At 39.3% G+C, this 72,089-nt stretch overlaps 3 long non-coding RNA genes across 3 annotated transcripts; 2 read left to right on the forward strand and 1 right to left on the reverse strand.

The window, feature by feature from the left end:
• Positions 1-1,818: 1,818 nt before the first annotated feature.
• On the reverse strand, positions 1,819-15,263 carry LOC149140715 (uncharacterized). The gene is made up of 2 exons (XR_016264013.1): positions 15,132-15,263; positions 1,819-2,475 (listed from the first exon to the last, which is right to left on the reverse strand). It is a non-coding gene; the product is annotated as an uncharacterized LOC149140715 (long non-coding RNA).
• On the forward strand, positions 2,469-6,364 carry LOC149140716 (uncharacterized). The gene is made up of 2 exons (XR_016264012.1): positions 2,469-3,232; positions 3,555-6,364. It is a non-coding gene; the product is annotated as an uncharacterized LOC149140716 (long non-coding RNA).
• A 34,576-nt stretch (positions 15,264-49,839) lies between the features above and the next one.
• On the forward strand, positions 49,840-52,514 carry LOC149140717 (uncharacterized). Its single transcript, XR_016265141.1, has 3 exons — positions 49,840-50,114; positions 50,256-50,497; positions 51,990-52,514. It is a non-coding gene; the product is annotated as an uncharacterized LOC149140717 (long non-coding RNA).
• Positions 52,515-72,089: the final 19,575 nt, after the last annotated feature.

Genomic DNA, 72,089 nt, shown 5'->3' on the forward strand with positions numbered 1-72,089 from the left:
TCTCTGTGTGGCTCTCCCACCAACTCGGGGCATGGCCCTTTAATTTAAGTCGCGCAAATGAAATCTTTTGTTCTTCCTCAATTTGTTGGACATCGAAATACACTCTAGTTGTTGCAACCAATGATTTAACTTCAAAGCGTCGATCTCATCGTGGTACAACTTGATATCAACCTTTGCTTCCATTTTAAACAAGGGTTGTGATTGATTCACAACACTCAAACTGGATTGATTTTTTCCAAATTCTTTCTTTAGTTGGTTCTCTATTTCTTTCCAATCTCTTGATCCCCCTTCTGAGTTGTCATCTACATTTGAACCCCCATCTTCTCCAAATATCCCAAGCTTATTACTCATGGCCACCATGAGGATGATTTATATCAATGACTTGTTGTTCCAACCACGAAAACCTCTCCTTTGCAGGATCACGAGGGTTATTCACAGATTCGTCGGCCATGATTAGGGTTTTATGACTTTTCGCTCAACGGATCTTGATCTTCGCAATATTCTCGAAAGAAATTGTTGTGATACCAATATGATCCGTAAATCGTCGTGGATATTCCGTTGCACGTCACAATAAATCTAATAAAAATATATTTTAAATCTGAAATTTTACACTTACATTTTTATTAGATTTTTTGGATATGTAGATCTATTGTTAATAGTACATGCATGTGAATAAAAATTATGCAAAAAATAGAGAACGGCAAAATAAAAGCTCACACACACATTTGACACAAAATATGCTTTGGGAAACCCTTTAGAGAGAAAAACGTAGCTAGAAGGTCAAGTCGCTCCGCTCTCTTTCTCTGAATGGAAATATGGCTGCAAGTACAATGACGTATGGCTTGTGGCCCGTGCGCTGCTACAGTGCACAAATCCTCTCTATGTGCTCTACATCTTATCTCTCTTGGCTCTTTTTGCTCAGTGATGGAACAAATGCACTCAAAAGAATGAAATCTCTTTTCCTCCTAGTGGCTCAATTATCACACAACATGATAGCCTACTAGTGGTTAGGTTTGACTATCTCAACTCTTGACCAAAGTTACAATATAGACTCTTCTAGAGTCTTCTACATCATAATCACATGCTAGCCCCTTTTCCATGAATAATGGGGGTTGACGTGACACCCTCTCGAATTATGGTGGTGAAAACAGGAAAGTCAACTTCTGAGTGGCATAACTTTTCCCTGATGTGATTCTTGCACCGTTGGAAAGGTATCTATGTGTAGAATAGCATGAAAAAGTGTTGCGCCAAAGCGCCAAAGTTTTACCCCAAAAAACGTCGATTGATGCCTCAAAATGCTCTCACAAGGTTTTAGGACTTATTTTGCCACATTGTGTTCTGCCGGTAAAAACAGTCCTGTGAGCTTATTCCTCCACTTTTTCAATTCTGAAAGCATAGAGATAGATGACAAACAATATAATGATCCAATCCTAAACAACAGTTTGTAAGCAATTCTATAAATTTGCTTCCATGGACAACATAGGATGTGTATCAAACTTGAGAGATAACATTCATAAATTATGAAGCAATTCATATCTTTAATTGAGAGAAAAATGTCAAATTTACAATGCCACTGTCAAGTATACACCTAGAAAGTGCACCGACGAACAGAACTTAAGTTGACTGATTTGGTTGTACTTCTAAATCCAACTCGGCCTCCCCTGAATAGGCTGCTACAGGCATGCAAAGAATGTGGTCTCAAGGAAATTTCTAGATCTGGTACATGAGCGTATTAATGACTCCCTAATTTAGAATTTTGTCCCCTTTTTGCCAGCACTTGGTACCATAAACACTTATGCAATATATTGCTCAGCCCTCTAAAATACAATGCCTGGAAACTTCATAATTCATCCTCCTCACCTTAAACTAATATGTCCCTTCTTGTATGACGAAAATAGCAATTAGAATTGGAAGCAGAATGATGAATGACAGTTCGGCCCAAGAGTCTCTAAGTCTAGAATGAAGGATCAGGTAATCAAGGCAATCAATCCTCCTCTAAAATGTGTCTTTTGGCGTGTTGAATCTCAAGTATTGGTGCAAGATGACTTGGCCTCTTCCCTCTTGAATGAGCTCAAGTATTGGTGCAAGATGACTTGGCCTCTTCCCTCTTGAATGAGCTCGATCCTCTTCTTGTCAGAATTTAAATGTGTTCTTCCTTGGCATCAAGATAGAATATGCAGCCTCCTAAATCCTTTTTGCATAACGTCCCTCCTTGGAGATAATTTCGGCTCATCATTAAATCAGCAATTCGATCATTAAATCAGCAATTCAGTTCAGCCCTCGTCATTATTAACTCAGCCCTCCTGCAATTTTAATGAACTCAACCCCTTCTTAGCCCAAGATAAATTCTGGATTTGCAAATATAAATTCCTCCTCCAGATTGGGCAGTTCGATCTTCACTTGGTGAGACAAATAAGCTCGGCCCTGGTGATCGAATGATCCTGCAACCAAATTACATCCCAATGTTGGAGCCTCCTGCAAACAATGATAATTAGATTTTCTATAATAAGCACAATGGAAGATCTAAAATAATCCTCCCAAAGAGCTAAATAGGGTGGCACTCGAAGTCCACCGAAATTAGCTTTGACTTTTGCATGAAACTCTTGAAACTTGCTTAACCTATTTTCTATGTCAAGATATAGATAGGAATAAAATTATTTGCAATTGAATTCCTCCTGTTATAATTATTCATGGAGTCTCCCTCTAGCTTCTAGATTCTTCATTTTAAATAAAATAATAATGTCTCAATTCTCCAATAAAATATTATTGTCGTCATTCTCAAGATAATGATTTGTCTCCCCTCAATAAAATATTATTTTGCCACCATCCTCCATTAAAATAATAATTTCCACCTTTCTCCACCAAAAATAATATTTTCCTTTATTAATTTAATATTACAAAAAATTGGCAAAACTCCTTAGTGATTTTTAATTTTTTTCATTCATAAAATTGGGAACATTACAAAAACAGTGATGGTTACTGGGCCAAAATCCAAAAACATTACTCCTGGTCATTATCGAGGCCCTTTGTATTTTAAATTTTCATGAAATTTTCATCATAAGGGAGCTATTTCTGGATTGTACCTTGTTTTATACCATTTTGCAGAGTACTATTTTGCCCACTCGACACCAGAACCATGTTCAGGGCTGAACCATCAGTATGGATGGTTACACTACCAATATTACTTCATATGACATACGTTGTTCATGTTCAACATATGACACAGAAATAGGTATTATTTTCTGTCTATAGAATAGGTTTACGCGTTCAACATTTTGCTTGTTTAGAATAAGAATTTTTTATATTTTTGCAAGAATAAGATTCCTTTAATCTTGGTTTCATGTTTGTCATCTACCTTTTGCTTTCATTTCAGCATAGCCTTGCCAACTTGCTAGTCTTTGATGTCCAGCTAGGTATTATTTTCTGTCTATAGAATAGGTTTACGCGTTCAACATTTTGCTTGCTTAGAATAAGAATTTTTTATCTTTTTGCAAGAATAAGATTCCTTTAATCTTGGTTTCATGTTTGTCATCTACCTTTTGCTTTCATTTCAGCATAGCCTTGCCAACTTGCTAGTCTTTGATGTCCAGCTAAGTACCTGTCTCTTATGATTCTAAAACATTCCTGAACGCCTGTCTTGATCACTGGTTTATTTATGACCTATTGTATGGAGTCTTATGGGAGGACATTTTGGAGGAGCTGTTGGAAAAAGGAACCTTCCCCACCATGGCTATTTTCTTGCTTTCCATAATCAAGAATAGCTAGTCAAAAGTTAGGCTATTAACTTTTGAAACAGGTATGCGTTTTCACTAAATTAAGTTATTCGGATGTGTTGATATATAGAATGCTGTACTAAAAAAACCACTTGCCTGTTTGAAGTAAATTGGGATCTTGAAAAAAATCTACTGAGGAACCCTACCTCCACACCCTTTTACCAGTCATGCGAGTGTGCAATTAGGCTTTCGCATTGAGTGTCTGTTGTTCTGTTGATAGAATATTCTGGAGATTTTAGGGACACGTATTCTTTTCCTGGAAATCAAAACAACCGTCAATTATCTCTAGAGTAGATCTTCAATAACGCAGCAAGGAATTTCAATCCTTTGTGACCTGTCTCAAATTATCTTTAGAAAGCCTGCCAGTTTAGAAGATTATACAAATACAAACACTTTGCTGCTAACAATGAAACATCACATTAAAGCTGGCGTATTGATGATCAAAAGTCAAAGTGTCATTTAGTCAGCAAGGATTTTCAATTCGATTTCTTGCTCTCTCACAGTGGTGCTCATCTAGGTTAAGACCATTCTTGCTATGTTATTTACTACTCTAGTAAACTATGCAAGTGTTGGAGCATTGCTTTCGAAGAATCTGATTTTTCAGGAATCAAAATCACAGTAACCCACAAGAATTCACGAATTGAATGCCTTCTTTAACAATTTAAGTCTGTACTTGCACATGAGATGGGAGGCTAAAAAGAAGGGTGGCCAGGAATCAATGTTGAACTATACTACTGGCAAACGATGCAGCAATAAATGCAATGGATTCTTGCCACCACTGTTATTCTTATCCGTATCAGAGTCAAAGCAAAATTTTCTAGAGTAAGTTTCAGTGATGACAAAAAATTGGAAAGAAACCAACAGTTGCACTGTAGTAATAAATCAGAAGAATTCGCAAACACTTGTGATTTGATGTAAACATAAGCACGATTCAAAGGGGAAATTCAAAAGTAAATTCGCTGATCATAAAACATAACATTGTGTGCATGACTGAGGATCCAAGTAACCCCATCTAAGGAACCAAGGTAATGAGGATCAGTGATCAGAAATTGAGCAATCAGCCATGAAAGTGGTCCTGATTCATCCAAGTGATGTAACTGTTTTCAACAAGATGTTTACCTACTGGCCTTCTATACAGATGAGCCTTTCTCCAGGAACTGAATGAGCAAGCTTCACTTCATTTTTCCAAAAGTAATTTTGTTTGCTTGCAGCTTATTTTCTGCTTATCAAAATTGGACGGTTGCCTCTCAAGACTCTGTTTCTGCTCAAACCTAGTTTTGCTCTCGTTATTGTTAATTTCCATTGCTTATAATTTTACTTTTGATGTTTTGCTTGAACAATTTGTTGTAGAATTTTGATTCTATTGCTTTCGATTTCAGTTTGCTTTCATTTATCTAGTTTCTGTTTTCAATTGATCAAAAATAGCTTGAAGATTTAACTCATTTCCTTTTGGTTAGTGCAGCTTGTTTTCATGCTTTCATGATTTTTGAAGTGGAAGATTTCAAATGCAGCTGTTTGAAATCATGAAAAATCTCAATAGGCTGCACGAGGAGATTAGGCCATCTGAATTTCTGCGAGGGTGCCACACTATTCAAGATAAGTGGTGGAAGCACAGAATCCATCAGGTCAATGGCTCCTGAGTGACTTGGGAAACTAAGCGTTGGATTACTAACCAAAGATCTGAAGGGTTTTTCATCCGCTCACATAGTAATCACTGAATGCTACCTTATCTTGAGATGCAACCTTAGATTGCCTCAGTAATGCATTCATATCCATATGCTGTATTTTGATAATATATATCATAAATTGACATAATGCTTCTCCTTCTAAAAGTAACACACTTGTTTCTGCTAACATCAGAGTAATGGGTTTATATTTTTAACTCCCAGATACTCTATAAGAAATAGTTTCTGAACTTTTTCAACTTTCTTCCAAGATTTTTTGGAGAGGCCCAGAGCCTAAACAGGACAACCATAAAAAAATACTGTTTGCGCTAATGTTCTGAAGAGCATCTTTTTTATTATACATGAAAGTGTCCATGTTTCACACCATGTTAGATTTGGAGCGCTATGAAAGATAAGCATTCTGAGGATAATGAAATAAAGTCATCTCCCATATCTCCTAAGGGAACAAAGCCAGGGAAACTCAAGATAAGAGGATTTGAACGTGTTAATTTTAGTTAACAATGGTATGTTCTATGCTTAGCACAATTTACTTCAATGTTCCTTAGTAGCCCAATAACAATTTCCAATAGCAATCACAATAATCACATTGACAATAAAAGCAGATAGAACATGAAACAAAATGCAGAAGAAAATCCAAGACAAGAGGACACCATTTGGCACATGCCAAGAAAAAACCCCAATGTGGGAAAAACCCTTTGATCAATTCTTCTTATTATTATATCAAAAGTTCAGCACAGAGAGAGTACAAAAGTCAAATTGACTTGCCCAATTCAAAATCAAAACAGCCTTGTAAATTTCTGCAGTCAACTACAGTCAAACTTCAGCACTAACCAGAAAGTCAACACTGGTCAAAACAGCAATCAAACTCCTCCTTTGAAGCTCGGTCAAAGGCAGTCAAACTCGGCCTCCAGCAGCAGTCAAAGTCAGCCAAAAACAGTCACAAAAGCAGCGGTCGACACAGGTCAAACAGACCAGGAAATCTCGATTTATGTGCCAGTCAATGCGGCCTGGACAAACAGAAATGTTCCTCCAAAAACCACAGTCAAAACTGGTCAAACTGTCTGAAATTCTGAAATTTTGGTTCTGCAATTCAGCCCAGAAAAAACTCGTCCTTGCCACACATGTGAAAGAGAAGCTGCCCAATGTTGTACGAACCAATAAGAGGAGGAGAGAGAATGAGCAAGTGATGAATGTGCCAAATGAGGAGGAGGGACACTTGTATTTATACAAGTTGAAGAGGGTGAAGTGTCATGTCTATTGGACTCTATGAGCCTACATGATGATGAGGCCGACCTGAACAATTTGTACATCACTGGGCATAAATTCAAAATCATACTTCTACTTGTCCGAATGAGATGATCTTTATATCAATCTTGGTCCTCTCGAAAAGAGGAATCTAATGCAATCATCATATAAATCAAATGAGTTGTCCCAAAGTCGAATTTAGCCCTAGTTTCCAATTTTAACACTCCTTCTCAACTAGGGAGAATTCCACTACCAATCCATCTGTCTTCATGTATCATCTATGTCATCTCATCTCTGCTCTGTTGAACCGTGAAGTAATAATGAAGAAGAATCAATCGAGAGTGAGTCACAAGACCTTACCACTCTCCACTAACAAAAGTCAGTCCAAAGGTAGAACCTCAAATGATCCCAGATCAAGTTGTTGAACACAATGCATTTTAGACATAGGGAGTACGACAGTACACGATGCATCCATCGGTAATGCAACGGTCGCTATCCACATTTCCCAACTCATTGGCCAGATGAGAGATACTTCCCATGAGTCCCGAACTACATGGGTAGGATGTATGTTGGGGCATCAACAGGAGAAGGTGAACCACTCATCCTGCTTATATGACATAGGAGAAGTTGAACCACTCATCCTGCTTATATGCTATATGTCAATCATAGGGGAAGGTGAACCACTCACCCTAAACACATGTCACCATGGGGTATCATAGGGGAAGGTGAACCACTCACCCTGTACACAACGCACCACATAGGGGAAGGTGAACCACTCACCTTGTGGTCGCTCATAGCTCCAAGAAGTACCCCAAGCCCCTAGGAGCTTCCAGAGCTCAATGTCCAACTCAAGCAGGACACTCATGGGAGGGTTTTTCCACGACTCCAAGTCTCTCTCAAAAGGTTAAGAATTTGACCTTCCCCAAAGGCTTCATGAGGATATTTATGACCTGCTCATCAGTCCTGATGTGTTGGAGCCTTATTGCTCCCCACTGTACCATATCACGAATAAAGTGGTACCTGATATCAATGTGCTTAGAGCGGTTGTGGAATACGGTATTCTTTGAAAGGCGATTCCCACTTTGGTTGTCGCAGAAGATCACAGTGGTATCTAAAACATGCTCAAATAGCTCACTGAAGAGCTTCCTCAAACAAACAGCTTCATAAGGTCATACTAGCTACAATGTATTTGGCCTCGGTGGTGCTTAGTGCAATTGATTTCTGCTTCCTGCTCATCCAGGAAACTGAAGCAAATCCTAATGAGAAGCAACAACTAGATGTGCGCTTACGATCCACCACATTGCCAGCCCAGTCAGCATCTGTATACCCATGCAACCTCAAATTCCAGGCAGTTTATCTCAGTCCATAATAGATTGTGCCTCGGAGATATCTCAAGAAATTCTTAGCAGCAATCCAATGAACGTGATGAAGCTCAACCATATATTGACTCAACGTATTCACAGCGAAGTATAAGTCAAGACAGGAATTTACCAAGAACATCAGGGCCCCCACAAGTTTTCTATATTTAGAAGGATTTGCCAATTCGGGCCCAACAACACTTCCACACAGCGTCTTGAAGTTGAGTTCCATCAGAACAGACATAGACTTGCAATCCACCATCCCACATCTCTCGAGTAGCTTCACAATGTATTTTCCTTGAGATAGGAAAATCTCACCTACCTTTTGCCAGACCTCCAAGCCTAGGAGGTAATGCATCAGTCCTAGGTCCTTCATCTCGAATTCGGAAACCAACTCCCTCTTGCATTGATAAATGAGAGGGTTTGCACCTGTTAGAAAGAGATCATCCACATAAAGGACCAGAATGAGAGGCATGTCATTTTCAACCTTGAAATATAGGTTAGGGTCAGCTTTGCTCCTTGTAAATCCCAGCTTCATAAGATAGCTATCAATCCTCTCATACCAAGCCCTAGGGGCTTGCTTCAACCCATAGAGGGAAATCTTCAATCTGTAGTAGACTTCCTCCTTAAGCGAGCCATGCAAGAAAGCAGTCTTAACATCCATTTGGTGTAGGCTCCATCCTTGAGAGGCAGTAAGAGCTATAATTGAACAGATAGTGGTATATCAGGCAACTGGTGCAAATATCTCATCATAGTCCACCCCTTCCTTTTGAGAGAAGCCTCGAGCAACGAATCTGGCCTTGTATTTTTCAGCACTCCCATCAGCTCCATGTTTGATTTTGTAAAGCCATTTAGAAGTGACCACAGACTTGTCCTTGGGTCTAAGAACCACATCCCATACATCATTCTTCATGGTTGATTTGTACTCCTCATTCATCGCATCCTTCCATACTCGTTGTTTCACAGATTTTTCAAACATACAAGGCTCAGATTGAACAATAGTACTCATGTCAGCAAGGTACCCTTGATACCTGTTTGGATTCTCACTTTCACGAAATGTTCCTCTTGGAGCAATATGCTTTCAACATCTTTGAGGGTGTCTTTGAGCAACAAAGGTCCTTTTTCTTGAGAAAGAGGGATCACTAGGAGGTGGACCAGTGGGATCCATCGGGCCTTCAACATCAGGCATATGCTTTCCTGTAGCATCATCATTCTCTTTTCCTGGAATGGGGAGATCTCTGGCTTTCCCAAGAGCAGTGTCTTCATCGAATGTAACATCATGGCTTACTTCCACATCTCATTGACCAGGCACATAAATTCTATATGCCTTTGAGTTTTCACTATAGCCCACAAAAGTTACTTTCTTCCTACATGCTCCCAACTTGTTTCTCTTTTCTTTAGGCACATGAAAATATACGGGACAACCAAATATTCTAAAATGAGAAACATCAAGTTTCTTACCAGTGAAAACTTCTTCGAGTGTCTTGAAATCCAATGCTTGATGTGGACACCTATTTTGAACATATACGGCGGTATTTGTAGCTTCTCCCCATAAGAACTTCAATATACCTAGATCATGAAGCATGGCACAAGTGGTTTCCATGATCGTTCGATTCTTTCTTTCAACAACTCCATTTTGCTCAGGAGTGTATACAACGGTTGTCTCCCTCTTAATGCCAGACTCTCTGCAAAAGTCAATGAATTCATTTGATTCATATTCGGTTCCATTATCGGTCCTCAATATTTTGATCTTATTCCTTGTTTGATTCTCCACCAAGACTTTGAAAGAACGAAACCATTTGAACACTTCTTCCTTCTTCTTCAAGAAATAGATCCATGTTTTGCGAGAGAAGTCATCCACAAAGATAGCATAATATAAAAATCCTCCTAATAATGTTATGGCCAACATACCAAATAGGTCAGCATGGACCAATTGAAGAATATCATAAGTTTGACTTTCACTTGAAGGGAATGGTCCCCTTGTAAGTTTCCTAGCTTCACAACCCTGACAAACACTTTCATGATTCATGTTGAAATCGGGCATACCTGTGACTATCTTCTTTATCCGAGGTAAGGCTTTGAAATGAAGGTGGGAAAATCTTTGATGCCATAATTTTGATTGAAAAGAAGTATTGCAAGACATGGCTCCCAAAGGACTTCCTCCAATTTAATAAAGACCACCAACCCTAAATTTAAGTGTAAATGCGTCTTTAGGGTTTCTTTGACAAAGATGTACCTTTCCATCAATAAATGTTACCTTTAAGTCTTTATCTTCCATCGCAGAAATAGATAACAGGTTCTTCAAATCGAGCATACAAATACTTCTTGTAGATGAATGGTTTTCCCTTGATTTGAGTGAAGAGTGATGGTACCTATTCCTTTCACAAGATACGTTGCATTATCTCCAAGTATGATTTCCAAGTTAGTCTTATTTTCAACCAAATTTGAGAGGACCTCTTTGTACCCAGTAAAGTGCCTTGAGGCTCCACTATCAATCAACCAATGATCCAATGTATCCGGAGGAGAGGCAATAAATAAAGAGGAAATAAGATAAAATTCATTTTGTTTTTCTACAACATTACTTTCCTCATACCTGAAATTTCTTGATCTTTTGGGAGGACGACCATTTCCATATCGAGTAGCGGGAGCATTCCTCTTTCCTTTATTGTTGAACTTGTTGTTTCTTTGATTTTCATTGCCTTTGTAGTTGTTGTGGTTGTTGTTGTCATCATCCCTTGGAGTATCCTTCTTGTGAGGACTCTCTCTAGCATAGTGGCCAAACTTGTTGCAATTGAAGCCTCTTCCTTTTCTTACTTCTTTGAATCTCAGCTTAAATCCTTGACCTTGTCTTCCTGGACCACCATTTTTCTTCCTTTTAGCATGAGCGGAGAAAGCGGTAGGATCATTTCCATTTGAAGGCTTATCTCTCTCCATCATCCTTATTTCTTCTTGAGTGCATCTAGCCAATAATTCATCAAAACCTGGAATCCTGTCATTGTTGAGGATGGTGGTGTTAAACACATTCCATGCTCTTGTAAGACCTCCAAGTGCAATAAGAGTGAGCTCCCTGTCACCAACAACTTCTTCAATAGATTGGAGACCATCCTTGATTTCGGTAATCCCCATGAAGTAGGATTGAATGGACTCTCCTCTATCCATCTTGATGTCTTTCAGTTTGTTCTTGAGAAAGACTTGATTTGCATTGTTTACTTTAAACATCCCAACCAGCTTGTCATACATCTCCTTAGATGTTTCCAAATCATAAATATAGGCAACCAAAGGCTTGTGAATGGAATCTACAATAATTTTCTTATCTTTGACCTCACCTTTCTTGTACTTTGTTTTTGCAGCAGCAGGTGCATTTGAAGGAGGCTCCACCACTCTTCCCTTTACATAGTCCATAGCATCATCCTCTTCCAAAATCAAATCCAAAGTCATCTTCCATGCACGATAGTCGGATTTGTCCTTGAGCTTGTCCTTGGATTTGAAGTATGATGTAGTCCTCATTGAATCTAGACCAATATTCTTTGTCCAACAACTTTCCTTAGTGATTGCTTTTCTCACTATTGCTTGGGCTTTGTCTTCACCTGGGCTCTAATTCCATGTTAATTTTAGTTAACAATGGTATGTTTTATGCTTAGCACAATTTACTTCAATGTTCCTTAGTAGCCCAATAAGAATTTCCATTAGCAATCACAATAATCACATTAACAATAAAAGCAGATAGAACATGAAACAAAATGTAGAAGACAAGCCAAGACAAGAAGACACCAAATTTCGCAGATGCCAGGGAAAAACCCCAATGTGGGAAAAACCCCTTGATCAATTCTTCTTATTATTATATCAAAAGTTCAACAGAGAGAGAGAGTACAAAAGTCAAATTGACTTGCCCAATTCAAAGTCAAAGCAGCCATGTGTATTTCCATAGTCAAACTTCAGCCCTAACCAAAAAGTCAACGTTGGTCAAAACAACAGTCAAACTCAGCCTCCAACAGTGGTCAAAGTCAGCCCAAAACAGTCACAAAAGCAACGATCAAATTCGGTCAACCTGTGGTCAACCCTACAGTCAACACAGGTCAAACAACCCAAGAAATCTCGATTTCTATGCCAGTAAATGCGGCTTGGTCAAACAGAAATGTTCCTCCAAAAATCGTAGTCAAAACTAGTAAACAAGCCCTTGGTCAACGCTAGTCAAACTGTCTAAAATTCTGAAATATCGGTTTTGCAATTCAACCCAGAAAAAACTCGTCCTTCTTGCCACACGTGTGAGAGAGAGACACTGCCCAATGTTGTACGAACCAATAAGAGAAGGAAAGAGAATGAGTTAGTGATGAATGTGCCAAATGAGGAGGAGGGACACTTGTATTTATACAAGTCAATGAAGTTGAAAGGGTCATGTCTATTGGGCTCCATGAATCTACATGATGACGAAGCCAACCTGAACAATTTGTGAGTGGGCATAAATTCAAAATCATACATTTGCTTGTCCGAATGTGATGATATTTATATCAATCTTGGTCCTCTCAAAAAGAGGAATCTAATGCAATCATCATCTCCATCAAATGAGTTGTCCCAAGGTGGAATTTTGCCCTAGTTGCCAATTTTAATACAACGATAGCATTTCTTGCTGCTAGCAACCATCCTCAGAATCCTACTGCTGGAGAAAAAGCAACCATCCTTGGAGACCTGCCTGCAGGAGAAAAACTGCCAGCAATGGACTTTGTCCAACCTTTAATCTATCCCTACAGGAACTACAGCAAGCATATGCACAAACATTTGGCCTCTTTCAAAATCGTCAGTTGTCTTATTTTGTATTGTGGCCATTCTTATTACTTTTCTAGCCTCTTGGATGCCTTATAGTCTTAGATGCCTTACAGTTTTCCAGCCATCCCTAATTTTATCCTAGTTGTCGATACCCATATTTCATGTCTTCCTACGTGGTCAACTAGTCAATTTTGACCTTCCTATTAGCTTTAATTCATGTTTAGGACTCAAGAGATGACCCCATAGAATCGCACTAATTATCCTCTTATGTAGGATTGACAAAATTCTGCAAGGGACGAAAGTGGGCCCTCCTTTACTTATCAAATGACAATTTTCCTCACCATTTTCAAGAACGAGACTCAGCATAACAACGCCATATCACTCCTATTCCATACCCACATTTTGGTATGGAGTTTTTTGGCTTCTTCACATTCATCCTTGGGCTCTTTCCCCCCTTGGAATCTAACTCTTCATTACACAATGGCGTACGGGGAGATTCTTACAATTCTGCCTGAGTTGAGGTTGAGATTATGGATTCATGATGTTTTAAATTAAGGTTAGGATCATGAAATGTTACAGTTGACTGAATCTTTCCATTTGGGTTCACACATTCTTGTTGTGACGAATTAGGTGTACACCCATTCCATCTAATTTCTCTCCTAGTAAGTGGTGCTCTTCAAAATGTTGTTGATCCAACAAAACAATGAGGACAACGATTGCAACATCAACAAATCAGATGCATCTGTTCTATTTTCTGATTTCTGCTAGTTTATAACTGATTTATCAAATAGTTCCATAACTCGCCTTTTCAAGACGAAGTTGACAACTATCACGAAGATGGTTCATTATTCTTTTAACGCAACTGGCTTGGAGGATTCACAATGGACCTTAAATGTAAAGCCTTGGTTCATCCTCTTTTATAAAAGACTCTTAGTTTTAGCAGTTTCAATTACTCCAAAGAAATTATATTTCCTTCAACGCACAATGCTAAGTGGCTAAGTCAATTCCTTGTTGGCAGCGCTCCAACCTCCACTAAATTGTCATCAGACATTCACAAAATGGTGCCTCTAAGGGAGGGTCAAATTTAACCCAAACTCCTCAACCCTGCCTCTAAGGGAGAGTCAAATTTAACCCAAGCTCCTCAACCGTCATCCAAGGTAATTGCCACTTTCACATAGTGATCCTAGACATTGTTGAAGGCCAATAAATCTACAAAGGTTCCAAATAATAAACAAAAGAGCCAATAGTTTTCTTTCAAGCTCCTTAAGTAACTAAGTCAAGCAAGGGTCAGCATTTTCAACAAAGAACTTATGATATCCAAGACTGTAAAATTGCTTAGATTTCCAATACCACTACAAAATGCTTTTCTCAAGTTTGTACCTATCAAGTGTGTTTCTACCCAGCATAGTCGATGTGCTATTTGTACTTGTGAGATCTAAGGACCACACAGTGCAAATATTTTTGTCTCTCACCTGAGATAGTGAAATTGTTGCGACATCGCACTCAAGAAGTACTAAATTATTAGAGAATTTGGAAGTATATTTGTTGAAACTAAGTGGATGTAGATTGCCGCTCCATTAACAATAACAATAATAACAATAGCAACAATAGCCAAGCCAGACATTTGTAAGATAATGGGACCCTCCACATATTTGACTTATTTGATTGCTAAAATCTGGAGGTGTACATACTCTGCCCTACTCTGTATTTGAACTTAAAGAGGAAAGATATGTTCTCAACCATTAGACAGATGGATCAAACACCAAAGTTTCCAAATCAGACAAAGCTTTAAAACAAGAAAATATTTGCAACAGCTTCCTTATGGGGTTTGGAAATTTCACGGCTCCTTGTGGGCTTTGGAAATTTCAAGTGGGGTGCTCGGCTTCAATAATCTCTGGAGGTATACATATTCTGCTGTAATCTGTATTTGAACTTGTAACATTTTAGGAGAAAAAGATATGTTCTCATCAGACACATGGATCAAACACCAAAGTTTCCAAATTAGAAAACGCCTTATAGCAAGAAAATATTTGTAACAGCTTCCTTGTGGGCTTTGGAAATCGTAAGTGGGGTGCTTCGCTTCAATGATCATGTTTCCAAAGTTCCAACAAAAACCTTAGGATCTTTTGAAGGGAAGACAGGGAAGGGTCAGGATGCTTACATCAGTAGAGCAATCCACAGAACGCATCCAAAAACTCTGTAACCAGTTGTTCAAATCAAATCCTACAATACAACGAGATGAGGTGGTGGCTAGTGAAAGGCCTGCAAGCGGAAAAGCTCAGGGAAGTGAGAGATGATGTACATACCTTAGTCGTCACTGTCTATTCGCAGATCATGTTGAGTTAAGCCCCGATGAACGAATTGAAAGACCTTGTAGCTGTAACTTCTGCAGGGTCGAAGTAATCAGATCTTTTACGGGTTAAGAAGAATTATTTGGCCAAGGTTGTTTTTTCGACACCCAAATCTCTACGCCCTTGGCCACTACTGCAATAACAACAGTTTTTTTAAATCTCTGCTTTTCTTCTAAACAAGATAGATATTCGATCGCATACTGCTCTAAGGATCTTTGATCGATGTTTACAGTTTATCTTAAAAGTTCGACCTGTGTGGATATACCCAAGATAAAAGTTCGACCTGCGTTGATATACCCTCTTTTTGTCTTGAATGGGTATATCCACAGTCAAGGTTGTTTTATAAAACCCTTCTCCACAATACTTCACTATAAAACAAAGAAAAATCACCTGAAACTTTGTAAACCCATGCAACTTGATAAAATAACAAGGGGTAATAAGAGAGTAAGATATCTCACTCAAAACACGCCTCTAAGCTCGTGTCGACAGATTAAAGATGAAACGTCAAAGAGGGCCTCTGTCACTTCTTGTATTTCGAAAATTTTCGTTAGCATACACTACATCTTTGCCCTGCATCGAAACCTAGAAGATCTCACGCTGTAAAAGAGGGAAATAATGAGAAACACCGACTTCAATATGAGGAGAGCTCATACAGACCTCATTTTTGAATGAACGAGCTCCTCCTCATGTTAAAGTGGGAGGTTCCATTATTATCAATTCCAGTCTTTTACAACGTGAAACCTTCTGAGCTCCCAATTGTGCTCTCCAAAGGAACCCTTAAACGCTCGACCTATTTGAAACAAATGGAAAGACTCTGTCGCGGAAAGGACCAGAATATGCAGAGGGAAAAGTGGGAAGGAGGCAGAAAGGGAGCAGTTTAATCATGTGGGTAGGGTATTGAGATATATGTGGGCACACCAGCGGTCCAGCAGAGAATATTTATCGAGAATTTGGGCATACAAGTAAAAGAAAATTTATCCTAACAACTGCTGAATTTAGGTCATAAGCCAGAAAAGAATATTTGACGAACCTGAAATTTTGATTATTTTCACCATTTAACTTCAAAAGTTAGGAACATTAGCAATCAAATTTATTGTATAAAAAGACAAAGCAAATAAGAAATATACTAGACACATGGTGTGATGCTTTGATATTTCACTGATCTTTCCCATCCACAGAATTTGTACCATTTTATTTTGAAAAAACAATGAAACATTAAATTTGAGTGGTACAGTTTTAATTTAATTTGGAAGGTTATATATATAAAAGTTATAAAAAAAAGCCCATAGGCTTTGGATTGACGGTGAATGGGCGTGTTGTTAAGGCATTTCTTGCGATAGGTGTTCAAATCCCTCGTGGGTACTTAGATTAGTCTAAAAAAAAGTTATAAAAGAAAAATTATTTTTACTAACGAATCTTTTTCATTATTGAGAATATGTTTACAATATAAAAAGAATACTTTTTCTTATTCTGAATTGTTGATGGATCTTCTTAATAGGGTTAAAGTGTATATTAAATAAACTTTTTATTTAAAAAAACTAATATGAAATTGTATTTTTCTAAATCTTTAAAATTTAAATTATGATCAACTTTATTCATTTGTCATTAGTGTTTTATAATTTGTATTGGGTATGTCTAATTTATAGTATCTATTAAATCATTGTTTACACCATGTTTCTTTAATTTTGTTTCATTTCAGTTTAAAGAGCAAGAGATAAGTAGGCAGAGAATAATTCTTGCTATTAATGTAAGCACAAAAATGGTTATACTCTGTAACCACCACCACTGCCCTTTAGTCACTCTTTAGTTAATAAATAATTTATAGTTTCCATTAAATCCTTGCCTACACCATGTCTCTTTAATTTTGTTCCATTTCAGTTTAAAGAGCAAGAGATAATTAAGCAGAGAAGAATTCTTGTTGCTTCTTGCTGCTAATGTCAGCGCAAAAAAGGCTATACTGTGTGACCACCACCGCCCTTTAGTCACTCTTTAGTAAATAAATCTTGTTCCTTTCAGAAAAACTCTTATGCAAAATTGTTGTAAATTGTAACATCCATTTCCATAAATTAAAAAAATAAATACAAAACATCCATCTCCATAAATTTTATTATTGTACCCATGAAATAAGAACTTTTACCATTAGAATATATTACCACATATTCCTTTTATTTTAACAATTCCAATAAGATTTTTACCATTAGAATAGATTATCCGATATTCTTTTTATTTTAAAGATTCCATGGCGGGATCAAAATGATATGGTTGTTAAGTGGATGAAACGCACGAAATCTTTATGATAGACGGAATTCATTCACTATCCAAAAGATTGTGCACTATCGTAGAAAGAAGCACATTAATTATGAAGAAATAGAAAAACAATGGGTAAACTCAAATTGTGAATGAACAATATTTTCAACATTTAAATAGGGTAACTTTATTCCAAAATTCAAATGAATTTTTTAGGTCATATTCCATTTTGAGCCTTTGAAATTAAAGTATTTGGTGTACTTATTATTGAAATTCACTAGGGGAGGGATGCCATTACGCGAACAAGTCCAGCTAGGACCTCATCAATGCCACATCAACCAGTTGAGGTGTCATATGACACCTGTCCTCCACCTGCAAACACTTGTCATGCGTGTGTGATGACCGGTTCAACCAGTTTAGGGCACGTTAAGTTAACCTAGCAGTCACTTGTTCGAGCGTCCATTCAACCTCTGCTTTATTTTGTTCGGGCATGTTTCTTGTGCGTTTCTGGTCCCGAGTACTTGCACAGGGCTGCTACAATGTCGTTCGCAGCCATGCCTGTCCTTGGCCCTGTAAATAGCGGGTTATGGGGTCTTTTTGTTGCTTGTTTGAGAGGTTGTGAGGTTGTTATCTGGAGTTTGGTATGGTTTATTGGGTTGTTTTCTCTTCCCCGTATGGTGTATTGGCCTTGGTATTCGTCTGCATTCGTCCTTATGGCGGATTTAGCTTGGCTCGGTGCTGGTTATGGCAGTTTCATGCTCCAAAGGGTTTTATCAGGTAAAAGAGTAAGCTTTTGAGCTACATTGGAGATATTTCTTATTTTATGCAGGTTTTTGGAGGTTTTTGGATGTCTAACCCCATGTCAGGTCTATCTTGCAGGCCACTGTGCGATTGGCAGTTTGACCTACGGTTTATGGAGCATCTAGGGTTCCTGTGGCGTGCTGGCATGGAAGAAGCCGACAAAACGAGACCTGGAAGGTAAGACATTGTCCTACCATCCTATATCTACCTGTGTTTTTAAACACATTTAACTGGATGGATTATTGTGCCTTTGTGCTTATTTGTCTGTGTCTTTGAACACTTTCAGTTGTGTTGGTTTTGTCCAAATTGTGGGTTTTGTCTAAATTGTGGGCTTTGTGTAAATTGTGGGGTTTGAAGCATGAAGACTCCATGCGTTGAGTCATTTGTGCAGCAATAGTGCGTCAAGTTTGGTTGTAGTTTTGGTGTTTTGGTGTCCTGGTTGTGATAATTTATTCTGGTTGCGCGCTCAGTGTTGGTGTTTGGTGTATTATACTACTTTGTATGTGAGATTAGGGTTTGAAATGAACACAACCTACCAAGGTAGAAAGTATTGTTGAAATATTTAATAAGCTACAGGTTCAACTGTAAAAGGACAAAGAGAGCATATAGTTGTTTTTCTTTAAAACAAAGAAAGAATTCTAAAAAATTATGACCCTACAGGCCTGAGCCTTAATTTTTAAACAAGATAAGAAGCCCCATCAGAGAATTCATGTTTAACTATCGCTCCTAATGAATTATAGAGAAATAGGTATTTATTGTCTTGGAAATGTAAGAAGAAAAATTACAGTTGTGGCCATATGGGCCTCAGCCAAGAATTGAAGAGTGAAATAAGAGTCTGGAAATAAATCCTTAGGAGGAAGTGAAACCCTCGACAAAATAGACAGAGCACAAATCTTATTGAAATCTTGTTATAGAAAATGGGCGCTTGCCCTTAATATTATTAATAGAACTTCTAGACATGGTGTTTTACAAATAGAAAAGTGTTTACAACCAACTTAAGACGAAGAGACCTAACTAAGTAATTCACCTTCAAATCTCTTAAGAATAGAGGAAACTAGTACATCATGGTCTTGATTGAAATATTGTAAGTAAACGATCTTGTTGAGATTTTTTGGGCAGTGTTTTTCTTTTCAAGTTGAAATGGTACTAGTTTGTGGTTGATGTCGTGTGGTTATGTTGGTATATTTTTTCAGTGAGTTAGAGTTTTTGGTTTTTGTGATGGAGGGTATAGCGGGTACATGCTATCAGTAGTCTAGATTATGATTGGTATTTGATAGGATTATGATTATGTTACCACTGTGATTGAATGATGCATAATTTTTGTTAACAGTTGTTAGCAATATAATGTTGTTAGCAATTGTTAGCAGTATAATACATTTAAATTGTTAGCAGTTGTCAACAGTATTGTTGGTACAATTCCTTGACCTCCTTTTTCCTCTTGAAACACATCGTTTGCCTACCTTTTTCCTTCATACATCTCTTAGACCCCTTGAAATTGATTAGTTAACAGTATTATAGTTGTTAAATGCATTAGAATTGATTTATGAGTTTTATGTTAAAGAATTAGGGATTTTTGATAAAAAGACTACAAGAAGTTGCAACATCCTGTAATTGGTTTATTGTTTGACATATGGCATGACAGCTAAGCTAGAGCAAAGGGTAGGGATGAAAAATAGAATGTACAAGCATGGACGAACACCTATCCTACAGCAGAACCAACACTCCTGAATGCGCGGTCAATGATGGTCAAAGCACAGCATGTTGGCGACAAAAGCAGGAACATCATAGGGTTCTAAACCGATTTAGTTTTGTTCCTTTTTGGAATCGGTTCAGATTGGAAACAACTTAAAAACTATGCCATAGCAAAAGCGGCAACAACCGCATAACGAATGTACATTCATTCTGAAATGTAAACGTTGTAAAACATATGTAAACATAGTTATGTGTTGTTAGTTAAGGGGTTATCATTGTATCGTTTTGAAAATAGAGCTTTTGAACTTAATACCAAAAACACGGTTGCAGTCACGATTTCATTGTTGCGTTGATTCTATAGTTGCTTGAGCACAGTCCAGTATACCTTTGAAACGTGGACAGGCCCTGCGTGGAACGGGTATACTGTCATTTCATTTCATTTGCAACTTCTGAATATTCAATAGTATGCACAGTGATTAGAGTTTGGTTTATGCTTTCATTGATTTAATTAGAAATTTGTATGAGTAATGTTTATGATGGTAGCTTGAAGGATTCATCGCTGAGATCGTTGAATTGTATCCTGTAAGGGATCTGATCTTTTCGTTATTTTTAAAAGCATCTTCATGAACCCTGTTTCTCATATATTTGAATTTTAAGTGTGCTTATGATTTTAGTATGTTTTAATCTTTCATGAATGATAAACATTGAATGTTGAGTGTTCACTGAACAGGGGTTTTATGCACAACATCCTCGTAAGGGGATTGAAATCTTGGTTTAAGTAATACACAGTGTTTTTAAAACAGGTAGATGAATTGAGTGACCTGAGTGTCTAGGCGATAGGGAGCATACCTCAACCTTCCGTAAGGAAGTTCTGTAACCTACCATCACGAACACTTAGTTAGGAATCCTTTATGTCTATAGATTGTAGACGCATGCCTCGAAGTTTACTGACCCTGGTCGATAATAAATATAGCCTAATCTAGCACCCTAGATAGGACACTACAAGTATAATACATTTAAATTGTTAGCAGTTGTTAGCAGTAAAATGTTGTTAGCTTGTTTGTTTGTTAGATTTAAATTTAAAAATTGCCTAAATACATGTGATTTTCTTCAATGAGTTAGAGTTTCTGGTTTTTGTGTTAAAGGGTATGGCAGGTACATGTTATAAGTAGTCTAGATTATGATTGGTACTTGATTGGATTATGATTATGTTACGAGTGTAATTGAATGATGCATAATTTTTGTTAGCAGTTGTTAGCAGTATAATGTTGACCGAAGTTGTTAGCAGTATAATACATTTAAATTGTTAGCAATTGTCAGCAGTATAATACATTTAAATTGTTAGCAGTTGTTACCAGTAAAATGTTGTTAGCTTGTTTGTTCGTTTGTTAGATTTAAATTCAAAATTTGCCTAAATACATGTGATTTTATTCATTGTCTTTAGTCCCTCCCTCCCTCTTTTCAATTTGGGTAATGGCATCCCTACCCTAATGGTTTAAATGATTTCACTGTGAGTTGTATATTTGTGGTGATAGAGAAAGGTTTGGAAGTTTCTCTGTTTTTTCATGGCCAACAAATTATGTGAGGAGGAGATACAACCACCATATGTGATTGCAACAGAGAAAAGTGCTTGTAGATTCATCAGAGAAGGTGCTTAGAATCAAATTTAGGGCTTGTATGTTGTTGTATGGAACTGGGTGATTCAAACTAGAAAAGTTGGTTAGCAATAAGACGCTTAAAAACGTTATTGTTACTGAATCCTAACAAAACCATAAACTAAAGCTTCCAAGGAAAATATTAAACTAAATGATTCATTGCTTTAGAGTTAGTGATTTTCTCTAAATAAAAGAGCAGATTTTGATGATTGAAAAAAGCATAAAAACCTCACATCGAAATAAAAATATTTTTTAGATTAGAATTCAAATTCAAATTCAATAGAGTTTAGATTCTTGAATTCAGTTTATCTAACTTTGATCAAATTATCCAAACAGAGTTCAATTATCTACAGATCATATTATCCCAACAAAGTTCAAATTCTTGAATTCAGTTCATCTACCTTTGTTCCTTGATCATCACAATGACCATTGCCAAACATTCTCAAATCAAGTAAAACTCCATGTAATTATGTAGAAGAGAATGGTATTTTTTATCATTTGCAATCCTCAATCTAATGAACTAGATAATCCTTAATTGTGTAGAAGTGCAACTTATACTATTAAACCAATCAACATATTGCATCCTTACAAAATTTACATTGGGGTTAGTAACACAAGTGGATTAGAGGGACTGAGTAGCCCAAGTGTCCACTTGTGTTACTAACCCCAACACTGAGTGAAGGTGTCATATAAACACAGTTGGGATTTAAACTTGCACAGGTAGGGGTATAAGAGGTGGGAATAACCCCTCGCTGATAGCGGGGAACTTGGATGTTAATCAGGTCTTGGTATGATGGTGTGTGCTCTGCAAATGTAGTCCAGCGTGTTCGACATCATCCTATTTGCTTCAAATTGTCTTGCACCATAGTCTTCCATGCTTGTCACCCCTCCTTTTTCCAACACTTGTTGAACCTTTCTTGCCCCCCTCTCTTGCCTTGCCAAAAAAATATTATGGTCCTTATATTCCCTTGATTTTTGTATTTCCAACATTTCCTTTGCTCAAGCTTCTGCTACTGCAATCCTTGCAGTTCTCTTTTCCTTGGCCAACTCCTTCTTTCTTTTTTAAGATTCCTGAATTTCATTTTTTTTATGTTCATACTCAAACAATAAATTCGTATAATCTTCAGATGTGAGCAACTATGAACTCATCCCCAAACGAATATAATCTGATGTTGTGTGCCTTGATGAGGCCTTCACTCTCTCTATTGGTAACTTTAGGAATGCACCAAGTATTCTCTTCTTTTATGTCCCATGCTCCTCAAGACCTAACACTTGGATTTCAACCTCCGGGACAACTAATTGGCCCCCATTGTTGTCTTCTTCAGGTACTTCATGCTGAATAGGCTCCTCTTCTAGTGACCCATTGTCCACAAAATAATGAACAATTTCGGTGTTCAACTCTCATGGTTTTGAAGGCATGTCCATGCTTTCCTCATTGGTGGTTGACACATTATGTGTGTTGATATTCATCATGGCCTCTACCAACCATGATGGTGGGTTTACTTGGGTTGGCATGCTCAATTGCTCATTGTTTAATCATGTTGCATTATCATTTGAAATCAAGTTTGCATTTTCATTCGCTTGATCAACTACCTCATATGGAATATCACATGAAGAATTGGTCGGTGGTTCAATGGGTGTGACAGCCTCCATGATATTGACAGTTGGTTCATGATTGAACTGTGTCTCACTCACCTGTTCATCATCATCACCATAGAAGTGCCCTTTAGAAAGGGACATTATAACTTCAGCAGCAACAACATCTTCTTGCCCATCAACATGGTCTTGTAAGTTCTCTGCTTCTTGACCTTCCACATCAAATGCTTGGCTACAACCAGTATCATGCATAAGAGCATCAACGTTAAGTGGCCATATACTAGTCCTCCTTAATCCAGCCTTGATATTAAAAGGTGTGAGAGCCCTTTTAAATTCTTTACTTGCAAGCTCAGCTAGCTCAAACCTCTTTACTTCCACCCCTGGATTCTTTGTCATACACGGAGATCGCTTGACCCTGAAATAGTTCTTTAAAGGCCCAAACACGCTGACATCAAGGGGTTGCAATATATGAGTGGTATGATTTGGCAATATTAACATGTCAATGCCCAAATTGTTGGCCTCCTAAATTGTCTACACAACCATGTGGCTTCCATGGCCATCTAAAACCAGTAGGTGTTTGTTTTAAGGCGAGACACCACCTACTACAGAGGCAACAAAGTGACAAAGCCAATTTAGGAATAGTTGCTTTGTCATCCATGCATGGGGATGTGTAGCCATGCATGGTTCACAGTTTTGTATACAATTTTTTAGTTGTGTTTTACCTTTGAATAGATAAAATCTCGGGATTAAAGAACCAATTGCATTAACACAACAAAGAATAGTGATCCACCCCCTGCTCTTGGGGAAAATCTTAGGCACATTTATGCTCCCTCTCTTGGAAAATCCCCGCATACCACAATTCCATCCTGCTTGTAAGCTTGTTTCATCACAGTTCTATATATGGTATGGGGCATATGAGTGTTGCTCATGTGCATCAAAAAGAGTGTTATAGAACTTGGACACAATTGCAGGGCATAGATTTAAAGCCTTGTCTTTGTCAAGGCCCTAAGTTGTACATAGCACAAGGTCTGGATGACTTTTTTTAAACCCACTCCACCATGATTTACCAGGAAACCCATCTTTGAAAGGGTTTGGTCTCCCCTGACAGATTTGAGCTACTGTGGATTTAAGTTGTATAAACTCTAACACATGTCCCAATTGGTCCATCTCCTTACACCACTCAACCACCTCCTCCTCCTCCTCTTCAGTCATAACTGTAACAGACCCTCTACGCTTTGTATTAGTCAACCCATTTATCCAATGATGTATGTTAAAGGCAACAATACCATGTTTTTTTGCAGTGGCATAGATTGAATGTCACTTAAACTCGATGTCATCAATTGCAGCTAGCATGTCTTGCTTTGTCCAGCCTCTAATGGTGTTGATTTTCTTTATTGAACTTGCACCTTTCACTGTGGTTTATGGTGGGATAGCATGATATGCCACCACAATGTCCCTTTCAATGACATTACTGGGTGCCTTGGGAGAGTTCACATCACCCCCCCTATCCTCATCTGGTGAACTAAATCGCAGTTGCCCTCCCGCCCTCCCCCACGCCCTCTACGCTTTGTATTAGTCAACCCATTTATCCAATGATGTATGTTAAAGGCAACAATACCATGTTTTTTTGCAGTGGCATAGATTGAATGTCACTTAAAGTCGATGTCATCAATTGCAGCTAGCATGTCTTGCTTTGTCCAGCCTCTAATGGTGTTGATTTTCTTTATTGAACTTGCACCTTTCACTGTGGTTTATGGTGGGATAGCATGATATGCCACCACAATGTCCTTTTCAACGACATTACTGGGTGCCTTGGAGAGTTCACATCACCCCCCCATCCTCATCTGGTGAACTAGAACGCAGTTGCCCCCCCCCCCCCCTTGCCTCCTCATGTTCCTTGTATGATATGCAATAGAAACTCTTGGCATGGATGTTACAACCCACAAAGTTACCACGAAATTCTGATTTTAAAAAATTGTATTAGAAAACAAGGTAATTCATTGGCCTTTGCAATTAATGAGCAACAAAAATCAATGCTTTACCTATATATTGTAACTTCAATCTTACATTTCCTTAACGTGAGCCTTACGGATGACTAAATACATCTCGGATCTAAAAATCATAATTGGAATGGTTTTCACACACAAAATTTCATATTACAAGAGGCTTTGAATAATTAAATTCACATAAAGAAACAAGAAATCTAGAAAGAAACAATGAGGATTGACACATAAAAATTCTTTCTAGACTTCTCTTGCAGGGTTGTGGGCTTTATTTGATTGATTTATCTAGGTTGTGAGGATCTTCTAAGGTCTATTGCATGTTATTAATGATTGGAGTGTATTTTTTCAATCACTTGTAAGCTTACTTCTCCTCAAAAGTGACCTATTACAAACTGTCAAAAAATATCAGGTCTGAAGCATAGTTATTAAAGTAGTCTGATATTGAATTGCAGGGGTCGGATTTGAGGTTACAATTGGCATTGACCCTTTCTTGCATTTTAACTTCTTTATTGATTCTTAGATGATTTTTTTTGTTATCCAAACATTTAAACCATGACTTTGGTTTTTTTGCTTCCTTTTTCTTTTTGTAACATCTTTGACACAACACAATTTCTTCAACCCAACTATTTTTTATGTCCTCAAATCGTTGTTCTTGGCGTTCATTTTATCTTTTTGCAGTATTTTCTCAAAGCATAAGCTCTAAATTCCTAGTTGGTAAAAATATGAGTTATCAAGAAGAGCTATAGAGAGTAATGGTTTTTAGTTGTAGTCCCTTTATGTAGTTATTCCCTTTCAAAGTCTAAAAGTTCTTTTTGTTCTTGCAAGTCAAAGCCGAAGTCAAATACTAGTAAGAGGTTTATTTCCTTCTTGTTCTTGTTACTACCCTATCATAATTATCATAACTAAATTATATAAAACATATCTTGACATCTAATTCCTTATTTCACTTCTTATCTTATACAAATCATACTATATAATTATAGTTCCTCTAAATACTAACATAAATACAAGAAGGTAGCTCCTTTCTATTCATGATAAGATCTTTCCTTGCAAATACATACCCTATAAACTAAAAATCTCCTAGATTTTATATAAAGAGGAAGTAAAAAATTGATGTCAGTTATATTTGACTTTCCTTTTTAGCTTTAAAACATGACTTTGGTTTTTTTGCTTCCTTTTTCTTTTTTTAACAACTTTGACATAACACAGTTTCTTCAACCCAACTATTTTTCTGTGTCCTCAAATCATTGTTCTTGGCATTCATTTTATCTTTTTGCAGTATTTTTGTTTTGGCATTGAAATTGGTTACTAAATTGGGTTGTTGGGAAGTTGGAGGTTTCTAACTAGTATTAGAATTTTGAGTGTTCTTGGGTTGCTCTACTTATTTAAGTTCATCTCTAATTGGAATAACTACTCTTTTCAATTCACACATAAAAATTCTTTCTAGATTTCTCTTGCATGTTTGTGGGCTTTATTTGATTGACCTGTCTAGGTTGTGAATATTCTAAGGTTTGTTGCATGTTATTGATATGAAAATGATCTTAAAATAGGAAATTAAGGTATTACAGACTCATGTGCAGGAATGCCTATATTATTTAGTGCAACGGATCAAAAAGATTGCGAATAATATAGACAATGAACATAATAAACACACACATCAACACAACAAATAATCAAGGAGTTCACCAAACTTCCTGGCTACATCTCCTGGTCCAGCTTTCAATGTCGACCTCTATATTATGTCTTCAAGAGCAGATGATTACAAGTGTGAGCTCAATCAGAGCCATAACACAACAACAGTGATATTACACAGGGATTTCACTCGAAAACCTCAAGTTTAAAGAGTACACAGACTCTCCTTCTTAATGCCTTTGATCAATTGTTTAGTTGTGTTTTCTCTGACTCTCTGTCTTTGAGCAACTGCTTATTTTTCTGTCTTTGTCATTGAATGGCTTTTAAGCCTATCAGTGTTGTCGTTTGTATTCCTTTTCGGGCTCTCTGGCTCTCGGTCGCTATCTGTTCAAATCCCTGTTGAACGTTAAACAATCATTGCAAAACGTTCTAAGGTATGGTGGCCACCTATTTTCAAACGGAAAGGACCACTGGCGCGAGTGAATTCCCTGGGAATACCTTTCTCTGTTTACACAGCGAAATACACCAAAACAGTGAGAATTTCTGCCAAGCCAGACTTCAAATGATATTGAATCCGACCTATAACCCTATTGGGTCCGTTGTTGCATCGCTATCGCATGTCGCAAGCGCTAAGGTCATAATCCCTTTGTATTTGGTCCATAGCAGGGATACACAGAAATACATAGAAAAACGCTTATCGGACTTCAAATTTTATACAGCCGCACCTATAAACCCCGTCAGGTCTGCCTTGATCACAATCTCAAGTCGCATCGACTATGGGTCAAAAATCAATACACGGGGAAATACAAAGAAATCCGAATAAAAAACAAACTTCAAATATATTTAAATCTGACCTAGAATCCCTATCGGGTCTGTCGCATGTCGCATGTTGTATAGGCCCCGCTCCTTTGCATTGCTGCGATGCGATATTGCGATGCAATATCGTGATCGACAATTGCATATTGCAATGTCTCGAGTCCCCGGTAAGCCCTTCCTTTGGCCATGTTGCGATGCGATATTGCGATACGATATCAAGATCGGCGATCGCAGATCGCAATGTCTCCAACCCTTGGTAAGTCCTCCTTTGTATTATAGCGATGCGATATCACAATCGGCAATCGCATATCGCTAATCCTCAAGCCCTCAATAAGTCCTCCTTTGTGTTATAGCGATGCGAAAAGCAATATTCGCACATCGCTAAGCCTGCAAGCCTGTGTCCCTTTAGTTCCCTGCGATGCGATATTGTAGTTAATCTCCACCGTTGATCTACGCGCTCGATCAACGGTTCACGTTGTATCGCTGGTCGTTCATCGCAATTCTCTTAAGGTTAAGGCCCGTTAACACTTCCGCTAGCTTTCTCCGATGCGATTTTCCGATTTAATTTGGGTCATTGATCTATCCGATCTGACGGCTCTTGTGTAATGTTACTCCAACCTCCGCTTAGCTCTGTTTTCCGCCTTTCTTCTTGGTTTTTCTTCTGTGATAAGTGTTTTCTGATAATATGTATATGAAGACTTAGAGGTTCCAAGATCCATTTTGGATCACGCCTTCCCACTGAAAAGCTTTTGGACCACCAAAAGTTGGTTTTAGCATCGATCAAGTGAGGATACAGCTCCCTCACTTGTTTAACTTCTATCCATCGTGCTTTGCTTAGATTTGAACCTTTGAGCCCTACTCTCAGGTACTCAACATCCCCTCGATGCATAGTTCTCACCTTCCTATCCAGAACTGTGTCTTCCTGTAACTCATTGAGATACTCAGGCAACAGATCCTCAATAGTAGGCAACTGACTTTGCTCTTCAGGATCTTCAATCAATGAAGGTTCATACAATCTCAAGTTTTATGCATTAACGACTAAATAGATCTGCATATAAGCTGCGCAATCAAGGCGAAAATCATTTTCACCAATTTTATCAAGTATCTTGAAATGTCCATACCTTATTGGTTTTAGATTCTTACCTTCACCTTACATTCTGTCTTTGTTGATGTACAGCCAGACTTGATCACCAACTTGAAAACTATGCTCAACTCGATGCTTGTCATGTCTTGCCTTGTACTTGGCTTGACTTCTTTCTAGTTGTTCCTGTACTACCTGGTGAATTCCCTGGATTTGTTCAATGAACTTGGTTGCTTTGTCCACATCATTATGTCTATCAACTGCTATGTCTTTACCAAAGACAAAATCCAAGGGAGACTTCTTTCAATCTCCTTAGTAACTAAGTCAAGCAAGTGTCAGCGTTTTCAACAAAGAACTTCCAATATCCAAGACTGTAAAATTACTTAGATTTCCAATACCACTACAAAATGCTTTTCTCAAATTTGTATTTATAAGTGTATTTCTACCCAGCACAGTCGATGTGCTATTTGTACTTGTGAGATCTAAGGACCACACAGTGCTAATATTTTTTAGTCACTCACCTGAGATCGTGAGATTGTTGTAACATCAAACTCAAGAAGTACTAAATGAAAGTTTGGAAGTATATTTGTTGATACTAAGTGGATGTCGAAATATCGAAATGTTGAGATTGCCACTTCATTAACAATAACAATAGCAATAATAGCCAAGCCAGACTTTTGTAGGATAATGGAACCCTCTACATATTTAACTTAATTGCTAAAATCTCTGGAGTTGTACATATTCTGCCCTACCCTACTCTGTATTTGAAGTTTGAACTTAAGAGCCTACTCTGTATTTGAACTGAAGAGGAAATATATGTTCTCAACAATCAGACACATGGATCAAACACCAAAGTTTCCATATCAGACAATGCCTTAAAACAAGAAAATATTTGCAACAGCTTCCTTGTGGGCTTTGGAAATTCCAAGTGGGATGCTTCGCTTCAATAATCTCCGGAGGTGTACACACTCTGTTGTACTCTGTATTTGAACTTAAAACATTTTAGAAGAAAATATATGTTCTCATCAGACACATGGATCAAACACCAAGGTTTCCAAATCAGACAACGCCTTACGCAAGAAAATATTTGCAACAGCTTCCTTGTGGACTTTGGAAATTTTAACTTGGGTGCTTCGTTTCAATGATCATGTTTCCAAAGTTCCAACAAAAGCCTTAGGATCTTTTGAAGGGAATACAGGGAAGGGTAAGGATGCTTACATCAGTAGAGCAATCCATAGAATGCATCCTGAAACTTTGTAACCAGTTGTTCAAATCAAGTCCTACAATACAACGGGATGAGGTGGTGGCTAGTTTAAAGCGTGCAAGCAGAAAAGCCCAGGGAAGGTGAGAGATGATATACATACCTTCATCGCCACTGTCTATTTGCAGATCACGTTGAGTTAAGCCCCGATGAACAAATTGAAAGACCTTGTAGCTGTAACTTCTGCAGGGTTGAACTAATCAGATCTTTTACGGGTTAAGAAGAATTATTTTGTCGAGGTTGTTTTTTCGACACCCAAATCTATACGCCCTTGGCCACTTACTGCAATAACAACAGTTTTTGAAAATCTCTGTTTTTCTACTAAACAAGATAGATATTCGATCGCATACTGCTCTAAGGATCTTTGATCGATGTGTACAATTTATCTTAAAAGCTCGACCTGTGTGGATATACCCAAGGTAAAAGTTCGACCTGCGTGGATATACCCCTCTTTTTGTCTTGAATGAGTATATCCACAGTCAACGCTGTTTTATAAAACCCTTCTCCACAATACTTCACTATAAAACAAAGAAATCACTTGAAACTTTGTAAACCCATGCAACTTGATAAAATAACAAGGGGTAAAAAGAGAGTAAGATATCTCACTCAAAACACGCCTCTAATCTCGTGTCGACAGATTAAAGATGAAACATCAAAGAGGGCCTCTGTCACTTCTTGTATTTCGAAAATTTTCGTGAGCATACACTCCATCTTTGCCCTGTATGGAAACCTAGAAGATCTCATGCTGTAAAAGAGGGAAATAATGAGAAACACCGACTTTAATATGAGGAGAGCTCATACAGACCTATTTATGAATGAATGAGCTCCTCCTCATGTTAAAGTGGGAGGTTCCATTATTATAAATTCCTGTCTTTTACAACGTGAAACCTTCTGAGCTCCCAATTGTGCTCTCCAAAGGAATCCTTAAACTCTCGCCCCATTTGAAACAAATGGAAAGACTCTGTCGCGGAAAGGACCAGAATATGCAGAGGGGGAAAATGGGAAGGAAGCAGAAAGGGAGACGTTTAATCATGAGGGTAGGGTATTCAGATGGATGTGTGGGTACACCAGCGGTCCAGCAGAGAATATTTATCGGGAATTTGGGCATATGGAAGTAAAAGAAAAATTATCCTCACGACTGCTGCGATTAGGTCATAAGGGAGAAAAGAAACCTCACAACTGCTGCGATTAGGTCACAAGGGAGAAAAGAAAAATTGATGGACCTGGAATTTTGATTATTTTCACCATTTAACTTTAAAAAATCGGAACAAAAGTAATCAAATTTATTGTAGAAAAAGACAAAAAGAGAAAAAGAAAAAGAAAAAGAAAGATGTGAAGCACGTTGTGTGATGTTTTGATATTTCACTTGATCTTTCCCATCCACAGCTGCAATTTGTACAATTTTAATTTGAAAAAGCAATGCAACGCTGTCCAGTGATTAAATTTGAATGGTCCAGTTTTAATTTAATTTGGAACGACATATATATATTTAACTTTTCAACTATTAAAAGTTCTAAAAAAGATTGCAATTTTACACAAGTGTATATTAAATAAACCTTTTATTGAAAAAACCAAATGAAATAATATTTTTCTAAATTTTAAAAATTTTAAATTAAGATTTGTCATTAGTGTTTTATAAATTGTGTTGGGCATGTTTAATTTATAGTATCCATTAAATCCTTCCCTATACCATGTCTCTTTAATTTTTCTCCATTTTGGTTTAAAGAGCAAGAGATAATTAAGCTGCTCCATTTCGGTTTAAAGAGCAAGAGATAATTAAGCAGAGAATAATTCTTGTTAATAATGTCAGCGCAAAAAAGGTTATACTTTGTAACCACCACCGCCTTTTAGTCACTCTTTAGTTAATAAATAATTTATAGTACCTATTAAATCCTTGCCTACCACACCATGTCCCTTTAATTTTGCTCCATTTCGGTTTAAAGAGCAAGAGATAATTAAGCAGAGAATAATTCTTACTATTAATGTAAGCACAGAAAAGACTATATTCTGTAACCGCTGCGGCTCTTAAGCAGAGAATAATTCTTACTACTAATGTCAGCACAAAAAAGACTATATTCTGTAACCACTGCGGCTCTTTAGTCACTCCTTAGTTAATAAATACTTACTACTAATGTTAGCGCAAAAAAGACCATATTTTGTAACCGTTGCGGCTCTTTAGTTAATAAATACTTACTACTAATGTGAGCGCAAAAAAGACCATATTTTGTAACCGTTGCTTCGGCTCTTTAGTCACTCTTTAGTTAATAAATCTTGTTCTATCCAGAAAAGCTTTCATGCAAAATTATTGTAAATTGTAACATGGATCTCCATAGATTAGAAAAATAAATACAAAACATCCGTCTCCATAAATTTTATCACTGTATCCACTAAAATAAGAACTTCTACCATTAGAATATATTATCACATATTCCTTTTATTTTAAATATTCCAATCAGAATTTTTACCATTAGAATATATTATCTAATATTCTTTTTATTTTAAAGATTCCATGGCGAGATCAAAATGATATGGTTCGTTAAGTGGATGAAATTTTTATGATACACAGAATTCCTTCACTATCCAAAAGATTGTGCACTATGGTAGAAAGAAGCACATTAATTATGAAAGAATAGAAAAACAATGGGTAAGCTCAAAATTGTGAATGAACAATATTTTCAACATTTAAATATGGTGACTTGATTCCAAAATTCATATGAATTTTTTAGGTCATATTCCATTTTGAGCCTTCGAAATTAAAGTATTTGGTGTACTTATTATTGAAATTCATTAGGGGAGGGATGCCATTAGGCAAACAGGTCCAGCTAGGACCTCATCGATGCCACGTCAACCAGCTTAAGTGTCATACAACACATGTCATGTGTGTGTGGTCACTGGTTCAACCGGTTTACTGCGCGTTAGGCTAACCTAGCGGCGACTTGTCTGAGCCTTCATTCAATTGTTGCCTTATTCTGTTCGGGAATGTTTCTTGTGCGTTTCTGATCCCAAGTACTTGCATGACGTTGTTGCAATGCCGCTTACAGCGATGCCTATCCTTGGCCCTACAAATAGCGAGTTATGTGGTCTTTCCACTGCTTGTTCGAGGGGTTGTGAGGTTGTTATCTAGAATTTGGTATGGTTTATTGGGTTTTTTTCTCTTCCCCGTATGGTGTATTGGCCTGGGTATTCGTCTTTGTTCGTCCCTATGGCAGATTTAGCTCGGCTCAGTGTTGGTTATGGCAGTTTCGTGCTCTGAAGGGTTTTATCAGGTAAAAGAGTAAGTTTATGTGATACACTAGAGATTTTTGCTTGTTTTATGCAAGTTTTTGGAGGTTTTTTTATGTCTAACCCCATGGCAGGCCTGTCTTGCAGGTCACTGTGCGATTTTGCAGTTGAAGCTACGATTTATCGAGCATATGGGGTTCTTGTGGCGCACTAGCATGGAGAAAGCCGACGAAACGAGACCTGGAAGGTAGGACATTATCCTACAATCCTATATCTACTTGTGTTTTTAAACACATTTCACTGGATGGATTATTGTGCCTTTGTGCTTATCTGCTTGTGTTTTTGAACACTTTTCAGTTGTGTTGGTTTTGTTTAAATTGTGGATTTTGTGTGGGTTTTTTGTAAATTGTGGGGTTTGAAGAATGAAGGCTTTATGCGTCAAGTCCTTTGTGCAGCAATGGTGCATCGAGTCTGGTTGTAGTTTTAATGTTTTAGTGTTCTGGTTGCGATAATTTATTCTGATTGCGTGCTCAGTGTTGGGGTTGGTGTATTAAATTGCTTTGTATGTGAGAATAGGGTTTGAAATGAGCACAACCCACCAGGGTGGAAAGTATTGTTGAAATCTTTAATAAGCTACAGGTTCAACTGTAAAAGGACAAAGAGAGCATACAATGGTTTTTCTTTAAAACAGAGAAAGAATTCTAAAAAATTATTACCCTACAAGCCCGAGCCTTAATTTTTAAACAAGATAAGAAGCCCCATTAGAGAATTCATGTTTAACTATCGTTCCTAATTAATTATAGAACAATATGTATTCACTGTCTTGGAAATGTAAGAAGAAAAATTATAGTCACGGCCTTATGGGGCTGAACCAAGAATTGACGAGTGAAATAAGAGCCTGGAAATAAATCCTTAGGAGGAGGTGAAACCCTCGACAAAATAGATAGAGCACAAATATTATTGAAATCTTGTTACAGAAAATGGGCACTTGCCCTTAATATTATTAATAGAACTTCTAGACATAGTGTTTTACAAATAGAAAAGTGTTTACAACCGGCGTAAGACGAAGAGACCTAACTAAGTAATTCAGCGTCGAATCTCTTAAGCATAGAGGAATCTAGTAAATCATGGTCTTGATTGAAATTTTGTAAGTACACAGAGTTTTTCACTGTTGGTGTTGATAATTGGCTTGGCTACGATTTTGCTGAGATTGTTTGGGCGGTGTTTTTCTTTTCATGTTGATATGGTACTAGTTTGAAGTTGATGTCATGTGGTTATGTTGGTATATTTTTTTCAGTGAGTTAGAGTTTCTAGTTTTTGTGATGGACGGTATGGCGAGTACATGCTATCTGCGGTTTGGATTATGATTGGTACTTGATTGGATTATGATTATGTTACCAGTGTAATTGAATGATGCATAAATTTTGTTAGTAGTTGTTAGCAATTTTTAGCAATATAATACATTTAAATTGTTAGCAGTTGTCAACAGTGTAATACATTTAAATTGTTCGCAGTTGTTAGCAGCTAAATGTTGTTAGCTTGTTTGTTTGTTTTTTACATTTAAATTTAAAAACTACTTAAATACATGCGATTTGGGTTAAATACTTAAATACTTAAACCTCTGCGGCCAACCGCGTAGGTTTGGGTTAGGGCATCAGACATCGGCGCGCACTGTCGATAACCGTGAGGGTTCCGGTTAAGGCAGTCTACCCCTACCTCTCCAGCCTGAAGTCCGCTCCCAGCTCCTGTCTCGATTGCTTACCTGGCCCGACTTTTCAGGCAACAACCGTCACTTTCACCATGGATCCGGTTACTGTCGGTGATAGTATGGACACGAAAGAAGCCATTGATTTCTCCGAAGACCCGCTATCCTCCGAGCTAATTTTCGACCGCCCTAATTTTGCTTCGTCGTCTGCAGCCTCCGGCCCTCTGCTTACTGAACCGCATCCCTCCCCGGCGGTCTCGATCCCGGTCCCCCCTCCATCGAGCGCTCCTGAAGGCACCATCCAATCTGACTCTGTCGGGCTAGATCTACCCCCCCTTTCTCCGGGTACCCTCCGTTTTTTATCTTCTGTCATTCCCCCATCGCCACCCTTTGATTCGCGGCCTCAGAACTCATCCTTTCCGGCGCCATCCTCTTCTGGCCCTCCTATTTCATCGTCCATTGGTTTTGCAGCGCTTCTCCACTCTCCTTCGGGATGTTTTGAAACCCCCGCAGTCAAAGTCAGCTCTTCCAGGTCGAACCCACAGGACTGCTCCCCGGACCCCTTGGTAAATCATCCCTCTGCGCCGCGCACGGGGAAAAAAAGAACAAAGTGCGTCAAATCTACGTCCAGGGACATCTCTATTTGGTTCGGTGAGAACATGGCCGCTGAAGAGGCCGCTAATATGGCAAATTCTATCCTTGTGGGGCATGTCCGAGGGCGTGCTTATTCTGCGACCCGGCTTACTCAGTGGGTGAAGGAGATTTGGGGTGGGATTCTGAAGGAACTCCCTGAAGTTCAGGTCCTCCCTCGCGGCTGGTTTTCCCTTCACTTCGCAAAGGACAATTATACGGATCTTGTCTTGGCCAAATTCTGGCACATAGAAATGGCACCAGTGTTGCTCAAGCGATGGAGCCCACTATTTGATCCCGAGCGCGAACAGATTGGGGTTGGGCCATTATGGGTGCGCCTCCCTGGACTTCCCCTCCAATATTGGAACGAAGAAACTTTCATCCGAATTGGGAACGCTCTGGGGACTTATCTCGATTATGATCGAACTTTCGTGGAATCCAGAATAGAACGCTAGCTCGGATCCTGGTACACCTAGACACTCGCGAAGGATTAGAAGAAAAGATCACTCTACATTGGGGCAAATACACTCGGCTCGAGATTCTTGACTACGAAGGCGTCCCCTTCAGAAGCCAGCGGTGCCATAGGGTAGGGCACATCTTCAAAGATTGTTCGCTAAATCAGAGGAAAGATGAGGCTCCAACACCCAATGCCTATATGCCAAGACCTACCTCTCCGGTTGCACAACAAGTTCCAGCCGCTAGCACTCCCTCGCATGCAACCCCTCAGGCACCTGGTGTTCCTCTTGGTCGTGCTACAACTCCAGTCACCAGATCTCGGGCGGCCTCCGCAATCGCTTCTGCAGCTCCTCCGGGTAAATCTCTCAATCCTTCAATGTCTGATTTCTCTATGACTTCATCATCTTCTCCATCTATGACAGCTGCATTATGTTCAATGCCCTCCCCCTTGGTCATTGCCCCTACTATTACATCCTCTCATCCGCCCTCATCACCTGCATCCTCCCCCTCATCTTCCAGGAGCTCAAAGCATTCATATTTCCTTCGCCCTCGCCCACACACCCAGGGACCACAATCCAACATCGCCGGACTGGGTATCTTAACATCTGGTCTGACCTCGCTGCCTTCTCGAGGGCGAAAATCTGATCTTACTAAAGCCATCAGGCGGGCGGGGGCAGAGGTGGCCATTGGGCGTCAATCTACTATCGATGGGGTACTTAGAGCAAAGAACACCCCTGGCCATCTTCCCACATGAGGTGCCTCTCTTTCAACTGCAGAGGCCTGGCTAGTACCTCAAAGAAACTAGCCCTTAAGAGACTGGTTGAAACATCTCCTGTCGATATTATCATGCTACAAGAAACGCTTGGCCCCGAGGACTCCATTTCGGCCACACTATCATCGATCATTCCTGGTTGGAAATTTTCGGCAATAGACTCTTCTGGAAGATCGGGTGGATTAGCAATTGGATACAATCCTGTTACCATTACAGCCCTAGGTACTTGGGGAGGACCGGGCTTTCTGGGTTTCGACCTATTTTCTGCAGACCTGGGTATCAACCTCAGGGTAATCAATATATATGGCCTGTGTCACCAGAGTGAAGCTTTCTGGAATCACCTTTTGGGGCTACACATCTTTTCACCAGAGAACTTGATCATAGGGGGGGATCTAAATTTTTCATTGGGATACGGGGAATCTTGGGGTGCCACAGCACAAATCGACTCGATCACTGCCTACATGACCGATCTCTTGGAGCGACATGATCTGAGTGATGTCCCCATGAACAAACCCCTCCCCACCTGGCGGAACAGAAGGATCGGTGAAGCTGCTCTGGCCCGTAGACTTGACAGATTCATGATGAAAGGACCCCTGCTTCAAAGACTTCATCACTACAAACAATGGGTGGGCTCAGGTGGTATATCAGATCACCATCCTATATACCTGGAAATAAATGGCCCCAATAAAAAGCCAAAAGCCCCTTACAAGTTCAATCATGGATGGCTTGAGGATCCTTCCTACATCAAACTTGTTAAGGACTTCTGGCCTCACAACCCAATAGACAGAGCCGATTCTCTGGCAAAAGGCTTCTGTATGAATCTGTCACAACTCAAGGATCTCACTATCGAATGGGCTAGGAACAAGTACCGACTGGAAAACACTACTCTCATGAACATTGAAGCTGAGCTAACCTCTCTCACTGACGAAAGAGGCTTGGGTTTCACATCGGAGGCCGAAAAAGCACACCTTGTGGAGCTGGAAAATCAGAAGCAAAAGATCCTTAGGGAGAGGGAAGAATCTATCCGACTGCGCAGTAGAGCAACCTGGCTTAAGGCAAGAGATGAAAACTCTCGCTTCTTTCACAATTATGCCAAGGGCAGAAAGGTCAGCAATACAATATGGAACCTCCCTATGGCTGATGGTGGAATGGCTGATACTTTCAATAAGCTATCTCAGATGGGATCATCACACTTCAGGAACCTTTACAAGCAACCTCCAGGTAACAACCTTGCTGACATTATCAACATTGCTGGACACTTTCCTAGGTTTGTTAACGAGGAGGAAGCAGAGTCCCTATTCGATCCTGTTACCCCTGAGGAACTGGAATCCACCATCAAATGGTTTAAGGAGCGCAGCCCTGGTCCGGATGGATGGACCATCGAATTCTACATTGCATTTTATGAGATGATCAGCCAGGATCTTCTAAGGGTGGTTGAGGAATGTAGGATGTCAGGATCCATGTACAATGCAATCAATTCCACCTTCATTGCCCTGATCCCCAAAACTGACTCCCCTTCCTCTTTTGATGAATACCGTCCTATCTCTCTCTGCAATGTACTCTACAAGATCATCTCAAAAATCATTGCAAATCGAATTCGCCCCATTTTGTCTCGACACATTGCCCCTCAACAGTTCGCATTCCTGGAACATCGCCAGATTCATGAAGCTATAGGGGCAGCACATGAGGCCTTTCACTCTATTTGGACAAAGCACCACAAAGCCATCATCTTAAAAAATGACTTGGCTAAAGCATTTGATAGGGTAAGCTGGCTCTATATCAAGATGCTCCTTATTCATCTGGGCTTCCCCCACAGATTTATCACTTGGATCATGGCCTGCATCACCACCCCCTCCTTTAGTGTGCTGATTAATGGCTCTGCATCCCAGTTCTTCCATTCGGAGAGGGGTCTCAGACAGGGGTGCCCATTGTCCCCCCTTCTCTTCCTTATTGTCATGGATAGTCTCAGTAGGCTTATTGCATCTGCTAAGAGGAATGGAGACATTAGTGGCCTCAAGATATCAGTGGACTGCTTCCTCACCCACCTCCTTTTTGTAGATGACGTTATGATATTCCTGGATGGAAGCACCCGGGACTCCCGCACTTTCTCCAATATCATCTCCCTCTTCTCCTCTGCCACTGGGATGCAGGCAAACCACTCAAAATCATCCATCATTCTCTCCAGAACCACTGTCCATGAATCCCAGATGGCTCTACAGCTATTCCCTTACAGCATACACCCCTTGGATCAGGGCCTTAAATACTTGGGTTATTGGATCAAGCCTATTAGCCCTAAAGTAGCAGACTGGATCTGGCTAGTGGTCAAACTGGAGAAAAATCTCAATATCTGGAGCCATAGATACCTATCACGAGCAGGAAGACTTGTCCTGATCAAATCTGTCTTGGAAGCTACTCCGGTCTTCTGGATGGCCTTGGCATGGATCCCTCGCAGCATCCTATCCAGACTGCAGCAGACCTGCAATAGGTACCTATGGAATGGGTCTACAGAAAAGCGCATCTTTGCATGGATTGGATGGAAGAGGATTGCCATCCCAAAGAAGTGGGGAGGCTGGGGCCTCAAAGATCTCCCTACATTTGCATAGGACCTGGCTGCAAAGATGGGTTGGACACTAATCACTGGGGACAATCTATGGACCCAAATTGTATATCACAAATATATTTGGCCTCATCAAATAATGGATTGGATCCGGCTCCCATCCTGGCCCAAAGTTGGGATATCATCTGTTTGGAAAGCACTTCTCCATGCTATTCCACTCATCAGAGATACCCTGATATGGAAAATAAACGATGGCACTCAGGCTAGGATCGGGCTGGACCCCTGGAACGGTAGCGGTGGAAGGCACATATTGCCTGAAGCCCTCGTTCAACACCTGCACTCTCAAGGGATCTCTCACATTGCAGACATAGCAGATCCACAACACACTACCATCTTCAATCAACAATGGAAATCGGCACAACAGATCAACATTCCACCTCTCTGGCACCAAGATTGGTAGTCTTATATAAACGCCTTATCTGAATCGCACATCAGGATCAAGCAGGGACCTGATGAGCTCATATGGTATCCCTCCGAGCATGGCACATACACCCCAAAAGCGGGATACCTATCTCTGATCGCACATAAGGCTCCGGATTTGATATCTTTCTGGTGGAACTCCATCTGGAAGTTAACGGCTCCACCAAGACAGAAATTATTTTTTTGGTGTATCCTAAAAGGGGTGGCTCCCACTGGGGAATACCTCATGAGGCGTGCGATACATGGACCGTCTTGGTGCATCCTGTGTAAGCAATCTACTGAATCGTGCACACACTTATTCTTACAATGCACTGTCCTAGCACAGCTCTGGCAAGCCATCACACCAGCTATACAATTCTCCGGTAAATGGGAGGGGATCGACATAAATCAAACATGGGAGTCGTGGCATAACCAGCATAGAAACTCAAAGCTACAGAGCCTGCCCATCATTATATGCTGGTACCTATGGTTGGCCCGAAACCGTTTGACATTCGAGGACAAAATGGTTCAGTGGCTGCATCTTACTGCTAAGATTATTGCTGTCTTCAATGACATACCTGAGCCACCGCAGCCTAAGGTCCGCCGTCCCCGGGATCCCCCTCAAATCGATCACAGCTGCCCATGGGCATATTTCGATGGTGCAGCCCAACAGCAGGGATGTGGAGGGGGCTTTCTCCTCTTCATTAACGAACAACACTTCTATAAAGCAAAGCTGGGTCTGGGCGTTGGTTCAAATAAATTTGCAGAGATCATCACACTCCGCCATCTCATTCATTTTGCATTGAGCCATAACTGCTTGCATTTAAACATATTTGGGGATTCAAAGATTGTCATTGATTGGTTCAATAATATTTCTGCTTGCCACTCGCACACACTCAGCAGTATACTGGATGAAATAAATTTACTGAAGGCACAGTTTAATAACATCTCTTGCAATCATATCTACAGGGAACACAACAACAGTGCCGACCAACTATCCAAGGAGGCTACGGTACTTCCCAGAGGCGAGTGGATGATTCAGGAGCAGCGGGGCGCAAATGCATATCAGTACTATCACCGCCCATACATAGATGCACAATATTATAGGGCAGCCAGCCCATGAACAACCAAGAACTGATATTTTTGAACTATTTTTGTATATAGCTGATAAATATTATAACTGACAGCCCTGCGTGGCAATATGTATATATGGCGATGTAAAACATCCTGCGAGATGATTTTTGTTTTTTGATAGACAGATATGGAACCTACAGATACCCACATGTGTAGTGGAAGAACTTTTGCATATGCAAATGCATCTACAACATGTAATTTTTCTAATCAATGAAAGATTACGATTTTTCCAGTGGAAAAAAAAGGTTAGATTTTCTAGTTTTTTTTAAGGAGGGTATGGAGGGTATGGCGGTACATGTTATCAGTAGTCTGGATTATGATTGGTACTTGATTGGATTATGATTATGTTACCAGCATAATTGAATGATGCATAATTTTTGTTAGCAGTGGTTAGCAGTATAATGTTGACCGAAGTTGTAAAAAGTTGTTAGCAGTATAATGTTGACGGAAGTTGTTAGCAATATAATACATTTAAATTGTTAGCAATATAATACATTTAAATTGTTAGCAATGGTTAGCAGTGAAATGTTGTTAGCTTGTTTGTTTGTTTGTTAAATTTAAATTTAAAAATTGCCTAAATACATGTGATTTTCTTCACTAATTTTAGTCCCTCCCTCACTCTTTTCAATTTGGATAATGGTGTCCCTCCCCTAATGGTTTAAATGCTTGCATTATGAGTTGTATATTCGTGGTGCCAAAGAAAGGTTTGGAAGTCTCTTTGATTTTTCATGGTCAAAAAATTATGTGAGGAGGAGATACAACCACCATATGTGATTGCAACAGAGAAAAGTGCTTGCGAATTCATCAAAGAAGGTGCTTAGAATTAGCTTTAGGGCTTGTATGTTGTTGAATGGAACTGGGTGATTCAAACTAGAAAAATTGGTTAGCAATAAGATGCCTAAACATGTTGTTGTCATCGACTCCTAACAAAACCATAAATTAAAGCTTCCAAGTAGAACATTAAACAAAATGATTCATTGCTTTAAAGTTAGTGATTTTATCTAAATAAAAGCACAGATGTTGATGATTGAAAAAATCATAAAAACCGGACATCAAAATAAAAATATTTTTCAAATTAGAATTCAAATTCAAATTCAATAGAGTTCATATTTTTTAATTCAATTCATCTACCTTTGTTCCTTGATCATCACAATGACCATTAACAAACATTCTCAAATCAAGAAAAAGTGGATGTAACTGTGTAGAAGAGAATGGTATTTTTTATCATTTGCAATCCTCAATCTGATGAACTAGATAATCCTTAATTGTGTAGAAGTGTAGCTTCTACTATTAAACCAATCAACATATTGCATCCTTACAAAATTTACATTGCGATGTGGTTACAAAAATTATGTCATGCTTGCCCAAAATTGTTGAGTTTCCAGCCTGGCCCAAGTATGGTGGACTACCCAAGATTGGTTGATTAGGATGTGCCTAAATGTTGCCATATGCTTGACTCCAGTTTCCTCCTTGTAGCCATGGAGGGACTTAGTATCCCAAATGTCCACTTGTGTTACTAACCCCAACACTGAGTGCAGGTGTCATATAAACATAGTTACGATTTAAACCTGCACTGGTAGGGGTATAAGAGGTGCACATAACCCCTAGCTGATAACGGGGGACTTGGATGATTAGAATGATGGTGTGTGCTTTGCAATGTGGTTCAACGTGTTGGACATCATCCTATTTGCCTCAAATTGTCTTGCACCATAGTCTTCCATGCTTGTCACCCCTCCTCCTTTTTCCAACACTTGTTGAACCTTCCTTGCCTCCCTCTCTTGCCTTGCCAAAAAAAATTATGTTCCTTGTCTTCTCTTGCTTTTTGTCTTTCCAACCTTTCCTTTGCTCAAGCTTCTGTTACTGCAATCCTTGCAGCTCTCTTTTCCTTGGCCAACTCCTTTCTCTTTTTAGATTCTTGAATTTCAATTTTTTTACATTCAAAGTCAACAATAAATTCACATAATCTTCAGATGTGACCAACTGTGAACTCCCCAAACGACGACAATATGATGTTTAGTGCCTTGATGAGGCCTTCACTCTCTCTACTAGTAACTTTAGGAACACACCAAGTATTCTTTGCTTTAATGTCCCATGCTCCTCAGGACCTAACACTTGGCTTTCAACCTTTAGGACAACTAATTGGCCCCCATTGTTGTCTTCTTCATGTACTTCATGATGAATAGGCTCCTCTTCCAGTGACCCATTGTCCACAAAATAATGAACAATTTCAATGTTCAACTCTGATGGTTGTGAAGGCATGCCCGTGCTTTCCTCATTGGTGGTAGACACATTATGTGTGTTGATATTCATCATGGCCTCTACCAACCATGATGGTGGGCTTACTTGGGTTGGCATGCTCAATTGCTCATTGTTTAATCCTGTTGCATTATCATTTGAAATCAAGTTTGCATTTTCATTCGCTTGATCAAATACCTCATATGGAATATCACATGAAGAATTGGTCGGTGGTTCAATGGGTGTGACAACCTCCAAGATATTAACAGTTGGTTCATGACTAAATGGTGTCTCACTCACATGTTCATCATCATCACCATAGAAGTGCCCTTCAGAAAGGAACATTATACCTTCGGCAGCAGCGACATCTTCTTGACCATCAACATGGTCTTGCAAGTTCTCTGCTTCTTGGCCTTCCACAGCAAATGCTTGGCTACAACCAGTATCATGCATAAGAGCATCAACATTAAGTGGCCATATACCAGTCCTCCTAAATCCAACCTTGATATTAGAAGGTGTGAGAGCCCTTTTAAATGCTTTACTTGCAAGCTCAGCTAGCTCAAACCTCTTTACTTCCACCCCTAGATTTTGTCATACACGAAGCTCGCTTGACCCTGAAATAGTTCTTGAAAGGCCCAAACACGCTAACATCAAGGGGTTGCAATATATGAGTGGTATGAGCCAGCAATGTTAACATGTCAATGCCCAAATTGTTGGCCTCCTATATTGTCTGCACAACCATGTGGCATCCATGGCCATCTAAAATCAGTAGGTGTCTATTTTCAGGCGAGACACCACCTGGTACAAATGCAACAAAGTGACAAAGCCAATTTAGGAATAGTTCATTTGTCATCCATGCATGGGGATGTGTAGCCATGCATGTACCTGGTTCACAGTATTGTATACAATTTTTTAGTTGTGTTTTACCTTTGAATAGATATAATCCTGGGATTGAAGAACCAATTGCATTGAAACAACAAAGAATAGCGATCTACCCCCTGCTCTTAGGGAAAATCTTGGCACATTTATGCTCCCTCTTGGAAAATACTCGCATACCACAATTCTTTCCTGTCTGTAACCCTGTTTCATCACAGTTCCATATATGGTATGGGGCATATGAGTGTTGCTCGTATGCAACAGAAAGAGTGTTATGGAACTTGGACACAATTGCAGGGCGTAGATTTAAAGCCCTATCTCTGTCAAGGCCCTCAGTTGTACATAGCACAAGGTCTAGAATGTCTGGTTTGTTGTAACTTACTCTAGGCATACAAGTGTTGTCGTGGTTGGTGATCTGTGTGGATTATTGTCTTCTTTCCCATCAAATAGTGCTTCCACTTCTTCACAGCTTGCACCAGGGCATAGAGCTCCTTGTTGTAGGTAGGGTAGTTAAAAACTGCCCCATAAAAGAATTCAAAATGGTAGCATACGATTCATCCTCGTTATATCAAAACCGCTCCTATAGCATACCCACTCGCATCTGTCTCCACTTCGAAGAGTCGCTGCAAGTTTGGTAATACCATAACTTGTGCTTGATTGATCTTTTTCTTTAGCTCCTCGAAATCCCTTTGTTGATGCTTTCCCCATTGGAAAATCTTGCCACTTGTTGTTATGGCATGGAGCGGTGTTGCTACTATTGAAAATGAGGCTATGAATTTCCTCAGGTACTGGTACTGGTACTGAGCTACCCCAATGAAACTCTTGACCTCAAAAACATTAGTAGGCACCATCCATTTCATGATGGCCTCCATCTTGGCAGGATCTATCTACATCTCTCCTCCACCTATCACATATCGCAAAGATTGCTATGCAAACTCACACTTCTTAAGGTTTGCTAGTAGTTGGTGCTTCTTTAATGTCTCTGACACCTATGTCAAATGTGAGATGTGATCTTCCTAGGTAGCATTGTATACTAGTATATCATCCAAATAGACAATAACAAATGAATCTATAAAATAGTGCAATACATCATTCATTAATCTCATAAATGTAGTCAGCGCATTACATAGGCCAAATGGCATCACAAACCCTCATACAAACCTTGACTGGTATTGAAGGCGGTTGTCCGGGTATCTTTGTTTCTTGACATGAACCTGGCGTATCTAGACTTTAAGTCCAGCTTGGCGAAGTATTTTGCTTACAGCAATTAATCCAGCAGATCATCTATCCTCGACATAGGGTACCTGTTCTTGAGCGTGATATTGTTCAACGCCCTATAATCTATACACATTCGCCAAGTCCCATCTTTCATTGGCACAATGATGATGGATGACCCACATGATCATTTACTCGATCGAATGATGCCATGTTCCAAAAGTTGCTGCAATTGTTTCTTCACCTCACATGCTTCTATAACTGACTGCCTATACAACCCAATTGTTGGCAATGCGGAGTCGGGCAATAGTTGGATCTCGTGCTCCATCTCCCTCTTAGGTGATAACCCTTTAGGCTCTCAGAACACATCCTTGTATACTTATAGCAACTCTTCCATTTGTTGTTTATGTTTCTTAGTACACCCCTCCAAGGATGCCTTGCCTCTTACTGACTCTTCTATAAACTAATTTTCTCTTAAAAACAATAAAACATACATCTTGCTAGAACTGATCAATTTCTTGACTTGGTTAACACTTACCAGCAAAATTTTTGAATTCCCTTTGTATGTTGATCATGAACGATTTTCCATCCTTGACGAGCTCATACTAGTTGGCTCTCCACATTAATATTGCATCTCACATGTACACATAGGGACTCCCAAACATGACTCCACATACATTTAGGGGAACCACATCTAGTTCTGTTTCATCAATAAAATCAACACTAATAGCAAATCTAATTTTGCAATGTTTTGTTACCATCAACTCTACATCCTTATTTACTCATCCCAGTGGATATGGGTTTGGATGATCAAGAACTTCCAACCCCAATTTCTTGACCAACTATGCTGCAAGGAGATTCACCTGCAATCTTGAGTCAAATAGAGCATCAATTTTTGTCTTCTTGACTTGTATCTTAATATGGAAGTGTTTGGTCATTTCTTTCTCTTCTTGTTGCTAAAGGCTACTCAAATTCACCTCTTTTTGCACTGATGTACAGACAATCTTCTCATCCACGTCCAAGTTTCTTCAACTTGTCTGCTCAAATCAGTATCCATGACATTCTTCTTCTTATTGTCTTTCTTTTTGTTCTTTGGATTTAGCTTTGGATGCAACTTCCAACACTTCTCCTCTGTATGGTTGTCTATGTTGCAGTGGTTGCAATGGTTGTTGGGATCTTTGCACTGATGTGTTCTGGATACCATCTTTTTATATTTTCATGCTTTATGCTTCTTTTTCCCCTCCTTAGAAGCGTCGTATTGCTCCTTGTGCTTCGATCCACTTGATTGCACCCTCTTCAAGCCTATGTTCTCCAGGTTATGTCCCTGTACACAAGCCTTGTCCATTGATTTGGGCTTGAAAAACATCACTTGCTCCCATAGGTGACAGTGTAGGCCCCCCAAATACTTAAGTACATATGGGTTCTTTGAGGAGATACCCAGCATTATGCTAATCTTTTTTAACTTTATGGTGTACTCCTGCACATTTTTCCCCAACTTTTGTTGAAGTAGTGCCATCGAATCCACTGGTCCTCTATATACCCAATAGGGTAAAACTATTACTTAATGAGGGTTTTGAAGTCCTCCCAATTATTCATTGGAGGATCCCCTTCCAACCTTAAGGTCTCTGTGTGGCTCTCCCACCAACTCGGGGCATGGCCCTTTAATTTTAGTCGCGCAAATGAAATCTTTTGTTCTTCCTCAATTTGTTGGACATTGAAATACACTTCTAGTTGTTGCAACCAATGATTTAACTTCAAAGCGTCGATCTCATCGTGGTACAACTTGATATCAACTTTTGCTTCCATTTTAAACAAGGGTTGTGATTGATTCACAACACTCAAACTGGGTTGATTTTTTCCAAATTCTTTCTTAGTTGGTTCTCTATTTCTTTCCAATCTCTTGATCCCCCTTCTGATTTGTCATCTACATTTGAACCCCCATCTTCTCCAAATATCCCAAGCTTATTACTCATGGCCACCATGAGGATGATTTATATCAATGACTTGTTGTTCCAACCACGAAAACCTCTCCTTTGCAGGATCACGAGGGTTATTCACAGATTCGTCGGCCATGATTAGGGTTTTATGACTTTTCGCTCAACGGATCTTGATCTTCGCAATATTCTCGAAAGAAATTGCTCTGATACCAATATGATCCGTAAATCGTCGTGGATATTTCGTTGCACATCACAACAAATCTAATAAAAATATATTTTAAATCTGAAATTTTACACTTACATTTTTATTAGATTTTTTGGATATGTAGATCTATTGTTAATAGTACATGCATGTGAATAAAAATTATGCAAAAAATAGAGAACGGCAAAAATAAAAGCTCACACAGACATTTGACACAAAATATGCTTTGGGAAACCCTTTAGAGAGAAAAACATAGCGAGAAGGTCAAGTCGCTCCGCTCTCTTTCTCTGAATGGAAATATGGCTGCAAGTACAATGAAGTGTGGCTTGTGGCCCGTGGGCTGCTACAGTGCACAAATCCTCTCTATGTGCTCTACATCTTATCTCTCTTGGCTCTTTTTGCTTTTTGCTCAGTGATGGAACAAATGCACTCAAAAGAATGAAATCTCTTTTCCTCCTAGTGGCTCAATTATAACACAACATGATAGCCTACTAGTGGTTAGGTTTGACTATCTCAACTCTTGACCAAAGTTACAATATAGACTCTTCTAGAGTCTTCTACATCATAATCACATGGCTAGCCCCTTTTCCATGAATAATGCGGGTTGACGTGACACCCTCTCGAATTATAGTGGTGAAAAGAGGAAAGTCAACTTCTGAGTGGCATAACTTTTCCCTGATGTGATTCTTGCACCGTTGGAAAGGTATCTATGTGTAGAATAGCATGAAAAAGTGTTGCGCCAAAGCGCCAAAGTTTTACCCCAAAAAACGTCGATTGATGCCTCAAAATGCTCTCACAAGGTTTTAGGACTTATTTTGCCACATTGGGTTCTGCCAGTAAAAACAGTCCTATGAACTTATTCCTCCACTTTTTCAATTCTGAAAGCATAGAGATAGATGACAAGCAATATAATGATACAATCCTAAACAACAGTTTGTAAGCAATTCTAAAAATTTGCTTCCATGGACAACATAGGATGTGTATCAAACTTGAGAGATAACATGCATAAATTATGAATCAAATCATATCTTTAATTGAGAGAAAAATGTCAAATTTACAATGCCACTGTCAAGTATACACCTAGAAAGTGCACTGACGAACAGAACTTAAGTTGACTGATTTGGTTGTACTTCTAAATCCAACTCGGCCTCCCCTGAATAGGCTGCTACAGGCATGCAAAGAATGTGGTCTCAAGGAAATTTCTAGATCTGGAACGTGAACGTATCAATGACTCCCTAATTTAGAATTTTGTCTCCTTTTTGCCAGCACTTGGTACCATAAACCCTTATGCAATATATTGCTCAGCCCTCTAAAAAACAATGCGTGGAAACTTCATAATTCATCCTCCTCACCTTAAACTAATATGTCCCTTCTTGTATGACGAAAATAGCACTTAGAATTGGAAGCAAAATGATGAATGACAGTTCGGCCCAAGAGTCTCTAAGTCTAGAATGAAGGATCAGGTAATCAAGGCAATCAATCCTCCTCTAAAATGTGTCTTTTGGCGTGTTGAATCTCAAGTATTGGTGCAAGATGACTTGGCCTCCTCCCTCTTGAATGAGCTCAAGTATTGGTGCAAGATGACTTGGCCTCTTCCCTCTTGAATGAGCTCAAGTATTGGTGCAAGATGACTTGGCCTCTTCCCTCTTGAATGAGCTCGATCCTCTTCTTGTCAGAATTTAAATGTGTTCTTCCTTGGCATCAAGATAGATATGCAGCCTCCTAAATCCTTTTTGCATCACGTCCCTCCTTGGAGATAATTTCGGCTCATCATTAAATCAGCAATTCAGTTCAGCCCTCGTCATTATTAACTCAGCCCTCCTGCAATTTTAATGAACTCAACCCCTTCTTGGCCCAAGATAAATTCTGGATTTGCAAATATAAATTCCTCCTCCAGATTGGGCAGTTCGATCTTCACTTGGTGAGACAAATAAGCTCGGCCCTGGTGATCGAATGATCCTGCAACCAAATTACACCCCAATGTTGGATCCTCCTGCAAACAATGATAATTAGATCTTCTATAATAAGCACAATGGAAGATCTAAAATAATCCTCCCAAAGAGCTAAATAGGGTGGCACTCGAAATCCACCGAAATTAGCTTTGACTTTTGCATGAAACTCTTGAAACTTGCTTAACCTATTTTCTATGTCAAGAGATAGATAGGAATAAAATTATTTGCAATTGAATTCCTCCTGTTATAATTATTCATGGAGTCTCCCTCTAGCTTCTAGATTCTTCATTTTAAATAAAATAATAATGTCTCAATTCTCCAATAAAATATTATTGTCGTCATTCTCCATCAAGATAATGATTTGTCTCCCCTCAATTAAATATTATTTTGCCACTATCCTCTATTAAAATAATAATTTCCACCTTTCTCCACCAAAAATAATATTTTCCTTTATTAATTTAATATTACCAAAAATTGGCAAAACTCCTTAGTGATTTTTTATTTTTTTCATTCATAAAATTGGGAACATTACAAAAACAGTGATGGTTACTGGGCCAAAATCCAAAAACATTACTCCTGGTCATTATCGGGGCCCTTTGTGTTTTAAATTTTCTTGAAATTTTCATCATAAGGGAGCTATTTCTGGATTGTACCTTGTTTTATACCATTTTGCAGAGTACTTTTTTGCCCACTCGACACGAGAACCATGTTCAGGGCTGAACCATCAGTATGGATGGTTACACTACCAATATTACTTCATATGACATACGTTGTTCATGTTCAACATATGACACAGAAATAGGTATTATTTTCTGTCTATAGAATAGGTTTACGCGTTCAACATTTTGCTTGCTTAGAATAAGAATTTTTTATATTTTTGCAAGAATAAGATTCCTTTAATCTTGGTTTCATGTTTGTCATCTACCTTTTGCTTTCATTTCAGCATAGCCTTGCCAACTTGCTAGTCTTTGATGTCCAGCTAAGTACCTGTCTCTTATGATTCTAAAACATTCCTGAACGCCTGTCTTGATCACTGGTTTATTTATGACCTATTGTATGGAGTCTTATGGGAGGACATTTTGGAGGAGCTGTTGGAAAAAGGAACCTTCCCCAACATGGCTATTTTCTTGCTTCCCATAATCAAGAATAGCGAGTGAAAAGTTAGGCTATTAACTTTTGAAACAGGTATGCGTTTTCACTAAATTAAGTTATTTGGATGTGTTGATATATAGAATGCCGTACTAAAAAAACCACTTGCCTGTTTGAAGTAAATTGGGATCTTGAAAAAAATCTACTGAGGAACCCTACCTCCACACCCTTTTACCAGTCATGCGAGTGTGCAATTAGGCTTTCGCATTGAGTGTCTGTTGTTCTGTTGATAGGATATTCTGGAGATTTTAGGGACACGTATTCTTTTCCTGGCAATCAAAACAACCGTCAATTATCTCTAGAGTAGATCTTCAATAATGCAGCAAGGAATTTCAATCCTTTGTGACCTGTCTCGAAATATCTTTAGAAATACTGCTGGTTTAGAAGATTATACAAATACAAACACCTTGCTGCTAACAATGAAACATCACATTAAAGCTGGCGTATTGATGATCAAAAGTCAAAGTGTCATTTAGTCAGCAAGGATTTTCAATTCGATTTCTAGCTCCCTCACAGTGGTGCTCATCTACGTTATGACCATTCTTGCTATGTTATTTACTACTCTAGTAAACTATGCAAGTGTTGGACCATTGCTTTCGAAGAATCTGATTTTTCAGGAATCAAAATCACAGTAACCCACAAGAATTCACGAATTGAATGCCTTCTTTAACAATTTGAGTCTGTACTTGCACATGAGCTGGGAGGCTAAAAAGAAGGGTAGCCAGGAACCAATGTTGAACTATACTACTGGCAAACAATGCAGCAATAAATGCAATGGATTCTTGCCACCGCTGTTATTCTTATCCATATCAGAGTCAAAGCAACATTTTCTAGAGTAAGTTTCAGTGATGACAAAAAATGGGAAAAGAAACCAACAGTTGCACTGTAGTAATAAATCAGAAGAATTCGCAAACACTTGTGATTTGATGTAAACATAAGCACGATTCAAAGGGGAAATTCAAAAGTAAATTCGCTGATCAAAAAACATAACATCGTGTGCACGACTGAGGAACCAAGTAACCCCATCTAAGGAACCAAGGTAATGAGGATCAGTGATCAGAAATTGAGCAATCGGCAATGAAAGTGGTCCTGATTCATCCAAGTGATGTAACTGTTTTCAACAAGATGTTTACCTACTGGCCTTCTATACAGATGAGCCTTTCTCCAGGAACTGAATGAGCATTGGTTTTCTTATGATGCATGTTTGCTTGTGAATACCCTGCAATAGAGAGCAAGCTTCACTTCATTTTTCCAAAAGTAATTTTGTTTGCTTGCAGCTTATTTTCTGCTTATCAAAATTGGACGGTTGCCTCTCAAGACTCTGTTTCTGCTCAAACCTAGTTTTGCTCTCGTTATTGTTAATTTCCATTGCTTATAATTTTACTTTTGATGTTTTGCTTGAACAATTTGTTGTAGAATTTTGATTCTATTGCTTTCGATTTCAGTTTGCTTTCTTTTATCTAGTTTCTGTTTTCAATTGATCAAAAATAGCTTGAAGATTTAACTCATTTCCTTTTGGTTAGTGCAGCTTGTTTTCATGCTTTCATGATTTTTGAAGTGGAAGATTTCACATGCAGCTGTTTGAAATCATGAAAAATCTCAATAGGCTGCACGAGGAGATTAGGCCATCTGAATTTCTGCAAGGGTGCCACGTTATTCAAGATAAGTGGTAGAAGCACAGAATCCATCAGGTCAATGGCTCCTGAGTGACTTGGGAAACTAAGCATTGGATTACTAACCAAAGATCTGAAGGGTTTTTCATCCGTTCACATAGTAATCACTGAATGCTACCTTATCTTGAGATGCAATCTTAGATTGCCTCAGTAATGCATTCATATCCATATGCTGTATTTTGATAATATATATCATAAATTGACATAATGCTTCTCCTTCTAAAAGTAACACACTTGTTTCTGCTAACATCAGAGTAAGGGGTTTATATTTTTAACTCCCAGATACTCTATAAGGAATAGTTTCTGAACTTTTTCAACTTTCTTCCAAGATTTTTTGGAGAGGCCCAGAGCCTAAACAGAACAACCATAAAAAAATACTGTTTGCGCTAATGTTCTGAAGAGCATCTTTTTTATTATACATGAAAGTCTCCATGTTTCACACCATGTTAGATTTGGAGCGCTATGAAAGATGAACATTCTGAGGATAATGAAATAAAGTCATCTCCCATATCCCCTAAGGGAACAAAGCCAGGGAAACTCAAGATAAGAGGATTTGAACATGTTAATTTTAGTTAACAATGGTATGTTCTATGCTTAGCACAATTTACTTCAATGTTCCTTAGTAGCCCAATAACGATTTCCAGTAGCAATCACAATAATCACATTGACAATAAAAACAGATAGAACATGAAACAAAATGCAGAAGAAAATCCAAGACAAGAGGACACCAGATTTGGCACATGCCAGGGAAAAACCCCAATGTGGGAAAAAGCCTTTGATCAATTCTTCTTATTATTATATCAAAAGTTCAGCACAGAGAGAGAGTACAAAAGTCAAATTGACTTGCCAAATTCAAAATCAAAACAGCCTTGTAAATTTCTGCAGTCAACTACAGTCAAACTTCAGCACTAACCAGAAAGTCAACACTGGTCAAGACTCAAAACAGCAATCAAACTCCTCCTTTGAAGCTCGGTCAAAGGCAGTTAAACTCGGCCTCCAGCAGCAGTCAAAGTCAGCCAAAAACAGTCACAAAAGCAGTGGTCAACACAGGTCAAACAGACCAGGAAATCTCGATTTATGTGCCAGTCAATGCGGCCTGGACAAACAGAAATGTTCCTCCAAAAACCAAAGTCAAAACTGGTCAAAGCTGGTCAAACTGTCTGAAATTCTGAAATTTTGGTTCTGCAATTCAGCCCAGAAAAAACTCGTCCTTGCCACACATGTGAAAGAGAAGCTGCCCAATGTTGTACGAACCAATAAGAGAAGGAGAGAGAATGAGCAAGTGATGCATGTGCCAAATGAGGAGGAGGGACACTTGTATTTATACAAGTTGAAGAGGGTGAAGTGTCATGTCTATTGGGCTCTATGAGCCTACATGGTGATGAGGACGACCTGAACAATTTGTACATCACTGGGCATAAATTCAAAATCATACTTCTATTTGTCCGAATGAGATGATCTTTATATCAATCTTGGTCCTCTCGAAAAGAGGAATCTAATGCAATCATCATATAAATCAAATGAGTTGTCCCAAGGTCGAATTTAGCCATAGTTTCCAATTTTAACACTCCTTCTCAACTAGGGAGAATTCCACTGCCAATCCATCTGTCTTCATGTATCATCTATGTCATCTCATCTCTGCTCTGTTGAACCGTGAAGTAATAATGAAGAAGAATCAATCGAGAGTGAGTCACAAGACCTTACCACTCTCCACTAACAAAAGTCAGTCCAGAGGTAGAACCTCAAATGATCCCAAATCAAGTTGTTGAACACCATGCATCCTAGACATAGGGAGTACGACAGTACACGATGCATCCATCGGTAGTGCAATGGTCGCTATCCACATTTCCCAACTCATTGGCCAGATGAGAAATACTTCCCATGAGTCCCGAACTACATGGGTAGGATGTATGTTGGGGCATCAACAGGAGAAGGTGAACCACTCATCCTGCTTATATGCCATAGGTGAAGGTGAACCACTCATCATATGCATATGTCAATCATAGGGGAAGGTGAAACACTCACCCTACACACATGTCACCATGGGGTATCATAGGGGAAGGTGAACCACTCACCCTGTACGCAACGCACCACATAGGGGAATGTGAACCACTCACCTTGTGGTCGCTCATAGATCCAAGAAGTACCCCAAGCCCATAGGAGCTTCCAGAGCTCAATGTCCAACTCAAGCAGGACACTCATGGGAGGGTTTTTCCACGACTCCAAGTCTCTCTCAAAAGGGTACGAATTTGACCTTCCCCAAAGGCTTCATGAGGATATCTATGACCTGCTCATCAGTCCTGATGTGTTGGAGCCTTATTGCTCCTCACTGTACCATATCACGAATAAAGTGGTACCTGATATCAATGTGCTTAGAGCGGTTGTGGAATACGGTATTCACTGAAAGGCGATTCCCACTTTGGTTGTCGCAGAATATCATGGTGGTATCTAACACATGCTCAAATAGCTCACTGAAGAGCTTCCTCAAACAAACAGCTTCACAAGGCCATACTAGCTGCAATGTATTTGGCCTTGGTGGTGCTTAGTGCAACCGATTTCTGCTTCCTGCTCATCCAAGAAACTGAAGCAAATCCTAATGAGAAGCAACATCTAGATGTGCGCTTACGATCCACCACATTGCCAGCCCAATGAGCATCTGTATATCTATGCAGCCTCAAATTCCAGGCAGTGTATCTTAGTCCATAATAGATTGTGCCTCGGAGATATCTCAAGAAATTCCTAGCAGCAATAAAATGAACGTGATGAAACTCAACCATATATTGACTCAACGTATTCACAACGAAGCATAAGTCAAGACGGGAGTTTACCAAGAACATCAGGGCCCCCACAAGTTTTCTATATTCAGAAAGATTTGCCAATTCGGGCCCAACAGTACTTCCACACAACTTCTTGAAGTTGAGTTCCATTGGAACAAACATAGACTTGCAATCCACCATCCCACATCTCTCGAGTAGCTTCACAATGTATTTTCCTTGAGATAGGAAAATCTCACCTACCTTTTGCCAGACCTCCAAGCCTAGGAGGTAATGCATCAGTCCTAGGTCCTTCATCTCAAATTCGAAAGCCAACTCCCTCTTGCATTGATAAATGAGAGGGTTTGCACCTGTTAGAAAGAGATCATCCACATAAAGGACCAGAATGAGAGGTGTGTCATTTTCGACCTTGAAATATAGGTTAGGGTCAGCTTTGCTCCTTGTAAATCCCAGCTTCATAAGATAGCTATCAATCCTCTCATACCAAGCCCTAAGGGCTTGCTTCAACCCATAGAGGGAAATCTTTAATCTGTAGTAGACTTCCTCCTTAAGCGAGCCATGCAAAAAAGCAGTCTTAACATCCATTTGGTGTAGGCTCCATCCTTGAGAGGCAGTAAGAGTTATAATCGAACAGATAGTGGTATATTGGGCAACTGGTGCAAATATCTCATTATAGTCCACCCCTTCCTTTTGAGAGAAGCCTCGAGCAACGAATCTGGCCTTGTATTTTTCAGCACTCCCATCAGCTCCATGTTTGAATTTGTAAAGCCATTTAGAAGTGACCACAGACTTGTCCTGGGGTCTAGGAACCACATCCCATACATCATTCTTCATGATGGATTTGTACTCCTCATTCATCGCATCCTTCCATACTCGTTGTTTCACAGATTTTTCAAACATACAAGGCTCAGATTGAACAATAGTACTCATAGCAGCAAGGTACCCTTGATACCTGTTTGGATTCTCACTTTCACGAAATGTTCCTCTTGGAGCAATATGCTTTCAACATCTTTGAGAGTGTCTTTGAGCGACAAAGGTCCTTTTTCTTGAGGAAGAGGGATCATTAGGAGGTGGATCAGTGGGATCCATCGGGCCTTCAACATCGGGCATATTCTTTCCTGTAGCATCATCGTTCTCTTTTCCTGGAATGGGGAGATCTCTGGCTTTCCCAAGAGCATTGTCTTCATCGAATGTAACATCATGGCTTACTTCCACATCTCATTGACCAGGTACACATATTCTATATGCCTTCGAGTTTTCACTGTAGCCCACAAAAGTTCCTTTCTTCCTACATGCTCCCAACTTGTTTCTCTTTTCTTTGGGCACATGAAAATATACGGGACAACCAAATATTCTAAAATGAGAAACATCAAGATTCTTACTATTGAAAACTTCTTCGAGTGTCTTGAAATCCAATACTTGATGTGGACACCTATTTTGAACATATACGGCGGTATTTGTAGCTTCTCCCCATAAGAACTTCAATATACCTAGATCATGAAGAATGGCATGAGTGGTTTCCAAGATTGTTCGATTCTTTCTTTTAGCAACTCCATTTTGCTAAGGAGTGTATACAACGGTTGTCTCCCTCTTAATGCCAGACTCTCTGCAAAAGTCAATGAATTCATTTGATTCATATTCGGTTCCATTATCGGTCCTCAATATTTTGATCTTCTTCCCTGTTTGATTCTCCACCAAGACTTTGAAAGAACGAAACCATTTGAACACTTCATCCTTCTTCTTCAAGAAATAGATCCATGTTTTGCGAGAGAAGTCACCCACAAAGATAGCATAATATAAGAATCCTCCTAATGATGTTATGGCCAACATACCAGATAGGTCAGCATGGACCAATTGAAGAATATCATAAGTTTGACTTTCACTTGAAGGGAATGGTCCCCTTGTAAGTTTCCCAACTTCACAACCCTGACAAACACCTCCATGGTTCATGTTGAAATCGGGCATACCTGTGACCATCTTCTTTACCTGAGGTAAGGCTTTGAAATGAAGGTGGGAAAAAATTCAAAATAATACTTCTACTTGTCCGAATGAGATGATCTTTATATCAATCTTGGTCCTCTCGAAAAGAGGAATCTAATGCAATCATCATATAAATCAAATGAGTTGTCCCAAGGTCGAATTTAGCCCTAGTTTCCAATTTTAACACTCCTTCTCAACTAGGGAGAATCCACTGCCAATCCATCTGTCTTCATGTATCATCTATGTCATCTCATCTATGCTCTGTTGAACCGTGAAGTAATAATGAAGAAGAATCAATCGAGAGTGAGTCACAAGACCTTACCACTCTCCACTAACAAAAGTCAGTCCAGAGGTAGAACCTCAAATGATCCCAAATCAATCCTAGACATAGGGAGTACGACAGTACACGATGCATCCATCGGTAGTGCAATGGTCGCTATCCACATTTCCCAACTCATTGCCAGATGAGAGATACTTCCCATGAGTCCAGAACTACATGGGTAGGATGTATGTTGGGGCATCAACAGGAGAAGGTGAACCACTCATCGTGCTTATATGCCATAGGAGAAGGTGAACCACTCATCATATGCATATGTCAATCATAGGGGAAGGTGAACCACTCACCCTACACACATGTCACCATGGGGTATCATAGGGGAAGGTGAACCACTCACTCTGTACACAACGCACCACATAGGGGAATGTGAGCCACTCACCTTGTGGTCGCTCATAGCTCCAAGAAGTACACCAAGCCCCTAGGAGCTTCCAGAGCTCAATGTCCAACTCAAGCAGGACACTCATGGGAGGGCTTTTCCACGACTCCAAGTCTCTCTCAAAAGGTAAAGAATTTGACCTTCCCCAAAGGCTTCATGAGGATATCTATGACCTGCTCATCAGTCCTGATGTGTTGGAGCCTTATTGCTCCCCATCGTACCATATCACGAATAAAGTGGTACCTGATATCAATGTGCTTAGAGCGGTTGTGGAATACGGTATTCTCTGAAAGGCGATTCCCACTTTGGTTGTCGCAGAAGATCACGGTGGTATCCAACACATGCTCAAATAGCTCACTGAAGAGCTTCCTCAAACAAATAGCTCCACAAGGCCATACTAGCTGCAATGTATTTGGCCTCGGTGGTGCTTAGTGCAACCGAATTCTGCTTCCTGCTCATCCAAGAAATTGAAGCAAATCCTAATGAGAAGCAACATCTAGATGTGCGCTTACGATCCACCACATTGTCAGTCCAGTCAGCATCTGTATATCCACGCAGCCTCAAATTCCAGGCAGTGTATCTCAGTCCATAATAGATTGTGCCTCAGAGATATCTCAAGAAATTCTTAGCAGCAATAAAATGAACATGATGAAGCTCAACCATATATTGACTCAACGTATTCACAGCGAAGCATAAGCCAAGACGGGAGTTTACCAAGAACATCAAGGCCCCCACAAGTTTTCTATATTCAGAAGTATTTGCAAATTCGGGCCCAACAGCACTTCCACACAGCGTCTTGAAGTTGAGTTCCATCGGAACAGACATAGACTTGCAATCCACCATCCCACATCTCTCGAGTAGCTTCACAATGTATTTTCCTTAAGATAGGAAAATCTCACCTACCTTTTGCCAAACCTCCAAGCCTAGGAGGTAATGCATCAGTCCTAGGTCCTTCATCTCAAATTCGGAAACCAACTCCCTCTTGCATTGATAAATGAGAGGGTTTGCACCTGTTAGAAAGAGATCATCCACATAAAGGACCAGAATGAGAGGCGTGTCATTTTCAACCTTGAAATATAGGTTAGGGTCAGCTTTGCTCCTTGTAAATCCCAGCTTCATAAGATAGCTATCAATCCTCTCATACCAAGCCCTAGGGCTTGCTTCAACCCATAAAGGGAAATCTTTAATCTGTAGTAGACTTTCTCCTTAAGCGACCCATGCAAAAAGGCAGTCTTAACATCCATTTGGTGTAGGCTCCATCCTTGAGAGGCAGTAAGAGCTATAATCAAACAGATAGTGGTATATCGGGCAACTGGTGCAAATATCTCATTATAGTCCACCCCTTCCTTTTGAGAGAAGCCTCGAGCAATGAATCTGGCCTTGTATTTTTCAACACTCCCATCAGCTCCATGTTTGATTTTGTAAAGCCATTTAGAAGTGACCACAGACTTGTCCTTGGGTCTAGGAACCACATCCCATACATCATTCTTCATGATGGATTTGTACTCCTCATTCATCGCATCCTTCCATACTCGTTGTTTCACAGATTTTTCAAACATACAAGGCTCAAATTGAACAATAGTACTCATAGCAGCAAGGTACCCTTGATACCTGTTTGGATTCTCACTTTCACGAAATGTTCCTCTTGGAGCAATATGCTTTCAACATCTTTGAGAGTGTCTTTGAGCGACAAAGGTCCTTTTTCTTGAGGAAGAGGGATCACTAGGAGGTGGATCAGTGGGATCCATTGGGCCTTCAACATCGGGCATATGCTTTCCTGTAGCATCATCGTTCTCTTTTCCTGGAATGGGGAGATCTCTGGCTTTCCCAAGAGCATTGTCTTCATCGAATGTAACATCATGGCTTACTTCCACATCTCATTGACCAGGTACATAAATTCTATATGCCTTTGAGTTTTCACTGTAGCCCACAAAAGTTCCTTTCTTCCTACATGCTCCCAACTTGTTTCTATTTTCTTTAGGCACATGAAAATATACGGGACAACCAAATATTCTAAAATGAGAAACATCAAGTTTCTTACCAGTGAAAACTTCTTCGAGTGTCTTGAAATCCAATGCTTGATGTGGACACCTATTTTGAACATATACGGCGGTATTTGTAGCTTCTCCCCATAAGAACTTCAATATACCTAGATCATGAAGCATGGCACGAGTGGTTTCCATAATCGTTCGATTCTTTCTTTCAGCAACTCCATTTTGCTGAGGAGTGTATACAACGGTTGTCTCCCTCTTAATGCCAGACTCTCTGCAAAAGTCAATGAATTCATTTGATTCATATTTGGTTCCATTATCGGTCCTCAATATTTTGATCTTCTTCCCTGTTTGATTCTCCACCAAGACTTTGAAAGAACGAAACCATTTGAACACTTCATCCTTCTTCTTCAAGAAATAGATCCATGTTTTGCGAGAGAAGTCATCCACAAAGATAGCATAATATAAGAATCCTCCTAACGATGTTATGGCCAACATACCAGATAGGTCAGCATGGACCAATTGAAGAATATCATAAGTTTGACTTTCACTTGAAGGGAATGGTCCCCTTGTAAGTTTCCCAGCTTCACAACCCTGACAAACACCTTCATGATTCATGTTGAAATCGGGCATACCTGTGACCATCTTCTTTACCCGAGGTAAGGCTTTGAAATGAAGGTGGGCAAAAATTCAAAATCATACTTCTACTTGTCCGAATGAGATGATCTTTATATCAATCTTGGTCCTCTCGAAAAGAGGAATCTAATGCAATCATCATATAATCAAATGAGTTATCCCAAGGTCGAATTTAGCCCTAGTTTCCAATTTTAACACTCCTTCTCAACTAGGGAGAATTCCACTGCCAATCCATCTGTCTTCATGTATCATCTATGTCATCTCATCTATGCTCTGTTGAACCGTGAAGTAATAATGAAGAAGAATCAATCGAGAGTGAGTCACAAGACCTTACCACTCTCCACTAACAAAAGTCAATCCAGAGGTAGAACCTCAAATGATCCCAAATCAAGTTGTTGAACACCATGCATCCTAGACATAGGGGGTACGACAATACACGATGCATCCATCGGTAGTGCAATGGTCGCTATCCACATTTCCCAACTCATTGGCCAGATGAGAGATACTTCCCATGCGTCCTGAACTACATGGGTAGGATGTATGTTGGGGCATCAATAGGAGAAGGTGAACCACTCATCCTGCTTATATGCCATAGGAGAAAGTGAACCACTCACCATATGCATATGTCAATCATAGGGGAAGGTGAACCACTCACCCTACACACATGTCACCATGGGGTATCATAGGGGAAGGTGAACCACTCAACCTGTACACAACGCACCACATAAGGGAATGTGAACCACTCACCTTGTGGTCGCTCATAGCTCCAAGAAGTACCCCAAGCCCCTAGGAGCTTCCAGATCTCAATGTCAAACTCAAGCAGGACACTCATGGGAGGGTTTTTCCACGACTCCAAGTCTCTCTCAAAAGGTTAAGAATTTGACCTTCCCCAAAGGCTTCATGAGGATATCTATGACTTGCTCATCAGTCCTGATGTGTTTGAGCCTTATTGCTCCCCACTATACCATATCACGAATAAAGTGCTACCTGATATCAATGTGCTTAGAGCGGTTGTGGAATACGGTATTATCTGAAAGGCGATTCCCACTTTGGTTGTCGTAGAATATCATGATGGTATCTAACACATGCTCAAATAGCTCACTGAAGAGCTTCCTCAAACAAACAGCTTCAGAAGGCCATACTAGCTGCAATGTATTTGGCCTCGGTGGTGCTTAGTGCAACCGATTTCTGCTTCATGTTCATCCAAGAAACTGAAGCAAATCCTAATGAGAAGCAACATCTAGATGTGCGCTTACGATCCACCACATTGCCAGCCCAGTCAGCATCTGTATATCTATGCAACCTCAAATTCCAGGCAGTGTATCTTAGTCCATAATAGATTGTGCCTCGGAGATATCTCAAGAAATTCTTAGCAACAATAAAATGAACGTGATGATGCTCAACCATATATTGACTCAACGTATTCACAACGAAGCATAAGTCAAGACGGGAGTTTACCAAGAACATCAGGGCCCCCACAAGTTTTCTATATTCAGAAGGATTTGCCAATTCGGGCCCAACAGCACTTCCACACAGCTTCTTGAAGTTGAGTTCCATCGGAATAGACATAGACTTGCAATACACCATCCCACATCTCTCGAGTAGCTTCACAATGTATTTTCCTTGAGATAGGAAAATCTCACCTACCTTTTGCCAGACCTCAGGGCCTAGGAGGTAATGCATCAATCCTAGGTCCTTCAGCTCGAATTCGGAAACCAACTCCCTCTTGCATTGATAAACGAGAGGGTTTGCACATGTTAGAAAGAGATCATCCACAAAAAGGACCAAAATGAAAGGCGTGTCATTTTCAACCTTGAAATATAGGTTAGGGTTAGCTTTGCTCCTTGTAAATCCCAGCTTCATAAGATAGCTATCAATCCTCTCATACCAAGCCCTAGGGGCTTGCTCCAACCCATAGAGGGAAATCTTTAATCTGTAGTAGACTTCCTCCTTAAGCGAGCCATGCAAAAAAGCAGTCTTAACATCCATTTGGTGTAGGCTCCATCCTTGAGAGGGAGTAAGAGCTATAATCGAACAGATAGTGGTATATCGGGCAACTGGTGCAAATATCTCATTGTAGTCCACCCCTTCCTTTTGAGAGAAGCCTCGAGCAACGGATCTGGCCTTGTATTTTTCAGCACTCCCATCAACTCCATGTTTGATTTTGTAAAGCCATTTAGAAGTGACCACAGACTTGTCCTTGGGTCTAGGAACCACATCCCATACATCATTCTTCATGATGGATTTGTACTCCTCAGTCATCGCATCCTTCCATACTCGTTGTTTCACAGATTTTTCAAACATACAAGGCTCAGATTGAACAATAGTACTCATAGCAGCAAGGTACCCTTGATACTTGTTTGGATTCTCACTTTCACGAAATGTTCCTCTTGGAGCAATATGCTTTCAACATCTTTGAGAGTGTCTTTGAGCGACAAAGGTCCTTTTTCTTGAGGAAGAGGGATCACTAGGAGGTGGATCAGTGGGATCCATTGGGCCTTCAACATCGGGCATATTCTTTCCTGTAGCATCATCGTTCTCTTTTCCTGGAATGGGGAGATCTCTGGCTTTCCCAAGAGCATTGTCTTCATCGAATGTAACATCATGGCTTACTTCCACATCTCATTGACCAGGTACACAAATTCTATATGCCTTTGAGTTTTCACTGTAGCCCACAAAAGTTCCTTTCTTCCTACATGCTCCCAACTTGTTTCTCTTTTATTTAGGCACATGAAAATATACGGGACAACCAAATATTCTAAAATGAGAAACATCAAGTTTCTTACTATTGAAAACTTCTTCGAGTGTCTTGAAATCGAATACTTGATGTGGACACCTATTTTGAACATATACGTCGGTATTTGTAGCTTCTCCCCATAAGAACTTCAATATACCTAGATCATGAAGAATGGCATGAGTGGTTTCCAAGATTGTTCGATTCTTTCTTTTAGCAACTCCATTTTGCTCGGGAGTGTATACAACGGTTGTCTCCCTCTTAATGCCAGACTCTCTGCAAAAGTCAATGAATTCATTTGATTCATATTCGGTTCCATTATCGGTCCTCAATATTTTGATCTTCTTCCCTGTTTGATTCTCCACCAAGACTTTGAAAGAACGAAACCATTTGAACACTTCATCCTTCTTCTTCAAGAAATAGATCCATGTTTTGCGAGAGAAGTCATCCACAAAGATAGCATAATATAAGAATCCTCCTAATGATGTTATGGCCAACATACCAGATAGGTCAGCATGGACCAATTGAAGAATATCATAAGTTTGACTTTCACTTGAAGGCAATGGTCCCCTTGTAAGTTTCCCAGCTTCACAACCCTGACAAACACCTTCATGATTCATGTTGAAATCAGGCATACCTGTGACCATCTTCTTTACCCGAGGTAAGGCTTTGAAATCAAGGTGGGCAAATCTTTGATGCCATAATTCGGATTGAAAAGAAGTGTTGCAAGACATGGCTCCCAAAGGACTTCCTCCAACTTGATAAAGACCACCAACCCTAAATCTAAGTGTAAATGCGTCTTTAGGGTTTCTTTGCCAAAGATGTACCTTACCATCAACGAATGTTACCTTTAAGTCTTTATCTTCCATTGCAGAAATAGATAACAGGTTCTTCTTCAAATCGAGCACATACAAATACTTCTTGTAGATGAATGGTTTTCCCTTGATTTGAGTGAAGAGTGACGGTACCTATTCCTTTCACGAGATACGTTGCATTATCTCCAAATATGATTTCCAAGTTAGTCTTATTTTCAACCAAATTTGAGAGGACCTCTTTGTACCCAGTAAAGTGCCTTGAGGCTCCACTATCAATCAACCAATGATCCAATGTATCTGGAGGAGAGGCAATAAATAAAGAGGAAATAAGATAAAATTCATTTTGTTTTTCTACAACATTACTTTCCTCATACCTGAAATTTCTTGATCTTTTGGGAGGACGACCATTTCCATATCGAGTAGCGTGAGCATTCCTCTTTCCTTTACTATTGAACTTGTTGTTTCTTTGATTTTCATTGCCTTTGTAGTGGCTGTGGTTGTTGTTGTCATCATCCCTTGGAGTATCCTTCTTGTGAGGACTCTCTCTAGCATAGTGGCCAAACTTGTTGCAATTGAAGCCTCTTCCTTTTCTTCCTTCTTTGAATCTCAGCTTAAATCCTTGACCTTGTCTTCTTGGACCACCATTTTTCTTCCTTTTAGCATGAACGGAGAAAGCGGTAGGATCATTTCCATTTGAAGGCTTATCTCTCTCCATCATCCTTATTTCTTCTTGAGTGCATCTAGCCAATAATTCATCAAACCCTGGAATCTTGTCATTGTTGAGGATGGTGGTGTTAAACACATTCCATGCTCTTGTAAAACCTCCAAGTGCAATAAGAGTGAGCTCCCTCTCACCAAGAACTTCTCCAATAGATTGGAGACCATCCTTGATTTCGGTAATCCCCATGAAGTAGGATTGAATCGACTCTCCTCTATCCATCTTGATGTCTTTCAGCTTGTTCTTGAGAAAGAGAACTTGATTTGCATTGTTTACTTTAAACATCCCAACCAGCTTGTGTCATACATCTCCTTAGATGTTTCCAAATCATAACTATAGGAAACCAAAGGCTTGTGAATGGAATCTACAATAATTTTCTTAGCTTTGACCTCACCTTTCTTGTACTTTGTTTTTGCAGCAACAGGTGCATTTGAAGGAGGCTCCACCACTCTTCCCTTTACATAGTCCATAGCATCATCCTCTTCCAAAATCAAATCCAAAGTCCTCTTCCATGCACGATAGTCGGATTTGTCCTTGAGCTTGTCCTTGGATTTGAAGTATGATGTAGTCCTCATTGAAGCTAGACCAATATTCTTTGTCCAACAGCTTTCCTTAGTGATTGCTTTTCTCACTATTGCTTGGGCTTTGTCTTCACCTGGGCTCTAATTCCATGTTAATTTTAGTTAACAATGGTATGTTCTATGCTTAGCACAATTTACTTCAATGTTCCTTAGTAGCCCAATAAGAATTTCCAATAGCAATCACAATAATCACATTAACAATAAAAGCAAATAGAAAATCAAACAAAATGTAGAAGACAAGCCAAGACAAGAAGACACCAAATTTCACAGATGCCAGGGAAAAACCCCAATGTGGGGAAAACCCCTTGATCAATTCTTCTTATTATTATATCAAAAGTTCAGTAGAGAGAGAGAGTACAAAAGTCAAATTGACTTGCCCAATTCAAAGTCAAAGCAGCCATGTGTATTTCTATAGTCAAACTTCAGCCCTAACAAGAAAGTCAGCCCAAAACAGCCACAAAAGCAACGATCAAATTCGGTCAACCTGTGGTCAACCCTACAGTCAACGCAGGTCAAACAACCCAAGAGATCTCGATTTCTATGCCAGTAAATGCAGCTTGGTCAAACAGAAATGTTCCTCCAAAAACCGTAGTCAAAACTAGTCAACAAGCCCTTGGTCAATGCTGGTCAAACTGTCTAAAATTCTGAAATTTCAATTTTGCAATTCAACCCAAAAAAAACTCGTCCTTCTTGCCACACATGTCAGAGAGAGAAATTGCCCAATGTTGTACGAACCAATAAGAGAAGGAAAGAGAATGAGTTAGTGATGAATGTGCCAAATGAGGAGGAGGGACACTTGTATTTATACAAGTCAATGAAGTTGAAAGAGTCATGTCTATTGGGCTCCATGAATCTACATGATGACAAAGCCAATCTGAACAATTTGTGAGTGGGCATAATTTCAAAATCATACATTTGCTTGTTCAAATGTGATGATATTTATATCAATCTTGGTCCTCTCAAAAAGAGGAATCTAATGCAATCATCATCTCCATCAAATGAGCTGTCCCAAGGTGGAATTTTGCCCTAGTTGCCAATTTTAATACAACGATAGCATTTCTTGCTGCTAGCAACCATCCTCAGAATCCTACTGCTAGAGAAAAAGCAACCATCCTTGGAGACCTGCCTGCAGGAGAAAAACTGCCAGCAATTGGACTTTGTCCAACCTTTAATCTATCCCTACACGAACTACAACAAGCATATGCACAAACATTTGGCCTCTTTCAAAATCGTCAGTTGTCTTATTTTGTATTGTGGCCATTCTTATTACTTTTCTAGCCTCTTGGATGCCTTATAGTCTTAGATTCCTTACAGCTTTCCAGCCATCCCTAATTTTATCCTAGTTGTCGATACCCATATTTCATGTCTTCCTACGTTGTCAACTAGTCAATTTTGACCTTCCTATTAGCTTTAATTCATGTTTAGGACTCAAGAGATGACCCCATAGAATCGCACTAATTATCCTCTTATGTAGGATTGACAAAATTCTGCAAGGGACGAAAGTGGGCCCTCCTTTACTTATCAATGACAATTTTCCTCACCATTTTCAGGAACGAAACTCAGCATAACAATGCCATATCACTCCTATTCCATACCCACATTTTGGTATGGAGTTTTTTGGCTTCTTCACATTCATCCTTGGGCTCTTTTCCCCCCTTGGAATCTAACTCTTCATTACACAATGGCGTATGGGGAGATTCTTACAATTCTGCCTGAGTTGAGGTTGAGACTATGGATTCATGACGATTTAAATTAAGGTTAGGATCATGAAATGTTACAGTTGCCTGAATCTTTCCATTTGGGTTCACACATTCTTGTTGTGACGAATTAGGTGTACACCCATTCCATCTAATTTCTCTCCTAGTAAGTGGTGCTCTTCAAAATGTTGTTGATCCAACAAAACAATGACAACAACGATTGAAACATCAACAAATCAGATGCATATGTTCTATTTTCTGATTTCTGCTAGTCTATAACTGATTTATCAAATGGTTCCATAGTTTACAACTGATTTATCAAATAGTTCCATAACTCGCCTTTTCAAGACGAAGTTGACAACTATCACGAAGATGGTTCATTATTCTTTTAACGCAACTGGCTTGGAGGATTCACAATGGACCTTAAATGTAAAGCCTTGGTTCATCCTCGTTTATAAAAGACTCTTAGTTTTGGCAGTTTCAATTACTCCAAAGAAATTATATTTCCTTCAATGCACAATGCTAAGTGGCTAAGTCAATTCCTTGTTGGCAGCGCTCCAACCTCCACTAAATTGTCATCAGACATTCACAAAATGGTGCCTCTAAGGGAGGGTCAAATTTAACCCAAACTCCTCAACCCTGCCTCTAAGGGAGAGTCAAATTTAACCCAAGCTCCTCAACCCTCACCCTATCATCCAAGGTAATTGCCACTTTCACATGGTGATCCTAGACACTGTTGAATGCCAATAAATCTAGCAAAGATTCCAAATAATAAACAAAAGAGCCAATAGTTTTCTTTCAAGCTCCTTAAGTAACTAAGTCAAGCAAGGGTCAGCATTTTCAACAAAGAACTTATGATATCCAAGACTGTAAAATTGCTTAGATTTCCAATACCACTACAAAATGCTTTTCTCAAGTTTGTACCTATCAGGTGTGTTTCTACCCAGCATAGTCGATGTGCTATTTGTATTTGTGAGATCTAAGGACCACACAGTGCAAATATTTTTGTCTCTCACCTGAGATAGTGAAATTGTTGCGACATCGCACTCAAGAAGTACTAAATTATTAGAGAATTTGGAAGTATATTTGTTGAAACTAAGTGGATGTAGATTTTCGCTCCATTAACAATAACAATAGCAACAATAGCCAAGCCAGACATTTGTAAGATAATGGGACCCTCCACATATTTGACTTATTTGATTGCTAAAATCTGGAGGTTTACATACTCTGCCCTACTCTGTATTTGAACTTAAAGAGGAAAGATATGTTCTCAACATTAGACAGATGGATCAAACACCAAACTTTCCAAATCAGACAAAGCTTTAAAACAAGAAAAATATTTGCAACAGCTTCCTTATGGGGTTTGGAAATTTCAAGTGGGGTGCTCGGCTTCAATAATCTCTGGAGGTATACATATTCTGCCGTAATTTGTATTTGAACTTGTAACATTTTAGGAGAAAAGATATGTTCTCATCAGACACATGGATCAAACACCAAAGTTTCCAAATTAGAAAACGCCTTATAGCAGGAAAATATTTATAACAGCTTCCTTGTGGGCTTTGGAAATCGTAAGTGGGGTGCTTCGCTTCAATGATCATGTTTCCAAAGTTCCAACAAGAACCTTAGGATCTTTTGAAGGGAAGACAGGAAGGGTAAGGATGCTTACATTAGTAGAGCAATCCATAGAACACATTCAAAAACTCTGTAACCAGTTGTTCAAATCAAATCCTACAATACAACGAGATAAGGTGGTGGCTAGTGAAAGGCCTGCAAGGGGAAAAGCTCATGGAAGTGAGAGATGATGTACATACCTTAGTCGTCACTGTCTATTCGCAGATCATGTTGAGTTAAGCCCCGATGAACGAATTGAAAGACCTTGTAGCTGTAACTTCTGCAGGGTCGAACTAATCAGATCTTTTACGGGTTAAGAAGAATTATTTGGCCAAGGTTGTTTTTTCGACACCCAAATCTCTACTTCCTTGGGCGCTACTGCAATAACAACAGTTTTTTAAATCTCTGCTTTTCTTCTAAACAAGATAGATATTCGATCGCATACTGCTCTAAGGATCTTTGATCGATGTGTACAGTTTATCTAAAAAGTTCGACCTGTGTGGATATACCCAAGATAAAATTTCGACCTGCGTTGATATACCCTCTTTTTGTCTTGAATGGGTATATCCACAGTCAAGGTTGTTTTATAAAACCCTTCTCCACAATACTTCACTATAAAACAAAGAAAATTCACCTGAAACTTTGTAAACCCATGCAACTTGATAAAATAACAAGGGGTAATAAGAGAGTAAGATATCTCACTCAAAACACGCCTCTAAGCTCGTGTCAACATATTAAAGATGAAACGTCAAAGAGGGCCTCTGTCACTTCTTGTATTTCGAAAATTTTCGTTAGCATACACTACATCTTTGCCCTGCATCGAAACCTAGAAGATCTCACGCTGTAAAAGAGGGAAATAATGAGAAACACCGACTTCAATATGAGGAGAGCTCATACAGACCTCATTTTTGAATGAACGAGCTCCTCCTCATGTTAAAGTGGGAGGTTCCATTATTATCAGTTCCAGTCTTTTACAACGTGAAACCTTCTGAGCTCCCAATTGTGCTCTCCAAAGGAACCCTTAAACACTCGACCTATTTGAAACAAATGGAAAGACTCTGTCGCGGAAAGGACCAGAATATGCAGAGGGAAAAGTGGGAAGGAGGCAGAAAGGGAGCAGTTTAATCATGTGGGTAGGGTATTGAGATATATGTGGGCACACCAGCGGTCCAGCAGAGAATATTTATCGAGAATTTGGGCATACAAGTAAAAGAAAATTTATCCTAACAACTGCTGAATTTAGGTCATAAGCGAGAAAAGAAAATTTGACGAACCTGAAATTTTGATTATTTTCACCATTTAACTTTAAAAGTTAGGAACATTAGCAATCAAATTTATTGTATAAAAAGACAAAGCAAATAAGAAATATACTAGACACATGGTGTGATGCCTTGATATTTCACTGATCTTTCCCATCCACAGAATTTGTACCATTTTATTTTGAAAAAACAATGCAACATTAAATTTGAGTGGTACAATTTTAATTTGGAAGGTTATATATATAAAAGTTATAAAAAAAGCCCATAGGCTTTGGATTGACGGTGAATGGGCGTGTTGTTAAGGCATTTCTTGCGATAGGTGTTCAAATCCCTCGTGGGTACTTAGATTAGTCTAAAAAAAAGTTATAAAAGAAAAATTATTTTTACTAACGAATCTTTTTCATTATTGAGAATATGTTTACAATATAAAAAGAATACTTTTTCTTATTATGAATTGTTGATGGATCTTCTTAATAGGGTTAAAGTGTATATTAAATAAACTTTTTATTTAAAAAAACTAAAATGAAATAGTATTTTTCTAAATCTTTAAAATTTTAAATTATGATCAACTTTATTCATTTGTCATTAGTGTTTTATAATTTGTATTGGGTATGTCTAATTTATAGTATCTATTAAATCATTGTTTACACCGTGTTTCTTTAATTTTGTTTCATTTCAGTTTAAAGAGCAAGAGATAGGTAGGCAGAGAATAATTCTTGCTATTAATGTAAGCACAAAAATGGTTATACTCTGTAACCACCACCACTGCCCTTTAGTCACTCTTTAGTTAATAAATAATTTATAGTTTCCATTAAATCCTTGCCTACACCATGTCTCTTTAATTTTGTTCCATTTCAGTTTAAAGAGCAAGAGATAATTAAGCAGAGAAGAATTCTTGTTGCTTCTTGCTGCTAATGTCAGCGCAAAAAAGGCTATACTGTGTGACCACCACCGCCCTTTAGTCACTCTTTAGTAAATAAATCTTGTTCCTTTCAGAAAAACTCTTATGCAAAATTGTTGTAAATTGTAACATCCATTTCCATAAATTAAAAAAATAAATACAAAACATCCATCTCCATAAATTTTATTATTGTACCCATGAAATAAGAACTTTTACCATTAGAATATATTACCACATATTCCTTTTATTTTAACAATTCCAATAAGATTTTTACCATTAGAATAGATTATCCGATATTCTTTTTATTTTAAAGATTCCATGGCGGGATCAAAATGATATGGTTGTTTTTTTTTTCTCGGTAAAAAACTAAATCTATTAAGAAAACTTATGGTACAATGCGGGATTACAACCAGGAGAAACAAGAACAAAGGCAGCCGGAAAGGATTGGTTGTCCACCTCGGCTCCTAAGAGAGAAAGAGTAGAGAACAATGCTGAACAAGAAGAAACAGAAGGAACAGAGGAGCAGGAACAGAACAGAGGAATCTACCCATCATGTGCGGAATCCACTATTCTGCTTTTTTTCCCTTTCTTTTTGCCAACTTTGACCCACTCAGGGGGGTTTTGCTGTGCTGGCGTGATTTGCAAGCTGAGATGCGCCGATGGAGAGGTCTCCTTGTCCGAGTCCGAGGATGAGGTTTCATGGTTCCTTTTCTGAGAGGCTGGTGTGACAGACGCAACCGTTGGACCTGCCAAGGACGGATCTGGATCCGACTCACCTTCCTTGTTCTCTTCCTCTTCGTCAGAGCTGAAATCAAAGTCATCCATGGGAGGAGGATCATGAGGCTTCCAGCTTTTGGATTTCTGCTTAGTGCTGGCTTTCTTCTTTTGGGCTGGCATCGTGGGACAAAAACTCTGAAGGTGGCCTGTAAGATGGCAGTAGCGACATCGGAAGGCTGTGTTCTCGTAGTCCAAACTCTGAGTCCAGTGGAAATCTCCTATTTTGAGATTGATCTGGTCCGGGAGACCTTTGCTGATGTCTATTTCTACACAGATCCTGGCATAAGTGTATAATCCCTTTTCCCCTCTATATACGTCAGTGTCTAAAAGACGGCCTAGAGTGTTGCCAATCCCTTGAAGAACCGCAAAATGCCAAAGATTCGCTGGGAGGTTTGGAAGTCTGACCCAGATGGGAAGTTTGGTGATGACTGCTGTGGATGGATCGAACTCTGGGAACCAAGGGGTGAGGAATAAGCCAGCAGCACCCCAGAACCATGGGCCACCAGTTAAGGCTTTTTGATAATCCGTCTCAAAGGCAAACACTACGATAAAAAATCCTTTTGAGCATAGCAGAACCTTGCAGTTGTTGGTCCATTCAGAATGGATCCATTGGTAGAGGTCTGCTGTGCGGGGCCATAGCCCATTAAACCTGCATATAATGCCATGATCCAGAAAATGCTGGGTTTGCTCATCCAGCGATGGATGCATTATTTCTATGGAGGGGGTTTCCTCCAGTTTATCCACCAGGAAAGGCTTGGGAGCTTGAGC

The sequence above is a fragment of the Pinus tabuliformis genome, chromosome X (genome assembly GCF_031772625.1).
Source record: "Pinus tabuliformis cultivar Carrire ecotype Pingquan chromosome X, CPIR1, whole genome shotgun sequence".
Taxonomy (NCBI): domain Eukaryota; kingdom Viridiplantae; phylum Streptophyta; class Pinopsida; order Pinales; family Pinaceae; genus Pinus; species Pinus tabuliformis.